Below are 72,089 nucleotides of genomic sequence, written 5' to 3'. Positions count from 1 at the left end.
CATGTGTGCTTTTCCTTGCTCTCATATTAATAATGAAATAAAAGCTTAAAAAAAAAAAAAGGAAGGAAGGAAGGAAGACAGGCATCACAAAATGTGGAGAGCATTGTATCAAAAATCAAGTTCAGACTATTTCTTGCCATCCTCCCCACTCTGTCACCGACTCTCTCTCTTCTTCCTGCATTCCTGTACTGATTGCCTCCTCCAAAATCCTCCTTCACAACCTACTTTAACAAATGACTGGATGGGGACGTCTTAGCCTGTGATGCCAACAAAAATGGCAACAACAAAGGAATGTGCTGCAGACTTGAAGTGCCTGCTTTTCTTTCAGGGAGTCCCCTTAACTGCCCGACTTCGACTTCGTGTTAACTGTCATCCAGGAGGCGAGGGTTCCTAAGCCAGGCTGCGTGGGAAGCCCAGGGAGCTCCATCCACACCTGCCTTCTCTGAAGATAAACACAGAACTCCCAGCCACCGCGGCTATCCATCTGGCACCTCTCAACAGCTTCCAAGTCTGAGAAAACAAACCCTTTAAAAAAAGGTTTTTTATAACAAGAAAGCCCAAAGGGGGCATTTTTGTTTCCGGCTGCAACCATTTCCACCAGAATAAACAACACAGGGAGATTAAGACAGAGAATGAGTCGGAGTAAAATCTAGTTCCACTGATAAATATTACACATATTGAATATCTAAGTTTATGATTTTATTTACTTTTCTCATTTGTCCTTTGGGAGAGTTAAGTTTTAGGGGAGAACCATACATTTCTTTCTGAACACAAGGAAAAAGGAGGCTTATCATCCTAGAAGAAGCGATCAGACTTCCCGAAACCTGTCCTTTCCTCCCTCTCTGGCTCAGCCCACATACATAAAACATTGCCCTTTTTGACCTTCAGAGAAGAATGTTCACAAACTCATGATTATTCTGCCTAGTGAATTTGAGTTCCTGGACTTCTATTTAAATACTAAGGGCTAGTACCCTGGTAAAAACGAGTGCTCAGTGGACTAGATCCCTGCTTCTCTTGCTTACTGAGTGATTCTGGGAAAATTCATTAACCTCTTCAAGCCTCAGTTTCTACATTTATAAAATGAAAGTAAATATGCCACCAGTTAATTGTTAAGATTAAGGGAAATAACTTACGTACACCAATTATCAAGACTGTGCCTGATGTATGGTGAGAGGCTCAATAAGACATTTTCCTCCTTATGCTCTTTTCTTCTAGATGGTCATGGACTTAATCTTGGGCTTATTAATGAAGCAATAAAAATTTCTACAGTACCTGAATGGGTAAAGGGAAAATATGTAAATACGCGGTACTTGTTTTAGGTAACAGGAAGATATATTGATATAAAACAGCACATGCTTTGGTTTGCACCGGTGAGTGCTTTCTTTTCTTCCAATGATAAATCTCGGTTCCAGTGATTCAGTATAATAGTAAATGAAAAATTTAGTGCCACTGTCAGAGGAATCCAAACAGTATTTCCCAAACCTGTATGATAATAGGATCCACGTGGGATGCTTATTGATCTTACAGATTCCCATGTGCCTTCCCTAGAATTCTAATTCAGTAGGTCCGGGTTGGGCCTGGGACTCTGTATGTTTAACACAAACCCCAGATGGTTCCTATTTTCGGCAAGTTTAGGAAACACTGATTAATTGCTTGGGACTCGGGAAATGACTCATCTGCAATTAAGCAATAATGCCTCTACTTAAGGAACAATGCCAAGTTATTTTAAAGCCATTGAATAATTATATACCCTGCTCAAAAAATTGAATTAGCTATTATTTCAATCAGAGGGATTGTTCCGTTTGGAATATATTTATACAAAATTTTAAAGTTTTTAAAATGTCACTAGTTCTTCATATTTGCATTTGTTGTGTTTTTTAGGTTTTGGAGGAGGACAAAGCATCATTGTATAAATTGTCCATGACTTATCTAGGGACAGATTTGTCAGGTGTCCAAATTTTGAGGAGGAATTTTGGGTATGCAGTTTTCTTCTTGCCCTGAGACTCACATTTATATGCAAAACGAGGCTGAATAGATGCCAAAGATGACATTAGACACAGAAGAAATCAAATTGTCCAGAGCTACTGAATGTTACTCATACCATTTCGCATTTTGATTTTATCAAATTAGTTTTACTAACAGATGTTTATTGTATTATATCATTCTAATTGCAATCATTTTCCGTACACAATTAAGATCAAAGGGAAGTTCACTGGTGGAAGAAAGGGGAGAGGGCTGGGTGGCTAATTAGCAGAACTGAAAGATCTCCCTCAGAGGATGAAGCCCTTTGCCTGCTCTGGAATCACTAGTTACAAACACCTGCAGAGCTCACGCTCTCTCAAGAGAACTGAACTCCGCTAACCTTATCAACTGTACTAGAAAAGTGCTTGCAATGGCGGGGGCCAGACAGACCTGTCTCAGGTCCAATTCACATTGCCTGGTTGCTTGGTTTTGCCAGGTTTAGGGAATGGAAGGAAACCATTCAAAATACTGAACTGAATCTGTGAAAAATAATCAGTGGGAAAGGCATAGATGCAGTGGACATGTATTTTTTTGTCTGTCCAACACCCCTTCTTAGAAAATCACCCTCTTCTAGGAACTGCTCTTCCCTCCCTTCTGTGCCATAATTAACAAAGGAGCCGCCATAGTTCTTTAGGTCTCTTGGGCACTGTTGACCTGCTGAAGGGTAGGATTCTGACTCCGGTTTGGCAAAAATCCTTCTCCCCCTTTTTCTGATATTTGGATTTTGGATTAAAAGTTGTCCGGTTACATTTTCTCAGGTGGCTGAAGCTGTAGGCTGTAAAGTTGAAATGTGGTTGATGACCGGGGTGACTGATAAGTAGAGAGAAAAGAAGCAGATGGAACATGTAGAGGTAGAAGCTGGAGAGAAAGATCTGCCTGGAAATCCTGCTTATACAAGAAGGAAGCAGTTGATAAACTGAACACAGTTTACAAAACTATCTAAGAATTGGCCTCTTTATCTGCAAAATAAAGGCAATCCTAATAGTATTTATTCCAAGTGGTTTTGGGGAGGAATAATTATGATAATCGATAGAAATCGCCGAATACTGGCCTCAACACACGTGGAAAGAGCTCAATAAAGGTCAACCAATAAGTGCCCCTAGACATGAGGTTAACAAAAGTAAACTACAGGAGTGGGACCCATATTCAAAGGACAAGATGTGACAAGATTTCCGGCACAGTTGATTAGAAAAATAGCCCCAAATGAAGCTGACACCTGACTACAATTTTAACCCAACTGTCAGAAAAACCTCAGGCATGGTGAAAAGTGGCAACCCCAAAGCAGGGTTAATAATGATAATAATTACAAATAAATAATTTGTCCTGAGTGCTAACTGTAGGCCAGCCAGGAAGCTGAGTGGTTTACATCCTTAATACTTACTGTCACGGGTTTGGTCTTATTCCTATCTTGCCGATGAGGAAGTTGATGAATAATGTTGCAATCTGCCTTCAACGAAGACTATTCACCAAGAGCCCAGCATTCCCAGCACCTAGGGCCAGTGTATTTAAGAGAAGTGGCTATCTCTGGCTTCTGCCTGTCGCCTGTGTCCATCAGCCTGTCTTGGTTACTGGTCAGTTGCTAAGCCCATGACACAGCCATTACCACACTGAAGGAGTGTGAACTCAAGCCAAAGAAGCATATTTCACTTTCCCAGGCCACTTTGCTTCTTGCTCTCTTAGAGTGAGTGTGCTCTGCGGTTCTATTTCAATTTTTCACTTTCCTCTTTGTATGGCTCCTCTGCTTCTGCTGAGAAGCCTCACCCTGAACTCCTTTCTTTCCCAATGGGAGGTCTGTACGGAACTTTCAGCTAAGACTGAATTATCACCTAAATCAGAGTCTATTTTTAGTCTTTGTTTTTTTTAATCTGTAATTCTTTTCTTTTTTTAAAAGATTTTTATTTATTTATTTGACAGACAGAGATCACAAGTAGGCAGAGAGGCAGGCCGAGAGAGAAAGGGGGAAGCAGGCTCCCCACCGAGCAGAGCCCTGGGATCATGACAGGAGCGGAAGGCAGAGGCTTTAACCCACTGAGCCACCCAGGCGCTCCCACATGCATTTTTAACAAGCTACCCAGGTGATTTTTTTTTTAAGATTTTATTTATTTATTTGACAGAGAGCATAAGCAGGAGGAACTGCAGGCAGAGGGAAAGGGAAAAGCAGGCTCCCTGCTGAGCAGGGAGCTGGACCCTTGGATCATGACCCCTGCATACAGCAGAGGCTCAACCGAGTGAGCCCCCCAGGTGCCCCTACCCAGGGGATTCTTATGCATACAGACAGAGAGAGATCACAAGTAGGCAGAGAGGCAGGCAGAGAGAGAGGGAGAAGCAGGCTCCCTTGCCGAGCAGACAGCCCAATGTGGGGCTCGATCCCAGGACCCTGAGATCATGACCTGGGCCGAAGCTTGGGACCCATTTTATTGTAAGAACAGATACTATAATCACAGATTTTTTTTTTTTAATACTCCAGGTACTTCCAGTTCTGTGCTTAGCACCTGGAAGATTATCACTAATTGCTTCCTGGGTTAAAGAATGAATAAATCTAACTTTAGAAGGAAATCTAGCCATGTGAAATCTTCCCTACTCTAAGGAAATATTTGCAATTTTTACGAAATGTGCCCATAATACCAACTTCAATTAGTATAATCCTCATTCCTTCCTGGGTTAAACTGCTTAAATTTCCTTTGGATGTTACTTCTTCCTAAAATAATGTAATTTAAATTTACTTTGGTTGTGATGAAATATCATATCAGACTGGTTCAAAACTCTCAAGATGTTCTTTAATTCATCTTAGACCTCTTCCTGGGTAGAAGCTATTAGAGTTTTCTCCAATTATAACTGCAAGGAAATACCAAAACGATTTTATAAGCCAGGTAAATGTGGTTATAGAGACTACTAAATAGGCTTTAAAGTTTTAAGATACTCAACAATTCAACAAATATTGACTGTACTTAAACATTCAGATTGCTATCACAAGCCGTGCGTACAAGGAAGCCAATGATTTTCTATTGCTCCCTGGGAGTATTAATTTTGACTTCTTTATTCAATTAGCTTTGAAAGCTCTTTTTGCTCCCTAGCTGCAGGCCATTTAACGCTGGGTGACTCAGGTAGACACTTTGGACTGCTGACTTTAAGAGACCTCTAGTTCACAGAGCTTCTATCAGCATAACTCATTAACACTCAAGCTTCCCTCTTGTCTGTTTTTCTAACAGATGTCGCCTTGATCTCTTTGCTAACCTTACTTTGACATGGAACAAGTGAAGAACGAAATGGAGCAAAGGTGACATATCTGTGAACTCTAAATATGTTATTGCTTTTAATCTTCACAGTGACCTTGTGAGGCAGACAGTTTTCTTCCACATTATAGAAGAGATAGTTAAAGCTAATAGTGATGCAGTGAACAAAGGCAAAAGAAATATAGAAAAAAAATTAAATTTCCTTACAACTTACAGCCCACTGAGAAGTGGGTTTGAGACAGGCTGAGTGACCTTTGCTCTAGGAACTTAACAGCCTCAATGTTAATTCTTTGCTAGAGGGAAAGGCAACCTTAGTTTGACATTAGTCCAACCTCCAGGATCCTGTAAGTCTTCTTTAACATACAAACGTCACTTTGGAAACTTCCTTTATCTCTACTCCCCCGTCCCATAACACGAGATATATATTAGCTATCATCCTCCAAACATATGGTCCACTGACATATGTATGAATGGTCTCGTGACTAAGGTTTTACTAGATAGACAGTAAATGATTTTATCCTAACAACTACTAGCCCCTCAGGGTCCTGAAAATCTTGCTTCCAAATTCCTCAGAGACTTCTGCTATTCCTAACCCCCTCCCAACTTGAAAGTATATAATAAGTCACCCCTCACAACCCCAGTGTGGCTTTTTCTGTGGTCCCACCCCTGTGCTTTAATGAGACTACCTTTTTTGCAACAAAGACATCTCAAGAGTTCTTTCTCGATTTCACCCCATAACCCTAAAAATTCACATCAATAGTGGTTGTATAGCTGGACGAAGTTATATGGCTAAGTGGCAGATCCAGGACTCATTTCCCATTTCTTTGGTCCCCAGGCTCATCTACTTTCTACTGTATCATGTTGCTCTCTCATTTTATTTTGCGACGTCTCACACCTTTCTGCCCTCCACCAGGATGTAGGTTTTGCCTTTAGCCAAGTGTTAGTCTCCTCACCCTGAATTGATCTCACACAGCAGTTTCCTAGCAATCAGATGTTCTGTTGTTTCCCTGTTACTCAACCACTTTGCTTCCTACCCTCTGTCAGCTTCTCCTTCATCGCCAGTCTTGCCCAAACATAGAGTACCACTTAAAGACACAAAGGAATAATGTAGTTTTCTCTGATGGCTTCCATGTGTCCTATTATGGATATGACATGAATATCAATTAAAAGCAGGTTTGGCTACCTATAACATAAAACCTAACTGCAGTGGCTAAACAAAAGTGGTTTATTTTTCTCATATAACAAGAAGTTTAGAGGTCAGTGTTTGCACGAAATGCTGTAGTGATTTCACAGGTAATGTCTCTGCAATTCTAGTGACCTTTCCCTTCCCTATGATGACAAGACAGCTGCTATATCTCCAGCCATTGCATCCACATTCAACATTAAATGAAAGGGGAAGGAACAGTGTCAGTGGTATTCCTCCTTATTTACCTAAAGCCCATCCTCCTACACAAACCCAAGAGACTTCCCCTAAGGCCATTTTAAGAGCATAGGGCATAAGTCCCACCCCCCAACTGTTAAAAAGGCAGAAAATCAATTAATGTAATTCAGCACATCAATAAGCTAAAGAAGAAAAATCACATTAGCATATCACTGGAAAAAACACTAACAAAATCAAACACTCATTCATGATAAAAATTCAGCAAACTAGGAACAGAGGAAATCTTCCTCAACTAAATAAGGATCATCATACACAAAAAACTCTAAAGCTAATATTATACCTAATAATGAGAAATAAGAAGCTTTCCTCCTAATCAGGAACAAGGCAAGATTGTCTCCTCTCACCACTGCTTTTCAAGGTTGTACTAAAAGTCCTAACTAATACAGTAAGAAAAGAGAAGGAAATAAAAGGTATACAGACTGGAAAGGAAGAAATAAAGGTGCCTTTGTTTGTAAATGACATGACTGTCTTTGTAGAAAATAGGGAAAATAGGGAAGAATCAACAACAACAACAAAAAAAACTCCAGGAACTCATAAGGGATTAGAATAAAGTTCCAGGATACTAGGTTAATATACAAAAGTCTATTGCTTTCCTATATGCCAACAATGAACAAGTACAACATAAAATTTATATATATATATATATATTTACATTATATTATTATATTATACCCCTGATAAAATATTTTTGTATAAATAATTAAATACTTAGGTATAAGCTAACAAAATATGTGTAGGTTTTATATATATTAAAAAAATACTATGAGGGGCGCCTGGGTGGCTCAGTGGGTTAAAGCCTCTGCCTTCAGCTCAGGTCATGATCCCAGGGTCCTGGGATCGAGCCCCGCATCGGGCTCTCTGCTCAGCAGGGAGCCTGCTTCGTCCTCTCTCTCTCTCTCTGCCTGCCTCTCTGCCTACTTGTGATCTCTGTCTGTCAAATAAATAAATAAAATCTTTAAAAAAAAAATACTATGAAACTTTGATGAGCAAAAGAAATGGAGAGATATTCCATATTCATGGATAGGAAGACTCAATACTATCATCATATCAATTCTTCCCAACTTGATCTATAGATTCAATACAATCCCAATCAAAATCCCAGAAAGTTATTTCGTGAATATGAACAAACTGTTTCTAAAATTTATATGGAGAGGCAAAAGAATAAGACTAGCTACCACATATTGAAAGAGAAGAACAAAGTTTGAGAACTGACACTTCAAGATTTACTTCTAAGCTACAATGATCAAGATGATGTGATACGGGTGAAAGAATAAATCAGAAGAAATAAATAGATGAGTGACACAGAACAGAGAGCACAGAAATAGAGCCACATAAATACAGTCAACTGATATTTGACCACAGAGCAAAAACAATACAACACACAAAAAACAGTTTTTTCAAAAAATTATGCTGGAACAATTGGGCATCTCATGCAAAACAATAAATCTAGACAGGCTTTACATCTTTCATAGAAATTAACTCCGCATGGAATATAGACTTAAATATAAAATGTGAAAGTGTGGGGGCACCTGGCTGGCTCAGTCAGAAAAACATGCAACTCTTGATCTTGGGGTTGTCGTTTTGAGCCCCCTAATGGGTGTACAGATTACTTATATAAATAAAACTTTAAAAGAAAATGCAGAAGTATAAAACACCTAGAAAATAACATAGGAGAAAATCTAGATAACCTCAGATACGGGAATAACTTTTTAGATACAATACCAAAGAAATTTAATTGATGAAAGAAATAATTGATAAGCTGGACCTCATTAAAATTAAAAACTTCTACTCTGAGAAATATACTGTCAAGAAAATGACAGCATGATCAACAGACTGGGGGAAAATACTTACAAAAGACATACCTGATGAAGGACTTCTGCCAAAAGTATATAAATACTTAAAACTCAGCAATAACAAAATGAACTGCCCAATTAAAAAATGGGCAAAAGAGTCTAGGAGACACATCACCATAGAAGATATACAGATGGCCAGTAAGCATATGAAAAGATGTTCAATATCATATGTCCTTAGGGAACTGCAAATTAAAAGAGTAACATACTATTATATACCTATCAGAATGGCTAAAACCCAAAAAACACTGACAACACCAAATGCTGGCAACAATGTAGAAAAGCAGAAACTCTCATTCATTGTTGTTGGGAATGCAAAATGGTAAGTAAAGCCACTTTCAAAGACAGTTTCTTATAAAACTGAACATACTCTTACCATTCAGTCCAGCAATATTGCTCCTTGTTATTTACTCAAGTGAATTGAAAAATCAAATCCACACATATAAACAAATGAATGTTTATAAGAGCTTTATTCATGATTGCCAAAACTTAGAAGCAGTCAAGATGTCATTTAGTATACAAATGGATAGACAAACTGTTTTATATCCAGGCAGTTGAATATTATTCAGCATTAGAAGAAAAGACCTAAGAAAGTAATTTTTTTAAAAGATTTTTATTTATTTATTTGACAGAGAGAGATCACAAGCAGGCAGAGAGGCAGGCAGAGAGAGAGGAGGAAGCAGGCTCCCTGCTGAGCAAAGAGCCCGATGTGGGGCTCAATCCCAGGACCCTGAGACCAGGACCTGAGCCGAAGGCAGCAGTTTAACTCACTGAGCCACCCAGGCATCCAGAAAATAAAAATTTTAAAAAAATGAAATGACTTACTGAGCCATGAAAAGATATGGAGGAGACTTAAGTGCATATTACTAGTGAAATAAGCCAATCTGAAAAGGCTACTTATTGTATAATTCTAACTATATGACATTCTGGAAAAGGCAGACATATTACTAGTGAAATAAGCCAATCTGAAAAGGCTACTTATTGTATAATTCTAACTATATGACATTCTGGAAAAGGCAGACTATAGTAGATTAGGGGTTGCCAAGGATTGGAAGGGGGCAGACGGATGGATATGCAGAACATAGAAGATTTTTAGAGCAATGAAGCTACTTATACATTTTTCAAGTCCATAGAGCATACTACACCAAGAAAGAGCCCTGATGTAGACTATAGACTTTGGGTGATAAAAATGTATCAATATTGGTTCACTGAATGTAACAAATATACCACTGTGGTGTGGGATGTCAAGAGATGGAGAGGTGGTAGGTGTGCCGGGACAGAGGGTATATGGCAAGTCTTTGAACCTTCTGCTCGATTGTGCCGTAAATCTAAAACTGTTCTAAAAAATTAAAAAAAAAAAAAAGGAAAAAAGGAAAAAAAAGCCTCTCCTCTCCCACACCAAAAAAAAAAAAAAAAAAAAGGAGAAAAAGGAGAAAAAAGGGTTGTCAACAATTATTATTATTTTTGTCTGGGACTGTGAACATTGATGCTATGAACTAAATTGAAGTGTCTTTTTGTTTTTTAATTACTACATTTATTTATTTATTTATTTAAGTAGGCTCAGCACAGCATGGAGCCAATGCAAGGCTTGAACTCATGACCCTGAGATCAAGGTCTGAGCTGAGTTCAATGCTTAAATGACTGAGCCACCCAGGCAACCCCCTAAATTGAAATTTTACTAGCAAGGTAGAAGTGAGGAAATTTCCTCCTTGATGGTATTTCCGAATTAAGATTTTTTCTGGATATAAATATGCTTCCTTACAATGTTATTGTAATTCCTTCTCTGTTTACTAGATGTGTGTTATGTCATTAGCAGTGTCTACTACCATACAGGTGCTTCCCGTGGTTTCCAACCTTAGTACTGAAAGAACAGCCAAGGGGCTTTGGCCTGGCCTCCCTGTCATCTGCTCTGAGCCACCCTCTGTCTTCTTCATTCTCTTGTGACTCAAGCTTTCTTGTTTACAAAATGGACAACCAGAGTTCCAGGTGCAGCTTGTGGTCTTGGGACTTCAGCCACAAGCCAGAGCTGTAGGACAAGGGATTCAGTTGAAGCCCTTGTCTTTAATGGCACCAGGGTATAAAAACCTGTTTTTATCTTTGTTTGAATAAAATCTTTTAAGGAAGTGTAAACAAATGAATCAAATACCATCAGAGCTGCTTGCCTAAATCCAAGATAAGAGAGTGGAACAACTTGCCTAAACTCTTCTAGAACAATTAAAAGCTTTGGGTGGCAACTGCTAGGACATCACCTGCATGGCTTTCCACCCATGCCTCACTTTGGATCCAGCCACCCCTCCAGGGCACCCCCTGCATGGAGTATCAAAGGACATCTTGGCTGGCATCGACTCCAACTTCAGCTGCCAGGGTGCTGTCTGTGTGGAGAGCTGGGACTGACCCAGCCCACGCTCACTTCAGCTTCAGCCATCCTACCAGGACAGCTTCAGCATGGAGTGCTCCAGGACCCCAGCCCACAGCAGGCACAGCTCCAACCAGCCAGCCAAAGTCACCAGGCACACAACCTACACAAGGAATGACCATACCAAAGACCATTCCTTCAAGTTTAGAAGTAGCTGTTCCACCTAATTCATAGAAACAAACACAGAAAGCCAAGAACATCAGGTAATAGAGGAATATGCTACAAATGAAAGAACAGGACAAAACTTCAGAAAAAAAAAACTAAATGAAATGGAGATAACAATAGCCTGATGAAGAATTTAAAGAAATGATTATAAAGATCAATAAGATCATTCAAGGAAAGAAGAGTGGAAGTCAGAACTTCAACAAAGAGATAGAAGTTATAAAAAAGATTCAATCAGAGTTGAAGAATACAATAACTGAAATGAAAAATATGCTAAAGCAAATCAACAATAGATTAATAGGTACAGAAGAATGGATCAAAGATCTGGAAGAAAGGATAATAGAAAGCACATAAGCTGAATAGCAAAAAGGAAAAGAATGTTAAAAAATAAAGGTAGGTTAAGAGATCTCTTGGACAAGATCAAGCAAACAAAACATTCACATTATGGGGGGCTGGGAGGTCTCAGAAGAAGAAAAGGGAAAAAAAGGGTAGAAAACTTATTTAAAGAAATAATAGCTAAAAATTCCCTTAACCTAGGGAAGGAAATAGATATCCATTTTCAGGAAGCACAGAGAATTCTAAAGAAGATGACCCCAAAGAGGTCCATATCAAGATACATAATAATTAAAATGTGAAAGATTGAGGCACCTGGGTGGCTCAGTGGGTTGAGTACCTGCCTTTGGCTTAGGTCATGATCTCAGGGTCCTGGGGTCAAGCTCCGCATCAGGCTCCCTGCTCAATGGGGAATCTGCTTCTCCCTCTGTCTCTTCTCACCACTCATGCTCTCTCTCTGTCTCTCTCTCTCAGACAGATAAAATCTTTAAAAATAAATAAATAAAATGTCAAAGATTAAAGACAAAGACAGCATTTTAAAAGCAGTAAAAGAAACAAAAATGTCCATACAAGAGAAATCATATAAGGCTGTCAGCTGATTTTTCAGCAAAAACTAAGCAGGCTAGACCAGAAGGGCATGATATAGTCAAAGTGCTGAAACGAAAAAACCCATAACCAAGAATATTCTACTGGACAAGGTTATCATTCAGAATAAAGAGTTTCCTAAACTGGGGTTCCTGGGCGGCTCAGTTGGTTAAGCACCTGCCTTTAGTTTAGGTCATAATCTCAGGATCTTGGGATTGAGCCCTCATTGGACTCCCTGCTCAGCGGGGTGTCTGCCACTCTCTCTGCTCCTCCCCCATCCCTTGCTTGTGTTCTCTCTCAAAATAAATAAAAATCTTAAAGAAGAAAAAAAGAGAGTTTCCCAAACAAATGTTAAGGGAGTTCTTCATCACTAAACCAGCCTTACAAGAAATGTTAAAAGGACTTTTTTAAGTGGAAAAGAAAAGGCTGTAATTAGAAGAAAAAAAAAAGAAAGAAAAAAAGAAAGAAAGAAATAAGGATGCCTGGGTCATTCAGTGAAATAAGCATCAGACTCTTGATTTCAGCTCAAGTTATGGTCTCAGGGTCATGAAATCAAGCCCCCTGTTAAGCTCTGCACAGGGTGTGGATACTTTCTAATATTCTCTCTCCCTCCCTGTCTCTCTACCCCTTCCCCCACCCCCTACTCTTTCTCTCTCGCCAAGAAAAAAAAAAAAAAGGAAGTTAAAAAAATATGAATAGAAAGTTGTAAAACATGACACATATACATAAAACTATGGAAGGGAGAGTAAAACAGAAGTTATTTTAGAATGTGTTCAAATTAGGGTGCCTGGGTGGCTCAGCAGGGTAAGCATCTGCCTTCAGCTGAGGTCATGATCCCAGGGTCCTGGGATTAACCCCCTCATTGGGCTCTCTGCTCGGTGGGGAGGCTACTTCTCCCTCTGCTCTCCCTGCAGCTCATGCTCTCTTTCTTGCTTGCTTGCTCTCTCTCTCTCTCTCTCTCTCTCAAGTAAATAAATAAAATCTGGGGGCGCCTGGGTGGCTCAGTGGTTAAAGCCTCTGCCTTCGGCTCAGGTCATGATCCCAGGGTCCTGGGATCGAGCCCCGCATCGGGCTCTCTGCTCAGCAAGGAGCCTGCCTGCCTCCTCCTCCTCCTCTCTCTCTCTCTCTCTCTGCCTGCCTCTCTGCTTACTTGTGATCTGTCAAATAAACAAATAAAAATCTTAAAAAATAAATAAATAAATAAATAAATAAAATCTGGGGCACCTGGGTGATGTAGTCATTAAGCGTTTGCCTTCAGCTCAAGTCATGATCCCAGGGTCCTGGGATTGAGTCCCACATCGGGCTCCTTGCTCAGCAGGGAGCCTGCTTCTCCTTCTCCCACTCCCCCTGCTTGTGTTCCCTCTCTCGCTGTATCTTTCTCTGTCATAAATTAATAAAACCTTTTAAAAACAAGAAGAAGGACAGATTTAAAGAAAAAATAAATAATAAAATCTTTTCTAAAAATTAAAAAAAATGTGTTCAAACTTAAGTGACCATCAACTTAATATAAAGTGCTATATACTTAGGATGTCATATATTAACCTCATGGTAATCACAAACCCAAAACCTTCAATAGATACATGAAAAAGAAAGAAAAAGAAAGCCAAGCATAGCACTCCAGAAAGTTATCAGTCACAAGGTAAGAAAGAGAAGAAGAAAGGAACAAAGAAGAACTACAAAAACAACCAGAAAACAATTAACAAAATGCCAATAAGTACATCCATATCAATAATTACTTAAAATCTAAATGGTCTAAATGTTCCAATCAAAAGATACAGGGTGGTGGAATCGATGACAAACCAAGACTCATCTATAAGCTGCCTACAAGAGAGTCATTTCAGATCCAAAGACAAATACAGGCTGAGAAGTGTGAGGATGAGGAAAGATATTCCATCCAAATGGAAGTAAAAACAACAACAACAACAACAACAACAACAACAAAACAAAAACAAAAACAAAAAAAATCCAGGTAGCAATACTTAGACAAATAGACTCTAAAAAAACACTGTAACAAGAGACGAAGAAGAGCATTCTATATTGATTAAAGGATCAAGCCACCAAGAGAATGTAACAATTATAAATATTTATTCATCCCAAATAGGAGCACCCAAATATTTAAAGCAAATACTAACAGATATAAAAGGAGAAACTGATAGTAATACAATAATAGTAGGAAACATTAGCTCTCCACTTACAACAATGGATAGATCACTAGGCAGAAATCAATAAGGAAACAGTGTCTTTTAGCAACACATTAGACCAGATGGACTTAATATCTATCTATCTATCTATCTATCTATCTATCTATCACATTTATCCCCCAAACAACAGAATACCCATTCTTTTCAAGTTCCCATTGAACATTCTTCAAAATAGATCACGTGTTAGTCCACAAAACATTTCTCAATAGACTAAAAGATTTAAGAAAATTGAAATCATATCATGTATGATATATACGATGATATAACTAGATGATATAACTAGAAATCAGTCACACACCAAAAAAAGTAGATAAGACACAAACGTGGAGACTAAACAACATGCTGCTAAACAATTAATGGATGGATAAAGAAATCAAAAAGGAAATAAACAACTACGTGAAGACAGATGAAAATGAAACAGCAGTCTAAATTCTTTGGGATACAGTGAAAATGGTTCTAAGAGGGAAATTTATAGCAATACAAGCTTACCTCAAGAAATAAGAAAAACTCGGGACACCTGGATGGGTTAGTTAGCTAAGCATCCGACTCTTGATCTCAGCTCAGGTCTTGATCTCCAGGTCGTGAGTTCAAACTCCGCATTACTTAAGAAAAAAAAGAAAAAAAGAAAAACTCAAATAAACAATCCAATCTTACACTTAAAGGGAATGAGAAAAAAAAATTCATGGTTAGTAGAAGAAAGGAAATCATAAAGATCAGAGCAGAAATAAATGAAGTAGAGAGTAAAAATCAAGAAAAGACATCAATGAAATGAAGAGCTGTTTCTCTGAAAAGATAAACAAAATCAATAGACCTTTAGCCAGACTCATCAGGGAAAAAAGGAGAGAGGTGACAAACAAATAAAAGCAGAAATGAAAGAGAAGCAACAACTGACACTACAGAAATAAAAAAGATGGACCTCCTAGGTGACTCATTTGGTTAAGCATCTGCCTTCGGCTCAAGTCATGATTCCAGAGTCCTGGGATTGAGCCTTGCATTGGGCTCCCTGCGCAGTAGGGATCCTGCTTCTCCCTCTCCCACTCCCCCTGCTTGTGCTCTTGCTCTCTCTCTCAAATAAATAAAATCTTAAAAAAAAAAAAAGATTATAAGAGGCTACTCTGAAAATCTATATGCCAACAAATTGTATAACCTAGAAGAAATGAATAAATTTTTAGAAACATGATCTTCCCAAACTGATTCAGGAAGAAATAGAAAATCTGAATGGGCCAATTATAAATAATGAAATTAAATTGGTAATCAAAAAATACTTGAGAAAAAAAGTCTAGGAACAGATGGATTCACAGGTGAATTCTATCAAACATCCAAAGAAGAGTTAATACTTATTTTCTTCAAATTATTCCAAAAAATAGAAGAGGAAGGAAACCTCCCAAATACATTCCATGAGGCCAGCATTACCCTGATACCAAAGCTGGCAAAGACAATACAAAAAAGACAACTATAAGCCAATATCCCTGATGAACATAGATGCAAGAATACCCAACAACAACAACAACAAAATACCCAACAAAGTATTAATGAGCCATAGTCAACAGTACACTAAAAGTATCATTCACCACAATCAAGTGGATTTTATTCTGGGGTTGCAAGGATGGTTCAGTATCTGCAAATCAACGAGATACACTGCATTAACAAAATGAAGGATAAAAATCATATAATCATTTCAATAGAAACAGAAAAAGCACTTGTCAAAATTCAATATCTGTTCATGACAAAAACTCTCAATAAAGATGCTTTGAAGAAACATACCTCAAAAAAATAAAGCCTATATATAACAAATCCACAGCTAACATCATACTCAATGGTGAAAAACTGAGAGTTTTTTCTCTAAGGTCAGGAACAAGACAAGGATGTCCTCTCTCACCACTTTTATTCAACATAGTCCTAGAAGTCCTAAACACAGCAACCAGACAACAAAAAGAAATAAAAGTCACCTAAATTGGTAAGGAGAAGTTAAACTATCACTATTTCAGATGACATAATAATCCACATGGAAAGCCCTAAAGACTCCACCAAAAACCAAAAAACTATTAGGAGTAATAAGTGAATTCAGTAAAGTTTTTCAAAATACAAAATTAATACACAGAAATCTGTTGCATTTATATACACTAATAAAGAATTAACAGAAAGAGAAATTAAGAAAACAATTCCATTTATAATTATGCCAAAAAGAATAAAATACCTGGAAATGAATTTAACCAAGGAGGTGAAAGACCTGTATTCTAAAACTATACACATTGATGAAAGAAATTGAAGATGACACAAATGGAAATGAATTGAAAGAATTAATATCATTAAAATGTCCTTACTACCCAAAATAATCTACAGATTCAATGCAATCCCTATTAAAATAACAACAGCATCTTCCAAGAACTAGGACCAATAATACTAAAATTTGTATAGAACCACTAAAGACCCCAAATAACCAAAGCAATCTTGAGAAAGATTGGAGGTATCACAAACCCAGATTTCAAGATATATTACAAAACTATAGCAGTCAAAATAGTATGCTACTGTCACAAAAGTAGATACATAGATCAATGGAACCGAATAGAAAACTCAGAAATACACCTGTACTTTATGGTCAATTAATATATGACAAAGGGGACAAGAATATACACTGGGGGACAGTCTCTTCAACACATGGTGTTGGGAAAAGAGCTGCATGCAAAAGGATGAACCTGGACCTCTTTCTCTCACTATATGAGAAAATAAACTCAAAATGGATTAAAGGCTTAAACATGAGACTTGAAACCATAAAACCCCTAGAAGAAAACATAGGCAATAGTTCCTTTGACATCAACTTCAGGAATATTTCTCTAGATATGTCTCCTCAGGTAAAGAAAACAAAAGCAAAAATAAACTATTGAGATGACACCAAAATAAAAATCTTTTGTGTAGCAAGGGAAACCACCAAGAAAATGCAAAGGCAAGCCACTGAATGAGAGAAGATATTTGCAAATGATATATCTGATAAGGGGTTAGTATCCAAAACATATAAAGAACTTATACAACTCAACACCAAAAAGCTAACCAATCCGATTAAAAAATGACCAGAGGACGTTTTTCCAAAGAAGACATGCAGATGGCTAACAGACACAGGAGAAAATGTTCGAGGTCAATATTCATCAGGGAAATGTAAATCAAAACCACAGTGAGGTATTGACTTACACATGTCAAAAAAGCTAGGATCAAAATACAAGAAAGAACAAGTATTGGCAAGGATGTAGAGAAAAAGGAATTCTTACACATTATTGGTGGGAATATAAATTAGTGTTAGCCACTGTGGAAAACAGTATGGAGTTTCCTCAAAAACTTAAAGATAGAATCATCATAGGATGAAATAATTCCTCTATTGGGTCTTTACCCAAAGAGAATGAGAACACTAATTCAGAAAGATATGTGCACCCTTTTATTTATTGTAGCATTAGTTACAATAGCTAAGATATATAAACAACCCATATGTCCATCAACAGACGAATAAAGAAGATGTACCATAGAAATGAAATGGGATAGTACCCAATTCTAAAATAGAATGAGGTCTTGGCATTTGTGATAATACAGATGGACCTAGAGAGTATTATGTGAGGGGAGATAAGACAGAGAAAGACAAATGCCATATGATTTCATTTTATGTGGAATTAAAAAAACAAAAAACAAAACAAAAAACAGCTTTTTGTTTTTTGTTTTTTGAAAAAACTAAAAGCAGAAACAGACCCATTAGTACAACGAACAAACTGATGATTTCTAGAGGGGACGGGGTGGAGGGTGGGCAACATAGGTGAAGGGAAGTAGGAAATACAGGCTTGCAATTATGGAATGAATAAGTCACAAGGATAAAAGGTATAGCATGGGGTCTGGAGTCAGTTGTATCGTGGTGCCTGGTGACAGATGGGAGCTATACTTGTGGTGAGCATAGCATAATGCATAGACTTATTGAATCAGTATGTTGTACACCTGAAACTAATGTAACACTGTGTGCCAAGTGTACCGGAATCTTTTAAAAATGTAAAAAAAAAAATCTGAAACAAACAATACCAAATATTGATAAATATTAAACCCGAGTGACAAATTTTTTTTAAAGATTTTATTTATTTATTTGACAGAGAGAGATCACAAGTAGGCAGAGAGGCAGGCGGAGAGAGAGATAGGAGGAAGCCAGTTCCCTGCCAAGCAGAGAGCCCAATGTGGGGCTTAATCCCAAGACCCTGAAACCATGACCTGAGCTGAAGGCAGAGGCTTAACCCCCTGAGCCACCCAGGCACCTGACAAATTTTTTTTTAAAAGTGAGCTAACTGAAAATTTTGTGTTCTGGTGTTTGTAAAAATGAGCACAAAGGTAGAAATCAACATCAAAATCTCTAAGACCAAATGCTGGCATCTTAGTCCTAATAGTGCTCTAATCAAGGTTTATTTTTTATTTTTGTTTCTTCTTTTTAAGTTTTTATTTTAATTCTGGTATAATTAACACACAGTGTAATAGTTTCAGGTGTACAATATAGTGATTCATCAATTCCATACAACACCTGGTTCTCACCACAAGTGCACTCCTTAATCCCCACCCCCATTTAACCCATCCTCCCACCCACCTCCTCTCTGGGAATCACCAATGCTTATTTTTAAATAAAAAATTGAAAGGTCTTACTCCTCTCTATCACAACGAGAATCTTTTCCCACTCCTACCCTTTCTTGTTTCCTGTTTCCTGGACCCAAATAATTTATTATTTTTTTTAGTACAATTACTGGTTTACTTGAACCAAGGATGTCAAAGAGTGAATGAAATAAATAATTAGATTATAATAAAAATGTTTTTTGTTGGAACTAAAGCCGTATCAGCACTGACTGTTAGTAAATGGTGCTTCCATGGCCTGAGAGTTTCACAGATGTTGTCTCTGCCCTCTGAGAGTTAATCAAAGAATGACAAGCAATGTTGTTGGCATAGACTTACATACGGTGAGTATATTAAAATGTTCGTGTGTATGAATTATATTCAGTTGAAGTCCGAACTTAAACCAATATCCTTTAAAAGGAGAGAACTGCAACACAGTAATTAATTAGCGTTTGCGCTTACTATAACAAATCCCCTTCTTGTCTAAACCAAAGTCTTCTAGGTTTATTATAACAATCAGAATAATGTGTTGGAATTTCACATGTGTATGTGTGCGTGAATAATGCGGGTCTTAACATTCCTTGGCCGAGTCCTATTCTTAGGTAGTTTTTCACAGAACGGCAGTTTTTACAAAAGCACAGTGTTTTCTCTTCAATGAAGAATCCCAAAAAGAATTCTAATCAATGGCAGACCTAATATCCCTTCTTTATTTGCAATCAGCCTAAGTTCAGGCTGTAACCTCTATGTTTTAATTGTGTTTAAACCAGCATGTAAACTGATATTAAACCAGTATGTAAACTGATATTGTCTCCCTCCTACCTGTGGCACAGAATGACCATTGCAAACTGGAACATTAGGCTCCCTTTCTGTCTCGCTTCTGTTTCCCACTTTCCTAAGTTTCGTTTCCTCATGCCTTTAGAAAGAAACAGATGGAATTAAAGCCACTTATGAAATGTCCTCCTTGGTGGTATGTCCTACTTAAGGTTTTTTTGGATCATAAATATGCTTTCTCACAATGTTATTATAATTCTTAATGTATTAATTATTTCTAATGAAAGTGCATTTCTTATTTAAAAAGAGTGAAATTATGCGTGTGCTGCTGTCAAAGGAATTCTTTGCAATGTGCAAGTCAATTTGTTCATTTATCCCATGGGCACTGATCGAGTGCTCATTATGTCCCAGCACTCTGGGACATGAACCCTTATCCTCAGAAGTTCACGAAGCAGTAGAAGAAATAGACTCATAAATGAAACACCATGGCATGTAGCCCTTGCCATGCTAGAGATCTCTCTAACACAGTAATGTAAACCCTGAGAAGGCACACGTGTGGTCTCCTAGGACATGCTATTTGAACAGAATTCTAAGGGTTGCTTAGCAAAACCCTCCTCCTGGCCATGATTTAGGGCCAGAGATCCACCCAGTTTCTATGCAATAGGGAGAACTCATCCAAATTCTAGTTCTAGTGGAAAACTGAGACACCAAAACTATTAGAGAAGCAAGAACTCAGAACAGGGCAAAGGTGGTAACTCTGTATAACACTATTCAACCATCCAAAAAAAAAAAAAATCATGTCCTCTATCATCAGCAGATGTTTATTGATTTCTGAGTATGTTTGCAGTAATGCTTATGTGCTAGAAATACAGCGTTGAACAAAAGAGATATAATTCTTCACCCTGATAGAACTTGTATGAGAAGGAAAATAATATAAAGATTTGGGAAAATATCATGTGAAAGAAGCTGCTTATAGAATAGTATATATATGGTATAATCTGGACTTTATTATATGGGAAAAGACTAAAAGATTACTTTATGTTAGCTTTTGCTGCCTAACAGACTACAAAACATCTTGGTTTAGGCAACAACCATTTATTTGGCTTGATACTCAGTGGGCTTGTGCTCTGGACTGGGCTTACTGGTAATTATTCTGCTGGTCTTGATTGGGTTCACCGAAGGATCTGCGTTCATCGGCTACTCAACTAGGCAACTCTCTTTCTGGGGACTTGCCGAGTGTCAGCTGATGTGACAGGGGCAACTAGGCATCAGTCCCTTGTCATTCAGAAGGTTAGCATAGGCTTATTTACAAGGTAGCAGTACATTCCAAGGGCAGCAAGAGAGGGTAATCACAATCATAAACTTTTTTCCAAGTCTCCATGTCCAACATTTGCTATTGTCCTGTTAAGCCTCTAGTCCGTGGTGAGAGAGGAAGACCCAAGGGTGACCCTCCAGGGAGGTATGAAAACATTTGGGGGCCTTGCTGCAACAATTTAGTACAGATATACACCAAAAAGTTGAGGGTGGTTGCCCGGGTAGTGGGATTACAATTTATGGTCTCTTGTCTGTTTCTCCTTTAATTTTTGACATTTCTTTTGGTAATCAGGAGAAGGAACTCGGAGGCCTATAATCAGAAGCTGAGGATGCCAGGCACTTGCAGCTTGAAGCTCAGTGACAATGCCCAGTGGTTAACACCGGCCACCATGTTTGGGCCCCCAGGAGTACATCATACCCCACTTAGCCTGGCTGGACTGGGGAAGAGAGGCTTCAGCAAATTGCGTCTTTGTTCAGAAACAGAGTGTATTATCATCTAGTCTGCATATAAGAGAAATTAGAAGATTCAGTTTGGGGTGTAAGAGCAAACACAGGCAGGAAGAAAATGATGGAGGAGGCCCCCTTAGGCAAATTTGAACCCCCTATTGGAATGGGATGAAATTGGGAAGGAAAGAAGAGAATTCTGTCTCTCTGATAATTTTGGAATTAGTGATTAGAATATTATATTCTGGTGAAAACTCAAACATCATTTTATTCAAAATCTTCATTACACCGGATTTCCAGAGAAGTGGCAAGACTTGACAGGCTTCGTGACATCTTATGGCAGAGGTAGAACTAGAACCTATGTCTCCTGAGGACAAGTCTGGTGGTTTCTCCCTGTGGCACTGCTGCTCTGAAGACAGCTGATCCATTTGTGAACAACGGGATGGTGACTGGGGTCTCTCTCTTCCCCTCCACCCTCCCTCACTCACACACACACACGCACACGCACACACACACACACAGACTGTATTAAGATGATCCAAGTGTTACCATTAACGATGGCAACCATTGGCTACCATTTCTCATGCTGCGCCTTTAAGACTACACCTGGAGGTTATGAGATAAAATACACTAAGCAAGCAATTTGTAAAAGACTTACAGTTAATGAGCACTTGAAAAACATAGGTTGGATTGCCAAGTCAACACTGGTCTCAGGCCTGGGATCTTGCCAGGGGCAAATTATCTGCTACATCGATGGAACTCACTTGGCTTTGCTTGACTTGAGCCTATTAGTATGCTCAAGGACTTTATCTTGAAAGGAGCATTGAGAATAGAAGTTTCTGTTGCTGCAGTGGATGTTTTATTATTTATCAAGTCCAATGCCATTCCTTTTTATCATGGTTAGAACCGGATATTTTGTCATAAAGGAATATACACAATTACTTCACAAAAATGAATCTGGCTTATTGCATCTATCTAAATATATCTGAATTAAGGATGTGAGATGGAAGGAAACAAGAAAAAGAGGGAGAGACAGAAGAGCTACTACTCATATGTATCACAGTTTACAGGATTCCAAGAAGGTGTTCTGATTCGGGACTCATGAAAACAGGTCCATGCAGAAATCAGAGAGACCTCTCTGCGAAGTGTGGGGAATCTACCCTTTTCTACCACATACAGATGGAAGAATGAGTTAATGATTTCTGTGTCTCAGGCTAAAAATGACTCAGGCCCAATGATTTTGGGTTTTTAACTGGGTAGCTTGAATTGTAAGGTGATTTTCTCACTTTATATTATCTCAGGTGTGGATCTGATGGTCTGCCTAATCCCACCCCTTTCCTTGCATTTGCACTGAAAGCCCACTCAGTCTTTATTTCTGCCACCAAGGGTGGAGACTAACGGGAAGCATATCACCTATGTGGTGACAAGCCATGCAGAAAATGCTTTCTTGACTGTTGCCAATGGTAAGACCAAAAACTCTAAAACATGAGGCTACTTGACTATTCTCCACAGCCCCTGAATTGCTGTGAGCTATCTTTGTCTCCAGTCCCATTTGCATTTTCCCATGCTGGCCACACTGTGTGCGTGATTTGCTGAAGTTTCTGAGAGCTAAGGAATCTTTGATAAATGAGCATCTATTCTAGATGTAAGGCTTTTGCTTGAAATAGGTTTGACTTTCGATTAATGTTGCATGGGGTTTAAAGATCTCGAACCAATGCTCTGTTTTGTTAAATAGAGCAGCCTTGAAAACGGATGAGGTTGCCGGACACTAGGATCTCCTTGACCTTTGAGCCCCTGGGCCATATCTAAAGTTGTAGCAAATGGGTAGAAACACAATCTGCAAGCTCTTGCTTTTCTATTCCACTCTCCTCTGACTGGTCTTGGAGACACCAGACTCCAAACCCCAACTGCGATAGTTTCTTTAGTATTATACTTAACCAGAATTGTTCTGACACAAATGGATGGATATTCCAAGGTTGAAATAATCTACTCTAGAGATATTCCTGAATTTATTCTATACATAAGTCATTAAAAAATAATTTGAATCATTTATTAACAGTTATTGACTATCTACTCTGAGCCAGGTTTCTGGGATTATAGAGGTAAGTAAATTAAGTCTTTCTCCTCAAGAAGTCCAAAGCCAAACACGGGAGACACATCTATAAACATTATATAAACATTAATATAACAGCTTGTCCTAAATACAACAGTAAAATTGAGGCACAGTAGTAGAACAAAGGGGCATTAATTAACTCTTTCTGGAGGCGAAATGCTCAGGGAAGGCTTCTAATGTCCCATTCAGTAGTGTAGGCCTAGCAGATTCTTTAAGGACTCATGAGGATTATCTAAAGTACATGGAATTAAGGAATATTTGGGCTGAAAAGTACCTTTTTTTTTTTTTTTAGCTATTTTAGAGACAGCACGAGAGCGAGAGCAGGAGGGAGAGGGAGAGAGAATCTGAAGCAGATCCCCACTGAGCACAGAGCCCAACTCAGGTTTGGTCCCACCCTTGCAAGATCATGACTTGAGCCAAAACCAAGACTTGGAGCCTTAACTGACTGAGCCACCCAGGCACCCTGGGCTGAAAAGTATCTTTAGAAACGACACTCTCTCTCTACATTTGGCCAAGACTGCTTTTATATGCCATTCTCCCCAAACATACATCATTTGCAGAACCCTTTGTTCAAAAAACAGGAATGAGAGTGGTGTTAAAGGTACTAAAATACAAAAGTTTTTCCTTTCTTTGGTCTCTCTATTGATTTGTGATGTTATTTTTAGTAGCTATTTAATGTTTATCTAAGTAAAAAGTTTTCTTCATTATTAGCATGAATTTTACTGTTTATATTTTTTCAATGACAGCTTTAACCGTAAGAGCATTAACTCAGACATGGAATCACTGAAATTACACAGTTTTTGTCTCATGGCTCCTATATGCATATGCATTTCATTCTTACCAAAATACTAGAAAAGGTCAACCAAACTAACTCAACTGTTTCCATTTCACTTCATGATATGGGCACATTCTACCAACATTCTTCTTTGCCTTACTGCTGAGTAAGGAACTGCCGAAAAGAAAAGGATCTATGGGCTGCCTTATCTTCTCCTTTCCTTCCGTATCGTCATTTCCAGTGTAAGTGGCTGACTAAGACAGAGAAGGAACAAGAGTGAGAGAGGACATGATAGGGTTCCTTGTTTTTTGTGTTAAAATGCCATCACCTTCTTTGCACATTTGAAACAAACTGTGGTTCAAACAGAAGCATGGCCTCTTGGGGCTGTCAACACTGCCACTTACTCGGTCCTGGATGTAACACCTTCCGCTTGCTCTGAGTCTCACTACAGGTTTGCCAGAGTGCTGTGCTCCAGAATGAGTATGCCACTCCCAGGGTAGTGGGAGCACCATATGCGCTAGGATTATGAAGGAAGAGTGGATACACATGTTGCGTATGTTTCCTCTGCTCACGTGCACGCTCCACTGTCCCATCGGACATCACTTATAAGACCCGAGTTCAAAGACAAAATCATAAAGACTTTCATGATACCAGCAGAATATCAAACCAAGAGCACAGCTCTGTCTAGAAAAAAGGTTAAAGCTGTATCCAGGCTCAAAATAGACATGTTGAATTCCTGCATATCAGGTTTATGATTTGCCACCATTGCAGCTTCTAGAAAAACTTCCTATGTTTAACCACGGTGATATATTGCTGATCGAGGTTACAGTTATTCCTCAACAATACTACAATGTTATTGCAAACATAATTTACACCAGAATATTGTGTTTTGTGCAGACAAGGGTAACCGAGCTTGGTCTTCTTCACTTAAAGTTTCAAAATCTAACAAGCCACAGTGACAAGAATAGATGTATAAAGTATGTAAGACAATAGTTTAATACTGAATAAAGTCTCTCAATAAATTACTTACCTATGTAACGTCAGAGAAGTAAGTTTTCCAATTGTATAATAAAGAACAAGTCATTAAGTTTGCATATTTAGAGGTCAAAACACATATCCTCTTTATATAACAAAAGGTTTATTTGTAAAACTGCAGTAGTAGAGTTGTTACTAAGTTTTTTATGCCTGTAACACAAAATGCTTTACCATTCATTTTTTGGGTTTTTTTTCTTTTTGCTTGGTTTTTCGTTTGTTTGTTTCTTTTAAAATAGACTTTATTTGTAAGAATAGTTTTAGATTCACAGGAGAAATGAGCAGAAAGTACAGAGTTCCCATGAACCTCCTATCTTTGCAAGCCTTATTCTTTAATTATTTTTCAAAGCATCTTTAGAAAGTAGGTGAGCCTCTTAACTATGACAATACTTTTGGAGAAACTATGGCACAGAATTTTATTGCTTTAGACCAGACGTATCTTAAAGATCGAGTTGGTGTTTCCTAAGCTTCAACCCCCTGAGTTCTATCTTACAGATTTGGTGATATTCACAAGTTATGCCTCTTTTATCAGTGTAGTGGTTTTTTCGTTGTTGTTGTTGTTGTTGTTGTTTTTTAACTGACTTACCTGTTAGAACACTTTGGTGGCTTAATTGGTTAAGCATCCAACTCTTGGTTTCAGCTTGGGTCATGATCTCAGGGTCGTGAGATGGAGCCCCCATGTCCAGCTCCAGGTTCAGCAGGGAGCCTGCCTGGGATTCTTGTTCTCTCTCCCTCTGCTCCTCCCCCTGCTCATCCTCTCTATCTTATTTGAGAGAGAAAGAGAGAGAGAGAGCACAGAGGGAGAGGGAGAGGCAGACTCCCTGCTGAGCAGAGAGCCCAATGCCAGGCTCAATCCCAGGACCCTGAGATTATGACCTGAGCCAAAGGCAGATGCTTAACCGACTGAGCCACCCAGGTACCCAAATAAATCTTTTTCTTTTTTTTTTTAATATAATTTTTTTTCAAAGATTTTATTTGACAGAGATCACAAGTAGACAGAGAGGCAGGCAGAGAGAGATAGACAGAGGAGGAAGCAGGCTCCCCGCCAAGCAGAGAGCCCGATGTGGGGCTCGATCCCAGGACCCCAGGATCATGACCTGAGCTGAAGGCAGAGGCTTTAATCCACTGAGCCACCCAGGTGCCCCCCAAATAAATCTTTTTCAAAAAATAAACTGACTCACCTATTTTACTTAAATGCGTTAATTTTATTTATTTATTTATTTATTTTTGTTAAGATTTTTTTTTTTTAAGTAATCTCTACATCTAACATGGGGCTGGAACTCACAACCCCAAGATCAAGAGTCGCAGACCCTACCAACTGAGCCAGCCAGACACCCCATAAATGTGTTAATTTTATTTTAGTTTTTTAAGATTTTATTTATTTATTTGACAGAGATCACAAGCAGGCAGAGAGGCAGGCAGAGAGAGAGGAGGGAGCAGGCTCCCTGATGAGCAGAGAGCCCGATGCGGGGCTCGATTCCAGGACCCTGGGATCATGACCTGAGACAAAGGCAGAGGCTTTAACCCACTGAGCCACCCAGGCGCCCTTATGTGTTAACTTTAAATAGAAACTTCCTCTATTCCATAATTAGGAAGGCAATTGTAAAAACTGATGCTGAACTGCAACGGTTACAGAGAAGTTTGTGCATGTACATGTGTATCACCTCAAATCAATTCTCAGAACTATGCCTGTCACAGTTTGGCAATATTGATTCAGTTCAGTATTCTTAGCAGTTTTTCTTGATAAGAGGTGGCGTTCACAACAAAGCACCTCTCCATGGTTATATGTAACAATTTAAAGGCTTTCACATAGATCTGGCAGAACATGGGGCTGGCCTAGTCTCTACATCCACTACACGTCATTTTGCCTCATTTCTTCCACTGATCCTGACACCTCATTCATAGGCAGAGCAACCAAACTAGGGAAATCAGGGATCCGCCCAGGTTACACAGCCTGAAAGAACGCCAGGTCCTCCCCTCTACCCTCCTATCCCAGAACTCTTTGTGGTTTACCACAGGAACTTCCCAACACGAAAACTGAGATAATCAAATGATAGGTTCGTGGACATGACAGCAGGAGACTAAAACATAAAATTGTAGTGTCCTCTTGCAAATGAGCACCAATATCCAAAAATTCAGCAGTGCCTCCTCAAACATCTACCCCGTGGACAGCAAGAAGGTAGACCAGTGTTTCCCCAAGTCTAGGACATATGCATGAGACAATGTGGAGGAGTACAAAATGCAATTTTACAAAGCATAGACAGCCATTGTGAGGAAGCCACTCCCTTTTCGATTCTATTTTAATCTTTCTAACATCAGGAGAAAAATCTCTCATATCATTAAAAACTTATCCTAACACTTGCTAATCTACTTTTTTTTTAAACAATGAGAGAACAGGCATCACATTCAAGGTATTGATCAGGTATTTAACAAGATGGTACTTAATTAATGAACTCTTTTCAGTTTTATTATGTGTTTTGGTCTGATCAGGCTGCTATAACAAAATACCAGACACGGGGTGCCTTGAACAACAGGCATTACTTTCTCACAGGCCTAGAGGCTGGAAAGTCCAAAATCAAGGTGCTGGCAGACTCAGTTCGAGGTGAGGCCTTCTTCCTAGCTTGCAGAAAGTTTCCTTCTAGATGATTCCTCATCTGGGACGGAGGGAGAGAGAGAGAGCGCACGAGAGCAAGTGGGAGCTCTAGTGAGCAAGAGAGGACGAGCTCTGGTTTATTCCTCCCCTTCTAAGAACACTAATCCCACAACAGGGGCTCCACTTTCATGACCAAATCTCAAACCAATCACTTCCCAAAGGTCCCACCTCCAAGGATCATCATGATAGGGTTTAGAACTTCAACAAATGAATTTTGGGGGGACCCAAACATGTAGTCCATAACAATATGTTTTATGGTTACTTTCTGGTTATGATAGGTGACTCAAAAGGCTCTATTAAAAAAAAAAAAAGGTCTATTTATGGTAGCATATACAACTTATCACTTAAATAATCTTATTTAAATAAAAAAATGACACGATTTAAAGAAACTCTGAAATAACTAATAGTTCTGGTGACATCTAAATAGGTCAAAAATGTGGAAATTGGGGCGCCTGGGTGGCTCAGTGGGTTAAGCCTCTGCCTTCAGCTCAGGTCATGATCTCAAGGTCCTGGGTATTGAGCCCCGCATCGGGTTCTTTGCTCGGCGGGAACCTGTTTACCCCTCTCTCTGCCTGCTGCTCTGCCTACTTGTTATCTCTCCCTCTCTGACAAATAAGTAAATAAAATCATTAAAAAAAAAAAAAAAGAAAAAATGTGGAAATTGTGTGGAAATGGCTGAGGCTTGAGAATCACTGGCAGAAGTAAACAGAATGAATATTGGTTTCTGCTGTGTATTGAGTAGTCTCCCAAACATTAGGCATTTGTGATGAAGATGGGAAATTTTGACAAGTCAAACCCAAACTAACCAGAGGCACTTTTTTTTTTCCTGGAAAATTTTTCACTGGGTAAGTATCATAGTTCATAGTAGTGGGGAAATAAATCACTATGTCACTCATTTCCATGAGCAGACTGGGGAAGGAGACAAGAAAACAAAAAGAAGGTAATTTCAATCCTGGCAAGGTTTCTGTGCCTTTGGAGGGAGGGACAGGAAGTGAATTGACCGCCACTGGGCAGAACATGTTGGTGGCTCTGGGTGTGGAATGGTGGAGTGGAGAAGGAACCAACTATGGGAAGAAAGATGCATTGCTTTGCCAATAATGGGAGGAACCTGATGGTAGGAAACCCCAAAAATGGGCAGAGAGGAGGGAAAAGATGTGGCTGCATCTTTTCATTACCCCCAAATTTAGTAATGTTTTCTGCTTAAAACACTTGATTATTTCACTGTTGTTTATCAAGGTGGAAGGTAATTGTGGGGGGGAGGGGCTAGATAATGATTGAAGAGTGCCTGTCATCTCCTATTTATGTATTTATTTGTCCCCAAATGTATTCATCACCTGTAAGGGGAAAAGTGCAGAAGTGCCAGGCACTGGGGACAGTAGGGGGCAAAAAGACATAGTTCTGCCATCATAGAATTTGCAACCAAGTGGTGTAATGGCCTTTAAAAAAATGCTGATACAAATGAATGCCATGAAACAAGTACTGCCTCTTGCTGCTCAAATCCAGCTGGCCTCACCTCTATTCCAGTGACTGCTGTGGTAATCAGTTCCAGAGCCGGCTTCCACCGGGTCCTTCCAAATGCAATGCTCACCCCACCTACCCCAGCACCTCTGCTGGGCCCAGGATGCAGGCGACTCAGCTCCTGACCCCGGGCTTCTCCGACTTCACCGTGTGGCATGACTTCGAGAATCCACTGAACACTCACAGGTGTGCAGCCCCAACTGTGGGAGAGTCAAAGCCTTGTCGGGAACTACTGCGTAAATGCTTCCCTCGTACTGAAGTCTGTGGCAGGAAGCATCTGAGATCCATTTCAAAGGGTTCTCAGGAGGTCCTGTGAGAGCAGGCACCCAGGCACCCAGTCATTCCCAGCAGCCATCAACTCAGTGATGCGTCTGTGTACTGTCTCCCCTCGATTTCATGATTCATTCCCCCACCCCAGCGGGGTGCTACACCAGCTCATCCGGGCAAAAGCCCATTGTCAAATCTTGGGAATTTTGCCGTTGAGTGGTAAACACAGGCATTATTTAAAATTAAATTATGTTTTTAAACAAGGGTAATAAATATTCAAGATTCCTAATTATTTCACTCCATCTTATCATTATCTGTGCTCTTGAGGTTATTGACATCTATCACGGTATCTGTTTGGTGGAAATACTGTGTAATGGGTGTGACACTGCATCTGTTCCCAGGTGCACATTCAGTGACATCATGTTAGTAGCTCGATATGAGCCACAGCAGAAGTATTTATACCGCAGAAATAGGCAAATGCTACAAATTAGAATTTGATTGTTTTGTTAATTGCCTAGACTTTGGAAAATGATAGAGAAAATAATAATAATGTAAATTTAACTTAGAAGTGTGTCAGGTCTCTAGCAATGACATTGTGAATGGCACATAAAACTGTGTTCTAAACGATTATTCAATTCGGCAAAAAAGTCATTCATACAATTTATGAATGAATGAAACTGACACACACCTTTCATTTTTCTTTTTTTTTTAAGATTTTATTTATTTATTTGACAGAGATTGCAAGTAGGCAGAGAGGCAGGCAGAGAGAGAGAGAGGAGGAAGAAGGCTCCCTCCTGAGCAGAGGGCCCGATGCGGGGCTTGATCCCAGGACCCCAGCACCATGACCTGAGCCGAAGGCAGAGGCTTTAATCCACTGAGCCACCCAGGCACCCCCATTTTTCTTATTAGTGTAAATAAACAACATTCATATTGCAACTGTACTTTTTTGTCAATCACAAACATAGGTTGTTTATGGATATAAAAGTTCAGCAAATATCAGTGAAAGCATTCTGTGAAAATCAATAAGCTATTTGGAATTCCTGAGAAATAGCACTGTACATTTCATTATAATTTGGAAATTTTGTCCTATACAGTAGTTCTCCCTTATCTGCAGGGGCTATGCTCCAAGACTCCCAGTGGATGTCAGAAACTGCAAATACTATTGAACCCTACATATACTATGTTTTTTCCTATACATATATACCTATGATACAGTTTAAATTCTAAGTTAGACAGAGTAAGAGATTAAACAACAATAATAATAAAATAGAACAATTATAACAATATACTGGAATAAATGTTGAGAATGTGGTCTGTCTCAAACTATCTTACCATACAGTACTCACCCTTCTTCTCGTGATGCTGTGAGATGATAAAATGTTCACATGATGAGAGGACATGGGGTGAATGACATAGGCACTGTGACCAACCATTAGGCTGCCATCGACCTTCTAACAATATCTCAGAAAGAAGATCATTTCCTTCTGACCATGCTTTACTGCAGGTAACTGAAACTGTGGAAAGTAAAACCACAGATAAGGGGGGAATTACTGTACATTATCTATGTCCATAAATATGTGAAATAAACTTCTGCACATGTATGTATACACACATACATTTTTTCTGGAGAGCTGGTTGTTAAACATTCATCGGCTCCTTATCCATATGAAAGTCTTTATCTGAGACTGTGCTTTGGACAGGGGGGGTCCAAGGATAAGCATGTGAACTTGGAGCTTGATCAACTCACCAGTTAGATGGCAACAAGCACCCTGTTGCTGGGAGTGTGTTGACAACTGACGTTCAGGAGCATCACAGTTACTAAGACTGCGACATTAGGTGATGGGGGTGACATGCAGATGGAAAATGACCCACATAAACCCACTGGCTTATGGGGTAGGTTTAACACTGGAGGAATGATAAGGATTGTGGAACTTGCAGATCTTGGTTCTACCCCCTTGTTAGAGCTTTAGTTCCAGCTGAGAGGCCCAAAGGTATAGGAGATCCCAGGGATCAGGAGACTCGTCTGTTCAAGATTTCACTGTATTAAAAATAGAGTACTGTTTAGAGAACTTTAAACCTCATATAGCATGGAGCTGCCGGCTGAACCACTTTTAACCAATGTCCCCACAGGAACCAACGGATAGATGGCCAAATGCATTTCATAAGATTCCCGGAAAGCTCTGTGTGCTCAAGCAACCAGCTGCCCATAACTGTGGTCAATTCAGTAATGCATCTTTGTGTTAACTCACCCTTCCTCTCTCTTTCACTCCCCTGTTCTCACTCCTGCTATACACTTAGACGAGAGCCTTTGTTCCCAGTTCTGCTTTGGGGGAAACTTGAGTTACATGAGAACTGGGTCTTAGATTGGGAACTGGAGACATGTCAACAGACCCTGAAAGATCAGGTGATGGAGGCTGAGGGAGTAGAGGAGCATCCACGTGAAGCAAATAATTTGTTTCAAAGTCCTACAGTGAGAAGGAGCTTGATCTGGTCCAAGAATGGAAAGAACTGTGAAGTTAGCGTAAAGAAAGCAACTGGAGAGAATGCATGAGATGAAGATGAAGGGTGGGCAGGACCTTGTATTTCTTCCTCACCACGAGAGGTTTCTTTGTCACTAGAAAAACATGATTACCTCAGTCCAGTAAGCAACCACATTTTTTTCTCCCTTATTCCTATTTGCAAAGTCTTCAAAATTAGGGTTGCAATAAGAGCAAAATGGTGACATTGAAGAAATCCTAGCTCGTATTTTTGGCTTTGCCATTGGCTTAATGTGTTACTTCAGGCAAATTGTAAAACCTCTTTTTTATAGGGTATGGAAACCATAAATATCTACATATGTATAATCCCCTATGCAAAATACAGTGTATTATTATCATCATCGCAAGTTATAAGGCAGGGCAGGTCATGGACATAATCCATGTTTTGTAGATCAATGAGGTGAAACCTGGAAGCATTTTCGAGGACAAAAAGAGAACATGACAGTTCCACAAAATCCTACCTTTGCTCACAGCAAAATCACAGAATTAGCGATAGGATTTGGATACAGCCATTCGTATTAAGCATCTACTCAGAGTTCAAACGATCCAGCCAAAGCCTTAAGAAGGGAAAGCCTTTTTGATTTTTTTTCTTATGGATAAAGCCAAAACATGTAACAGAACAAGAATTTTCCCTCAAGGTATTCAATTATCTGATTGTTGTCAATATCAGAGGTGGGATAAGGAAAAAAAAAAAAGAATCAGCATGATAATGCTCTTTTTTTTTTTTAAGATTTTATTTATTTATTTGACAGACAGAGATCACAGGTAGGCAGAGAGGCAGGCAGAGAGAGAGAAAGGGAAGCAGGCTCCCTGCTGAGCCTCGAGCCTCGATGCAGGGCTCTATCCGAGGATCCTGCGATCATGACCCGAGTTGAAGGCCAAGGCTTTAACCCACTGAACCAGCCAGGCACCCCTATAATGCTCTTTTTAAAGCAGTTTCTACCTACACAATGAGTATTAAGCAACTGGTAATTAGGGCCTTCAGCATGTATACCACAGTAGTATCACTTTATTTTTTAAAAGCCTGCTATTATGGCTCAGATTTCAATAGTAGAAATTCATGTGGCCAGAAATATGATGCCAACAATTACTACCAGGAAGAAGGCCTGTTTTGGAAGATATTTCATATGCATTGGGTTATGTAATACAATAAGCTCAGTTTTGTTCCAAGTCTTTGATCCCTTCCCTGGTAAGCACAGATTATTAAAAAAGATTTTTTGAATGTGCTCCGTTTAGACAGACCTCTACTTCTGAGCAAGCATTCACCTGTGATGAACAGCTTTATTTGTCATGATTAACACTGATCAATGTCTATCACACACCTGGAAACCAGAGCAGAAGCCTGGAAGGAGAATCTGGAGGTTTATATAAAGGTTCTCAAAGCATAATGCTTTTATATTTTTCCTTTTGGGCTAGACAAATGACAATTCTCTCACAGTCCTATAACTCACTAGCTAACACAAGATTTTGGTTTTGTTTTCTCTTTAGTTTTCAGCAGTTTGACCCAACCGCATCTTAGTATGGATGTCCTGGAATTTATCCTGTTTGGAATTCACCAAGATTCTTGAATCTGTAGGTTTGTATCTTTTCCTAAGTTGGGGATGTTTTCAACCTCTCTTTTTCTGGGTACTTTTTCAGTCTGTCCTGCTTCTCTTCTTCCTCTGGGACACCAATGACATGAATGTTAGATCTTCTGTTAGGATTCTGTCGGGTTCCTAAAGCTCTTTTAATTTCAGTTTATTCTCTCTCTGTTGTTCAGTTTGGGTGAAGGGTACGGTGCTATCTTCAGGTTTCTTGATTCCTCTGTCCCCTCTAGCTTGCTGTTGAGCTCCCCCACCGACATTTTTATTTGGTTTATTGTATTTTTTAGTTCTAAATATGGTTCTAGTTTACTTCTAGATGTGGTTCTGCCTTATATCTTCTAGCTCTTTGCTGAGCCTTTCTAATTCTTCAGAGATGCTACATTTTCATGTGTTTCAATTGTTCATTGAAGCATTTCACAATGGATACTCTAAAATCCTTGTCAGATCATTCTAACATCTCAATTTCATCTCACTGTTGGCATCTGCTGAGGTGGATTTTTTTTTTCCCCATTCAATTTGAGATCTTCCTGGTTCTTGATATGACAAATGATTTTCAATTAAAATATGAATACTTTGGGTATTATGAGACTCTGGATCTTATTTAAATACTCTGTTTCAGCTGACTTTCTCTGACACTAATCCAGCAGGGGAAGGAAAGAGGGTAATGCTTCATTACTGGCAGGTGAAGGTAGAAGCCTGGGTACCACATTCAGTTTTATTACTGTGAGGTGGGGTAGTAGTTTCAGCTCCCCTCTGTGACCTCTCCTGACACCACAGGACGTACCCCATTAGCGCCTGGGCTATGGTGAAAGTCCTAACTTCTCCCTAGACTTCCTCTGGATGTCACTCTAGTGAAGAGGAACAGGGGTATCTTGTTACTGTGTGGAAGTTAGACTTCCTAAGGGGTCTCCAGTGCTATTGCAAAGGAAGAAAGAACCTCCTTACCACCCAGCAGAGATGAAAGTCCCAGCTCCATATTTGTCATTCTGAAGCCACGATAGCTGGGGCATTGGCTAATTTACTACAGCCTGGCAATGGTGAAGTCTAGCCTTCCCACACAGTCTTCCTTTCTGTGGCATGGGCAGGTTAGGGTCATGGTTTTTTCTGTGGTTTCGTGCAATAGAGCAGTTATGTAAATTTTTTTTGACTTGCCAGAATACCCCTCTCCTGTTCTTTGGTTAGATCAGTGTTTTCTTGAGGCTTTTTTTTTTTTATTATTTGCTCCATTGACATTTCCAGGTTACAAATTTCTTCAGCATCCAATGGGGTATATAAAGGAAAAAACAAACAACCCAGGGAATTCACCATCATATCAGGTCCAAGATTTCTAGTCAGTCTGTTTTCTCTCTACCTTTGAGTCTTGTTATGTTTTTGTTTTTGTTTTTTTTAAGATTTTATTTATTATTTGACAGAGAGAGACACAGTGAGAGAGGGAACACAAGCAGGGGAGTGGGAGAGGGAGAAGCAGGCTTCCTGCCAAAGAGGGAGCCTGATGCGGGGCTCGATCCCAAAGACCCTGGGATCAGGACCTGAGCCAAAGGCAGACGCTTAATGACTGAGCCACCCAGGTGCCCCTACTATGTTTGTTTTATACTTAATGTCCAGAGGTTTTAGCTGCACTCAGTGAAAGGAAGGGGGAAAAATACGTTGATTCCATCTCTCTGAACTAGATGGGCTTTTTAAGAAACTGCCAAACTGTTTTCCAAAGTCATGGGTGAGAGTTCCTATCAATGGTGTCTGAGAGTTTCCAGTCACTCTAAAATCCCACAACACTTGGTATGATCAACTTTTTAATTTTTGCTATTCTAAAAGCAATGTAGTGGTATGTCATTATGGTTTTCATTTGTTACCCTTATGAAAAATTATGTTGGACATCTTTTATCATCCGTGTATTTTTTCATCCACATATTTTCTGTGATGAAGTATCTGTTCACAACTTGAAGTCACTTAAAAAATTGAGTTTTATTATTACTGAACTTTGAGATACTCTTATATGTTCTAGATTTCAGTCTTTTCAGATTTCTGATTTGTGAATATTTTCTAGCAGCCTGTAGTTTATCTCTTAATTTTCTCAGCAGTGTCTGTCAAAGAGCAGAAATTCTTAATTCTGATGAAATCTCACTCATTGCATTTTCCTTTTTGTGTTGTTTAGGAAGCCTTTGCCTAACTCAAGATTACAAAAATTTTCTTCCATGTGTTTCTCTAGAAATTTCAGTTTTAGGTTTTACGCTTAGGCCTATAGTCATATTCAAATATATTTTTGTATCTTGTATGAAGTCCTGATTAAAATAGATTGTTTGGGGGTGCCTGCGTGGCTCAGTCAGTTAAGAATCCAACTATCTATTTTGGCTCAGGTCATGATCTCAGGGTTGTGAGATAAAGGTCTACGTCAGGTTCTGTGCCAGACACGAAGCCTGCATGGGATTCTCTTTCTGTCTCTCTCTCTCTGCCCCTTCTCTCTCTTTTTCCCCCCTCTCTAAATAAATAAATAAATAAAGAGTAGATTGTTTGCATATGGGTTTCCAGTTATCCCAGAACCATTTGTTGAAAAGACTTGTTTTTCCTTTGAACTACCTTTGCACCCTTGTCAAAGGTCAATTGACTATGTATGTCAGTCAATTTCTCTATTCTATATTGTTCCATTGATCTATTCAAATATCCTTATATCAATACCATGTTGTCTTGATTACTATTGTTTTATAATAAATCTTGCAATTGGGTATTATAAGTCCTCTGATTTTGTTGCTGGTTTACAAAGTTTTTTGGGGGGAGGGAGGTTGCGATTCTTGGTCTTTTATATTTCTTTTTGAATTTTAGAATCAACCTGTCAATTTCTTCAAACAATTCTGATAGTTTGATTGAGATTGCCTCAAATCTATAGACTAAATTGGGGAGAATTGATATCTTTATTTTTTAAATTTCTTTTATTTATTTCAGAGAGAGAGAATGAATGAGAGGGAAAAGCAGACTCCCTGCTATGCAGGGAGTCAAATGCAGGACCTGAGCAATAGGCAGATGCTTAACCAACTGAGACACCCAGAGGCCCCGAGAATTGATATTTTTAAAAAATATTGACTATTTAATCTGTGAGAGTAGTATATCTCTCCATTTGCCATCTTTGCTAATTTCTCTCAGCAATGTTCTATCAGTTGTACATCTTTGTCAGAGTTATCCTTCTGTATTTTATATTTTGATGCTATCATAAGCAATAATTTTTATTTCAATATTTGATTTTTTATTGCTAGTATATAGAAATATAATTGATTTTATATATTGATTTTACAATCTTGCTAATGTTATTTATTAATTCTAATAGTTTTTTTTGTAGGTTCCATCAGATTTTTGACATAGAGGTTCGTGGCATCTATTAATAAAGATTTTTAGTTCTTCCTTCTATTTTGGATAACTTTTATTCCTTTTACTTTCCTTGTAGACTAGCTAGAAACTTCAGTGCAATGGTGAACCGAAGTGATGAGATCAGATGTCTTTGTCTTCTTCCTGATGTTAGCGAAAAGCACTTTGTCTTTTTTCCCCCCCAATTTATTGAAAAATAATTGAAAAATATAATCTATATATCTGAAAGATACAATGTGATGATTTCATAAGTGTATACATTGCAGCATGATTACCAACATCAGCATTTGGTCTTTCATCATGAAGGATGATGTTAGCTATAGGTTTTCCATAGATGTCTTACTTATATCAGGTTAAAGAAGTTCATTTCTTTTTCTAGTTTGCCAAGAGGTTTTATCATGAAAATGTGTTGAATTTTGTCAAATACTTATTCTCCATATAGTGAGATGATTACATGTGTTTTCTTTTTGATTTGTTACTGTGGTGAATGACTTTGATTGCATTTTAAGTGTTAAATATACATTGCATTCATAAAAACAGTTACCATCATAATATATTTATGATATCCCTGAAAAGTGTAGAAAAGTATTTATCATGTTTTATCAGAAATGCCCAAAATGTACTCTTTAGAACATTAGCTCTGTGGCATGTGATTGGATGCTATGCGAAAAGAACAGATCAAATTAGTTCGGTAAATGGTAGGCTCAACAGATTTCTTTAGCACAGGAGTTTTAATATCCTAGTGTGAATTGCAAACCCATAAAAGAAGAGAGATGTTACACATGACTTTCCACATACTTAATTGACTCTAGACTTGTATTTTCTTAAATCATGTCTCAAGACTCGATATAGTTTCACAAGACACACTCTGGAAAATGCAACTTTGTATTAGATGGATAGTATGTCTCTGATTCTCTGATTAGACCATGAGCTTGTCAATGGAAGCTGTTGTACTGAACTCATATTTGTAACATCCAGTTTCTTCTTGGCATTCTTTCACTTATTCTTTTTTTCTTTTTCTTTTCTTTTTTTTTTTTTTTTGACAAATACTTGAACTCCTTTGTATGTTGGTTTCGATGCTTGAGGAAAAAGAAGATGAAAGATATGGTTTCTGCCCTCATAAAGCTCAAATTCAAAAAAAGCCCTCAGTGAATATTGGTTGAATCAGTACACAAATGAGAGAACTAATTTTCAAACATAATCATAAGTCATAGAGCCATTTTTGGTGAAAAAAAGAGACAATACCTAAAACAAACTTTATTTCAAGAGTCTCAACGGTCTAGTAGATAATTAGATCACCTTCTCATTCCATATTCTAGCACAAAGAAATTGAAGCATCCAAAATACCAGAGGAATTAATAGGCAATGCCATTTCTTTGTTACATATCTAAGTGAAAATGAAGGGAAATGCTGTTTGGGTTGTACCCTTTTGTTCGTTATGCTCCAATCTTGCCAGCGAGGACAGTTGCCCAACTCTCTTTCAAATGAGAGTTACAACCTCTGCCTTTTGATTTTGACCCTTTGTTGGGGAAGGTTTCCCCAACACCAACATTGAATATGTAATCCTGTTATGTGTCTTCAAAGCATTTTGTTTTTAATCTATCATAGTATCTCACAATTTTGTAGAGTTACCTGTTTATGTTTTTGCATGGGTACTGGGCTCTATGAGGACAAGTCATGTGTTCATCTCTGTTCCCAGAACTCAGCTTCAAATACTGTCTGATACAAAGCAGGTCTTCAATGAATATTTGTTGATTAAATCAACTCCTTTGATTTGGGTCTCTGTCTACCTTTCCAGCCTCATCACCTACCATTCTTTTCCTTGTACTTTTCCTTGCAGCAGCAAAATGTGTAGATCTCAGCACTGAGCTTTGCCCATGCTTCTCCTTTGGCCTTGAATACCCTTCTCCTTCCATCTTTACCCCTTGCCCATTTGCCTGGCTTCCTCGTACTGAGCTTTCAAGATTCAGTTCAGGATTGACTAGGAAGCCTTTAGAGAAGTACTCTTCTCCTGTGTTCCCTCTACCACTTTTCCACATTGATATTATCTGCTTATTTGTTTCTATTAGTTTGTAGACTTCCCCAAAATAAGAACCATTTTACTAGTACTGGGTCCAGCACTTAGGAAATGGCCAGTAGATTGGATTTGTGGGGTCCAATCAATTAACCACACAGAAGGTCTTGTGATCCCTCTAGTTTCCTGAGAAACTTCAGCAAAATACTGAACACAAAAGCTCAGCATTTTCTGCATAGCATATTTACTCCACTTGAAGCTGTATTATTGGTAGGATGGTTGGGCATTCTTGAGGGTGCTAACTGCTAACACCCTGGGCTGTGTTGGCCAATATGGTAGTCACTAATCACGTGTGACTGGTTAAAATTTAAATAAGATATAATTTAAGTAAAATTAAAATTTATTTCCTTAGTCACCCCAGATATATTGCAAGTGCTACTGGCTATTGTCTAATCACCTCAAAATGAACATGGCCATCAGTGCAGAATGTTTAGGACAACAGTGGTCTAGCCCCTAAGATCCAAAGAAAACAAAAACCAGTCTTTCAGTAATTGTTTAGGAAACAATTCAAGGTTGTTTTGTAGACCTAATAATCAACACTGTTTTTCAGAGGGTATTTTAGAAGGTCAGTTTCTTGCTTCATGAACAGCCCAGGTGCTGAAGTTAAAGAAAATAATAAAAGCCTAAGAATTATATTTACAAAACAGTGAACCAAAATGACTGTGGAACAAATTTAAATTGTTCCTGGGGCCTGAACATGCAATCACTTTAGCATAATCTGCCAACCAAGTGCCGCTCGTGGTATCAATCTACACTTTGTTTCTAATGTCTAAAATGTGAAACACCATAAATTCACTTAAGAAGGGTTTTTATAAATCTTGAGGGTTACTTGAGTACTTGACACATAGAAGGTATTTAATACATGTTGGTTGAAAAAAAAAACTTTTTGGGGGGAACAATCCTGACTTATATATCCAGATGTCTTTTGCAATTAAACTCAAGGATGTTTGACATGTGATGACTCTTGGATTGTTTTTGGGAGTTCTTTCCTGCTCAATTAATTTGTAGGGCCAGAGCGCTGTTGAATTGGGTAATGCTAAAACTGAAAGCAAAGCCAAATTTGTAGTCTACCTGAAAGCGGGGAGGGGAAGTCTTGGCCACTGCTGTCCGTGTCATGACAACAATCAAAACCAGATATCTTTATGAATACTTTTATATTCAAGGCAACAGGTTAAGAGTTGGGGATACCGGAAATTATACCATACACTCTGCTCTTAGAAAATATGAAGCTTGAGATAGAACATTGGGAAATAAGATTTAATAATTTAAAGTTTTCTTACAGTGAATACCCCATTATCCTGCTGGACAGACTGTACGGGTATCTGTTTTTGATCACTCTGTCTGACTTTCTCCAGTGTCCAATGGGTTTTGCAATTCTATCAAGTCTCTTTCTATGTCAACATCTGTAGCCAACCTCTCCTCTCTGTGCTTGCTGCCTCTAACTTAGTTCAAGTCCTAAGATTTAAGTCCATTTGAGACAAACTCCTAACTGATTGCCTGGCTGTTGCTTCTTCTGCTCCTGCATTTCCCTCCCACTATCACCATTTGTTTGATCATGCAAAAGGGTAAACTGCTTAAAAATTGTTGGTGGCTCTCCTGGTCCTATTGAACAGAAGGCATATTCCTGGACTAGATTGTCAAGGCCTATTTTTCCAGGCTTTTCCCCCCATTGTTGTCCTTCTCGTGATACTCTAGTCAACTTGGAATATTTGTTGTTCCTTAGGCATATACTATACCCTCCTGCTTGTGATCCTTCCCTGTGGGAATACTCTTCTCTTGCCCTCTCATGTCCCCAGCAAACTAAAAATTCACCTTCCATGATTTTGTCTAAACCTGATATGGTCTCTCTAACTCTATAATACGTCACTTAGAATATTTTTATGGCACATCTCACATTCTGCCTTGTGCTCATCTCCCCCCACCCATGTCCCACCAAAGAGCTTATTATTTTCATTTTTGATAAAGATTCTTACTGATATATAACATACATACAAAAAAGTACACAAGTTTTAACTAAATAGCTTGGTGATTCTCTTTCTAATTAAAAACACCTGTATTACAACCATGCAGAGGAACATCACAGGAACCCAGAAGTTTCCTTTAATCCTCTTCTCTGTCATTACTAACAAAGGTAATCACTATTCTGACTTCTAGCACCACAGATTAGTTTTAACTGCTTTTATAATTTATGGAATAGAATCATACAGTTTGGATTTTTTTTTTAATTTTTAAAAACTTTTTTTATTCATTTGAGAGAGAGAGCACAAGCAGGGGAGAGGCAGAGAGAGAGGGAGAGGCAGACTCTCCACTGAACAGTGAGCCCAATGCGGGACTCGATCCCAGGTCTCTGGGAAGATGACCTGAGCCAAAGGCAGAAAATCAACCATCTGAGCCACCCAGGCATCCCTATAGTTTGGATTTTTTACGTCTGGCTTCTTTTACTCAATATTACTCTTTAGAAATTCATCCCTGTTTCTAGGTGTAGCAATAGTTAATTTTCATTGTTGTATTACATTTTATTGTATGAATACATCAGTCTTTATCCATTCTTCTTTCAAAGGCATATTGGGGTGGTTTCTAGTTTGAGGATATTATGAATAATGCATTCCTGTCCCTATGTTTTGGTGCATATATTTAATATATATTTATATATATTTGATATATCTGGAGTCAAACTGATATGTAATAGGGAAGTGTTCATTCTGATGTAGTAGATACTATACCAAGTCAAACCCTGACTAGCAGTGGAAGAGAGCTCCAGTAGCTTCAGATCCTCAACAATTAAATGTTAAGTTAAATATTTTATTACCCATTCTGTTGGATATAAAGTGGTATCCCATTGTGATTTTAATTTAAATTTCCTTATGACTAATGATGTGAAGCACACTTTTATTGGATATAACCTCTTTGGTGAAGTAACCAGTCAAGTCTTAATGTTCCTTGATGATTTGTAGGATCTCTTTCTATATTCTGGGTATAAATCTTGTCAGATGTATATTCTGCAGAAAACCTTATCCCCAGTCTATGACTTGCCTGTGTGTGTGTGTGTGTGTGTGTGTGTGGCTTGTGTTTTTCCACATTTATGTCATCTTTTGACTGACATTTTTAATTTTAATGAAGTCCAACTGTGTACATCTTTTATATCACTAATTAGACTAGAAATTGTTAAAGACAGAGTCTGAGTCTTATTCTTCATTATATCTCTCAAAATTATGACTACAGTCATAATTACATAATATAGTACATGATATAGTAAGAATTTGATATTTATTGAACTGCACTGCAAAAAATGTGGTATATGTGATAAATTATTTAAAAGGACAGAATCAATATGGAATAGAATAACACAGCCAAATGAAACAATAGTAGGAATTAGGGATAAGCCGAACCATGACAGAGAAATGGCATTTCAGGCAACAAAAATAGTTCTGTTTTAATTACAATGGTGAACAAAGAGGAGAAATTCATTGGCCCTTATTTTTCTGTAAAGAACTACTTATTGAGCTCCTTCTATGTGACAATATAATACATAAATTATTTCATTGATCTCAGTAGCAATTGTACAAGTAGGAACAATTTCCCTCATTTTGAATATGAAGAAACTAAGGCTTAACGTGGTTAGACAATTGGCCTTCTCAGTGATCTTGGGATAACTGCAGAATTATTGACTGAAGCAAGCAATCTACTGCTCCCACCAGTTAAACTGTAATTATTAAAAAGTCATTGTGTTTATTCCCAAACCTCTTTATGACACTTGTACTTGTTATAATAATTTGTTAATTTCATTAAGGAGATAAATATGTATATAAACTTACAAAAATCAAATTGAATGCTTGTGAAAAATCTCAGGAAAGGCAAATCATTGAAAAGTCATTGCTATGTGGGGAACTTCCTGGGAAGATGGAGCCAAAGCTCATCTCATCCCTCAGAAACACCTAGAAAATACCCACATCCATCTAAATAACCTAGAAAAGGTCCTGAAGAATGGCAGAACAGACTCTCTACAGCTAAATGTATAGATTGGGCCACATCAAAAAGGTTAGGAAGTCCAGAGACGTGGTCAGTAACCAAATGACCCATAAGACTTCTGTGAGTGAGGGACACTGAAGGCACAAAGAAGGGAAAGGAAAAAACCCCACACCAGGTATACCAGACACAAGGGACCCACACTGAGAAGACAAATCCCCATAATATTTAGCTTTAAAACCTGGAGGGGCTTAACCTCCCAAGTCCTTACAATCAGTGGTGTTCGACACTTGGAACTTTAAAAATCAGCAGACTCAGCTCTGGAAGAGCTAGAGGGTAATAGGAAACTGAGTCCCCACTCTTTTTTTTTTTAATTTATTTTTTATTTTCAGCGTAACAGTATTCATTGTTTTTGCACCACACCCAGTGCTCCATGCAATACGTGCCCTCTCCAATACCCACAACCTGGTTCCCCCAATCTCCCACCTCCTGCCCCTTCAGACCCCCAGGATTGTTTTTCAGAGTCCATAGTCTCTCATGGTTCACCTCCCCTTCCAATTTCCCTCATCTCTCTTCTCCTCTCTAACTCCCCTTGTCCTCCATGCTATTTGTTATGCTCCACAAATAAGTGAAACCATATGATAATTGACTCTCACTGCTTGACTTATTTCACTCAGCATAATCTCTTCCAGTCCCGTCCATGGTGCTACAAAAATTGGGTATTCATCCTTTCTGATGGAGGCATAGTACTCCATAGTGTATATGGACCACATCTTCCTTATCCATTCGTCCATTGAAGGGCAACTTGGTTCTTTCCACAGTTTGGCGACCGTGGCCATTGCTGCTATAAACATTGGGGTACAGATGGCCCTTCTTTTCACTACACCATACACAAAGATAAACTCAAAATGGATAAAAGACCTCAACGTGAGACAGGAATCCATCAGAACCCTACAGGAGAACATAGGCAGTAACCTCTTCGATACCAGCCACAGCAACTTCTTTCAAGATATGTCTCCAAAGGCAAAGGAAATGAAAGCGAAAATGAACTTTTGGGACTTCATCAAAATCAAAAGCTTCTGCACAGCAAAGGAAACAGTCAACAAAACAAAGAGGCAACCCACTGAATGGGAGAAGATATTTGCAAATGACAGCAAAGACAAAAGGTTGATATCCAGGATCTATAAAGAACTCCTCAAACTCAACACACACAAAACAGACAATCATATAAAAAAAATGGGCAGAAGATATGAACGGACACTTCTCCAATGAGTCCCCACTCTTGAAGAGATAGCATAATAAACAATCCTCCTGAGATAGAGCATAGAAGCAACGGTTTGAAAAATGCCTGGGGTATACAAGAAGATTCATTTACTAACTTCAGAACATGTACTGGAGGGGCAGGGATCTTTAGGAAGCTTGTCCAAGAACAAAAGACCAGTGGACGCAATTCCAACCCTCCACCCCCGTCCCCCAGGGCCAGGTGCACAGACACCTGCAGGGGCCAGTGCAGTACCAGCTATCTCCACCTAGCTTGCTGAGGCACAGCCCATGCCCATGTTCTCTTGCAGACCCACTCCCTCCAATACACCTTCAGCAGGAGTCCACCCGAGTGTTTCACCACAATGTAGCAGTATGCAAGCCTCTCTGACACTTGTCAGCACCACTCCAAAGTGACTTCTGCTCCAGGGAGAGGGGAAGATAACTACATACACAAATTTAACTGCATCCCCAGCAGTGGAGTGGGGGCAGACAACTGGTTTGACTGCAGGCCCTACCCACTAAAACCTCTCAGGGAACAACATGGGGAAGGTAACATGCAGTTCCATGTTACTGCATCTTGCCAGACACCTGCTCTGACCCAACCAAGCCCATGGACACTGCAGACTGGCCCATTAGCAACACAAGGACAAAACCCTGCCCACAACAGGCAAATAGAGGCATTGCAGATGACTGGGCTAAAGACAAACATGGCTTGGCCACAACAGTAGAGTGCACATTTCTGTACACTAATAATGAAGTACCAGAAAGAGAAATTAAGAAAACAATCCCATTTAAAATTGCACCAAAAATAATAACATATCTAGGAATAAACTTAACCAAGGAAGTGAAAGACCTGTATTCTGAAAACTATAAAACATGAAAGAATTGAAGAAAGAAATTGAAGATGGCACAAAAAAAAAAATGGAAAGCTATTCCATGCTCATGGATTGAGAGAACAAATGCTGTTAAAATGTTTATAGTACCCAAAGAAATCTACAAATTTAATGCAAACCCTATCAAAGTATCAACAGCATTTTTCACAGAACTAGAACAAATAATACTAAAATTTGTATGGTACTATAAAAGACCCCGAATAGCTAAGCAATCTAGAAAAAGAAGAACATAACTGGAGATATCACAAACCCAGATTTTATATATACTGCAAACCTATAGTATTCAAAACCATTCAAAAATTGACACAAAAATAGACAAAATGATCAATAGAACAGAATAGAGAGTGCAGAAATAAACTCATAGTTTTAGGGTTAATTAATCTACAACAAAGGAGGCAAGAATATACACTGGGGAAAGACGGTCTCTTCAACAAATGGTATTGGGAAAACCTGGACAGCTACATGTGAAAGAATGAAACTGGACCATTTTCTTACAGCATACACAAAAATAAGCTTAAAATGGATTAAGGACCTAAATGTGACACCTGAAACCATAAAACTCCCAGAAGAAAACATAAACACTAATTTCTCTGACATTGGCTATAGAACACTTTTCTAGCTATGTCTCCTCAGAGGGATACAAAACCGGAAATAAACTGTTTGAACAACATCAAAATGAGAGCCTTCTGCACAGCACAGGAAACTACCAACACAACTAGAAGACAATCTACTGAATGGGAGAAGATATTTTCAAATGATATAGCTGATACAGGGGTTAGTATCCAAACCATATGAAGAACTTATACAACTTAACACAAAAAAACACAAATAATCCAATTAAAAATGGGCAGAAGACATGAACAGACATTTCTCCAAAGAAGACATACACATGGCCAAAGGATGCATGAAAAGATGCTCAACATCACTCATCATCAGGGAAATACAAATTGAAACTACAATGAGATACCATATCCAGCCTGTCAGGATGGCTAAAATCAAAGCACAAGAAACAACAAGCACTGGTGAGGATGTGGAGAAAAAGGAACCCCTGTGCACTGTTGGTGGGAATGCAAACAGGTACAGCAACTGTGGGAAACAGTGTGGAGGTTCCTCAAAAAATTAAAAATAGAACTACCCTAGGATCCAGTAATCACACTACTGGGTATTTACACAAAGAATACAAAAACACTAATTCAAAAGATACATGCATCCCTATGTTTATTGCAACATTATTTGTAATAGCCAAATTGTGGAAGCAGCCCATATGCCCATTGATAGATGAACAGATAAAGAAGATGGTATATATACATTCTGGAATATTATTCTGCCATTAAAAGGAGTGAAATATTGCCAAATCTGCAACAACATGAACAGAGTTAAAGCAAAACAAGCCAGTCAGAGAAAGACAAATACCATATGATTTCACTCATATGTGGAATTTGGGAAACAAAACAAATGAACAAAGGGAAAGAAAGAGACAAACCAAAAAAACAGACTCTTAACTGTAAGAGAACAAACTTGTGGTTACCAGAGGGGAGATGGGTGGGGGAATAAGTGGAAGACGTGAAGGGTATTGAGAGTACACTCCCTGTGATGAGCACTGAGAAACAGAATTGTTGCATCACCACATTGTACACCTGAAACTAATATAACACTGAACATTAATTATACTGGATTTTTTAAATTCTAAATTAAAAAGAAAGAAAAGGAAAATAATGGTCATGTGAATTGGATGACTCTAAAAGATTGTGGAACAATCTTTTTTTTAGATATTTTTATTTAATTTTTTTATTAACATATAATGTATTATTTGCCCTAGGGGTGCAGGTCTGTGAACCACCAGTCTTACACACTTCACAGCACCCACCATAGCAAAGAACTTCCCCAATGCCCATAACCCAGCCACCCTATCCCTCCTCCCACACCCCCCAGCAACTCTCAGTTTGTTTCCTGAAATTAAGCGTCTCTTATGGTTTGTCTCCCTCCCCAGTCTCATCTTGTTTCATTTTTTCCCCCAACAATGTGGATGGAACTAGAAGGTATTATGCTAAGCGAAATAAGTCAATCAGAGAAAGATAATTATCATACGATCTTTCTGATATGAGGAATTTGAGAGGCAGGTGGGAGGTTATGGGGGGAAGAGAGGGAAAAATTTGTGGAACAATCTTAAAAATCTAGACAGATTCTGCATTTAAGATACTTCCCAAGGGGCACCTGGGTGGCTCAGTGGGTTAAGCTTCTCTGCCTTTGGCTCAGGTCATGATCTCAGGGCCCTGGGATTGAGCCCCACATCAGGCTCTCTGCTCAGCAGGGAGCCTGCTTCCCCATCTCTCTCTCTCTCTGCCTGCCTCTCTGCCTACTTGTGATCTCTGTCTGTCAAATAAAAAAAAAAAAAAAAAAAAAAGATGCTTCCCAAGTATATTGACATTCTTACAGGTCTTTAAAAAAACTAAATATGGAACTATAAAACATTGATTATGGGTGCTGTTTATGAAAGGCAAATAAACAAAACAAAAACACTCTCCAAAACTCCATTCAGCAGACCAACACTGAAAGAAAAGATATTGGTAAACATCAAAAGATTGGCGGATGAATATGAGTTTCTATGTTTTATACAAAACAAAATGTTTTAGGATGTATATGCAACATTTTTTGGTGATTTTCCACTTTAATTGACTCTCCTGATTAGCTGATTCATAATCAGTCCTAACTCAACTCTAGTTAAAAGCTGCTGCTCACTTATATTTACAGCAATACAAGGAAGAGTTCCTTGCTCCGGGGCGCCTGGGAGGCTCAGTCATTGAGCGTCTGCCTTGATTCAGGTCATGATCCCAGGGTTCTGGGATTGAGCCCTGCATCAGGCTCCCTGCTCAGCAGAAGCCCTGCTTCTCCCTCTCCCACTCCCTCTGCTGTTTTCCCTCTCTTGCTGTGTCTTTCTCTGTCAGATAAATAAATAAAATCTTAAAAAAAAAAAAAAAAAAAGAGTTCCTTGCTCAGCACATGACTGCACATAGTAAGAACTTGAAACTTTAACTAGTATTATTATTATCTGCATTTGGTGTAATTAGGACTAGTAATTGCTGCGAAGTGACTTCAACAAATAAGTGTTAAATGACAATTATTAACCACTCCAAAGTCACTCAAACCAGATGTGGATCTCAGATTCTTGCCAAAATATAATAATGTTCATCAAGTCATTGGCTTTTCCCTTATCCAGTATTAAATTCTAGGAAAATTTTTATTGAACAGAGGAAGGTTTGGTTTTTGTTTTGACAGTTTGTTTTTCTTAAATCTCATAAACTCTAGTGTGGCCTCGTTTACATCCGATCCCGGCAGAGTTAATGGGGGGGGGGGAAACACCCCAATGCAAGTGACTCCAGCAGAAGCTACGGCCCAGGCATGTTTTTTAGGAATGCTGTTATAAGGACAATGTGTCTCATTACTTCCTCTCCCGACAGGTCATTTTTAGTTATTGATGTCACTTGTTCCTTCCATCTTTGCCCAAACAAATACAACATTTCAACATTAAAAACCCTTGAGAAGCAATGCCTAAATAGAGGAAGCAATGATTTAAAGACATAGACTGTACAAGCTACAACTCATTCCCTCATTTTGCTCATCATTAAGGATTTTGGAGACTTTTTTGTCACATTGGAACACTACTCAACTGCATTCAGGCCAGCTCCTAGGCTCCAGGCAAGAAGAGCTGCAAGAGGAATGTGGACATCAGTGAGTATGTCCCTGGGTCAGTCCCCACTCATTCTCCTCCCTTATTTTACACCACTGCTCTCTGTACATTTTCTCACAGAGCTGGAGCTAGAGTTAATCTTTAAACGTGTGATGACGTTGTCAATGTATGCTTTCACTGGGGCACGTAATCGGAGAGTCAAGCATTTGTATGTGTGTCTGGCACTGAGGAACGTGGTAAGAACTTGGTATGCACTTGACATTGATGGACCTTGGAAACCCCACGTTACTTTTTTTTTTTTTAATGTTTTGTAACTTGCTTTATTCATTTAAAATCTATAAATATCTTTTTTAGGCCAAAAATAGACTAATACAACATCATTTTCACTGACTTCCCATTGCATCGATTTGTCACAATTAACCAACACCATATTATTTGACATTTAGGTTGTTTCAAAAATCACTGCATGGTTGAAAATCATTTAAAAAGTCACTGCACTGTTCTTATAACTGAAACTTTTTGTACATTAATCGCTGCACATTTTTCAGGAGGAGAGTTAAAAGCCATGTACATAGCAAAGCCTTTTTGTGAGAATCTTCAAGTTTTCCATTTTTACCAGCAGTAATTGAGATTGCTCATTTTCTTACAACTTAACTTGTGTTACTTTTTTTTTTTTTTAAGATTTTTATTTATTTATTTGACAGAGAGAGAGAGATCACAAGTAGGCAGAGAGGCAGGCAGAGAGAGAGGAGGAAGCAGGCTCCCCGCTGAGCAGAGAGCCCGATGTGGGGCTGGATCCCAGGACCCTGAGATCATGACCTGAGCTGAAGGCAGAGGCTTAACCCACTGAGCCACCCAGGCACCCAACCTGTGTTACTTTTTAAAGCAGAAAGCTATCCTAGCAGGTATTTACCAGAGGATTAGATCTCTAGATTAAACACTTAGGTTAAATTTTGCAGACATTCACACACAAACTTCTAACCAGATATGTAAGAGTATTATGGATGAGGCCCTGGCTGGGAATCCTGCCTGCCACCTGTAAGCACACACATGGGCTCTCTGGTAGCACTCAGAGAACACAGAAAAGGGAAGGAACCATCAAATAACCAGGCCAATTTCCTGGGCTCCTGATTGCTTTCTTCTCCAAGTGTTACTATCTCATAGTCTAATACCTGACTATGCACCACCATATTCCCAACTTTGAGGGCATGTGAGGGAGGGTCTCTTATCCAGGCAGGCTGTGAGCTTCTGAAGGCAGGACAATGTCTTCTTTTTGCTTATATCCTCCTTTGCGCCTAGCACAAAACTTAATAAAAGATTGATAGATGCTAAGAGGAGGAGATAATAGATGAAAGAGATGATGACTGTACGCTGAATGCAAAAAGCATCAAAGACCATTTTGGCTCAGGTTACCAGCTGTGTCACCTGCCAGGGTTTTGACCGGCCCATTGTAGAGGAACTTCATTCCCTGGAAGTTGTAGGTATGTCTGGACTACAGATTACCATAATGCGAAGTGAGGGCGGCTCTATAAATGTCCACCACAGTCAGAGTAGGGCCAACTACCTATATCCTTCTTCAGAATCCAATTCATTTCATCAAGTTTTATTATCACCCAGGCAAGCTGCCAGTGGTACCAACTGAACGACCCAGGTCTGACATGAGGGGTTGAGTAGCTCCAATATGGCCCGAAGACCTTTTTAACTGAAGGTCCGTGAGCAGGGTGACAGTGAGAAAGCTGGCATCAGAGAGCTTAACACAGTGTCTAGGGCCTCAGGGTCAAAAACTTAGTGCTGCATGATATACTAAAGCTCATGCTAACCAGAATGAGAGGATTGATGCTACCTTTTAAGCAGGAGAAGCTCAAACAAACCGGGTCAGCCTCACCCTGATTTCTCAAAATAATAACTAATATTTATTGGACATTTAGCTATATGTGCTTGACACGCGTATCTCATTGGAACCTTCTAAACTTTTTTTTTTGAACCTTCTAAACTTTATGAGCAAAATGTTACTTTCAGTCTCATTTGCCAAAGAGGAAATAGATGTGGATTAATTAATAACATGCCCAAGACTCTCTGCTCAGCAGGGAACCTGCTTCCCCTCTCTCTCTGCCTGCCCCTCTGCCTACTTGTGATTCTCTGTCTGTCAAATAAATTTTTTAAAAAACTTAAAAAAAAAAATAGCATGCCCAAGATCACATGGCTGGTTAGTAATGGTGCTGGCATTCAAACCCAGGCAGTCTGAATCTATGGCCAATTGTTCAGACAATTAGCTTTTTTGCCTTCCTGGTATTAATCTCTGGTGAATATAGAGGATTTTCTCATTTTTCTCTCTCCTGTCACTCTCACCATCAATAGTCTTTATAAGAGGCAATTTCAAAAGGTTCTAGGTCTTCTACACTTAGCTGGACTTCTGAGCCTCTTATAAGTGTTTTGACATTTCCTAAGAGTGAGATGGGGAGTTTTCCAAGGACCTTGGTCCATTTGCAGGGCACCACTCCTGTGCTTAGTTAACATCATTAAGAATATAAAGAACAAACCATAAGAGATTATTAATCTCAGGAAACAAACTGAAGGTTGCTGGGGGGTGGGGGGAGGGATAAGGTGGCTGAGTTATGGACATTGGGAAGGGTATGTGCTACGGTGAGTGCTGTGAATTGTGTAAGACTGATGATTCACAGACCTATACTTCTGAAGCAAATAATACATTATATGTTAATTTTTAAAAAAAGAATATAAAGGGGGCCTCTGACGATGGGCTCAGCCCTCCAGTTATATACAGCCTGGCAAACACAGGTTTCCTTGAATAACCGGAGAATAGGGCACTATATAATTACATGAAAACATGATATAGTTGTCTAGGAGAATGGAACAGTGAATGAGATGGGAAATATAAAAAGATGGCCAGGTAATATTAAGAACCCATTCAAGAGTAGCGTTCACATATTTAAATGAGACTAGTGAGCATGGTGACATTTTCCAGTCATGCTCAGCTGTGTGAGTGCAGTTGTAGCCTAGGCAGAGCATACAATACCTGGATTGGGGTTTTGCTAAGCAAGTGTGATAAGTACAGTTGAAATATATTCAAGGGAGTGATTATAGTGGTTGACCACATAGGTCACTTGCACCAGGTAGAAAAGGAAGATGTGAGGGATGTGGGACAGGTGTCAATGAATTGTAGATCCCAGCCAGTACGGGGACAATGGAATCAGAATATAAGAAGGGCAACCAGAGTCCTGCGGAAGATCAGAAAAGGTACAAATCATCTGGGCCTAAAGAGTTGGGGGAGGTTTCCTTGAAGGTGGTAAGATTTAGCCTGAGAATAAAGAACAGATAGGAACTTAGATTGGTTAGACAAAGGATAGAAGATGGAAAACTGAGGGATATCTGAGCAAGGGCATGAAACCTGTGCAGAAGATAATGAATTTAGGAAATAGTAAGGAAACCAGCTCCACTAGGATATGAAGATCAGGTTGTGGGGTGTAGCACATAAAGGTTGATAATAAGTGTTGCTAGAAGGTGACTCAGGTACAGGGAGTATAAGGACTGTTTCCATCTCCCAGTTACTCCAAAACAAAACTGTATCCTTTATTCCTTTGTTTGCCAGTGATTATGAATAAGGTCTCTGCAATTTCAATGCCCAATATTGCCTTGTCACATTGTATCAGTAAATTTCCCTCTGCTTCCAATGCTTTATTGGCTGCTTACGGTGAATTTATGTGTTTGCTTACAGTGTTCTGTGTTGAATACGTAATTTAGCGCAGCAGAGACGCAAGATATATTTTAAAGTTTCTAAAAACTTAACCAAAAGTGTCCAACTGAATAGGCTTAATCAGTGACCTAAAGATATCATTGCCATTCCTAATTAAAAACAACCACAAATTATTAAGCTTTATATAACCAAGCCAATTCTCCACGTTTCTACATCATTTACTCCTTCAACATTGGAGCACCAACAATAAGCCAAGAATCATGGTAGATAATAAAGATATAGAAAGAAAAGAAATAGCCTTTCCCAGACTAGTGTGTAAGACAAACAAGTGAAAAGGTACTACTAGGAAGATAAGTGCTACAACAGAAGTAAACACAGGGAGCAATGGGAAAGACTTCTTGCCCGGAAGTCTTTGCAGATGAGAAGCCAAAAAATGTTGGAAAGACATTAGCATTTCAGCTAAGCTCTGAAATTCCAGCAGCAGTCATTTAACCAGCTACAGAGTGACAGAGGAGGGTTCCTGGGGGAGGAAGCAGCAAACGGAAAGGCTCAGATGAGAGAAACATTCTCCATGAGAGAGGAAGAAAACTCCCAAGTAATTCAGGATCTAGGAGCAGCAAGTAGGGGAGAGTAGGGGAGCTGCGGCAGGAGCAACAAGCCTGGTCAGCAGCAACAAGCGTGGCCTCCTTTAAGCAAAGGAGGGACAGTGGAGAATACAGAATCGAAAGCTCATTCTTGTGGCTGGATAGAAAATGGACAAGGAAGTCAGTTAAGAGATTTTTGCTGTCATTCAGGTGAGAAATGATGGGGCCTTGAACAAATGGGGCTATAGAGGAGTCAACCAACAACCATTTAGGAAGTGGACTCTATTAGGTGTGGTGACTGATTGATGATATAGGAACTAATGGAGAAGAGGAATCAAGAGATGTTTTCCATCTTCCAAAGATCTCCTAGGGGTACATAATCAATTTATTCCTTAGATCACTCTAGAAGTGTGGAATTCAAGTAAAAAGTTGAGTCATGAAGCTTATTTTTTCTCCAGGGGAGGCTGAGTTTCTCTGGGTTCGGGCTTTAGATTTGTAGTCTCCGGAAGAAAGTTTGGACACACCGTCTTTAAAAAACCAAAACCAAAAACAAACCTAAATTTATTTGTTAAAGTTATTCTTTTTATGATAATTAAAAATAAATTACTAAGCCATCTTATACAGCCACCTACCGAAGCTTTGTTTTCTGTTTGTCCAATCTTTAAAATGCCAGGTGGCTGGAACTTACTCCGACACTCAGTACTGCCTTCCTTATCTGATCAGCATGAGGCAGAGTAGTAGCTCAACTCCCTTTGTCAGCTTCAGAGGGATGAGGAAATAAAAATAAACAGAGCTGCCCAACATGCGTTTGATATGATGAAATCCCATGTGTCCTCAAAACAAGAAATACTCTTTGCTATTTTGAAGGTTTGATTTTTTTTTTTTAACTAAAAATTCATCCATATGTGCCCAGATTCTAAATGACAAAAGCCATTCATTTCAACTACTTCAAGTGAAATAGAGTCATTGTTTGAAGAAAAGATTATAGGATTATAGCTGTTAAGTCTTTTCCGCTGGGAGCTGACTGGCAGAGAGCAGTCCCTGTGTGGCTGAGCCACAAGGCTGGGTCACACCACCGCCTCAGGCCAGGGTGGGGCACACACACACACACACACACACACACACACACAGAGCTCAGAAATCATGAGAGACAAAGGAAAAGAGAAATCTGTCATCTTAAAGAAAAAAGAAAGAAAACCCCTAAAATTCCAACTTTTAGGTTCAAAGAGACAATGTGAGATGTACAGATGTGTGAAAAGCTGCTTTGTGTCACATCACACTTCTCTTGTCACAGTTGCCATTTGAGTTGCTGACTCAGCTTCCCTTTGTCTCATTTTCTTTGCTAACCCCAGGCAAGATGCTGCGGGACTGGCAGAGTGACCTCTGTCTCAATGCCAAACGGATGACTAAAATAAACATAGAAAACCAAATCCTTGTCTCTGGATGCAAACACCCATTTTGTTCATTTGAGGCTTCTGACTTCCTTTTGGGACTGCTTTCTTGAGATGCCCAGAAGCAGCCTTCAAAGTCTCTTTCTTGTATGAATTTGCTTTTTAAAAAGTTATGTAAGCCATATGTTCAAGAGTCTAGCAACAGTACTCGTTACCGGCTGGGTTAAAGGCTGGATGGAGGCACAGTACAGAAAATAAAGAGCACATCAGTCTGAATCTCTTGAGGAATGGAAGCTGCTTTGAAATGTGTGCTCATAATTCCTTGCCTGATCCCTGGGTGGAGTGACTTAGTTTTAGTATCGTAGTCACCATTTTTCACATGTAGAAAGGAAACAGACCAGTTAAGTAAGACTGGCATAACACTTTTAAATATATTAGTGTTCACAGAGATTCTTTGTTTTAATTATGATTAACCCTTTGACTTTTCCATGGAGTTTTCATGTTATTGCTTTTGCCTCATCCCACTATATTAGGCTAAGAATTAGGTACTTACTTAAGCCTTCCTGAATTGTTGGGAAAATATTAAAGCCTAAGGTTCCACTGTATCAGTTAGGACTCTTGGTTGCAGGTGACAGAAACCCATCTCAAGTTGGCTTAAGCAGAAAGGAAGTTTATTGGCTTACATGACTGATAAGCCCAGGAGTATGCTAGCTTCCAGTACGGTTGGGTCAAGATGTGTAATAATGACATATGGAATCTTACTCTCTCTCTCTCTCCAAGTCATAGATCTGCTTTCCTTTATGTTGGCTTTCTTTTTGGATATGGTGACAAGATGACTATCAGCAGACCCAGACTTGGCAACACCAGTAGAAAGAGATTCTATTTCTAGATAATCCTTTTAGCTCTTATTGGCCTGACTTACGTCATGTGCCCAACCTTGAACCCACCACAGAGGTCAAAGGCTTGAAATAGGGTCAGCCTGCTCTTACTGGAGCCCCACACTAATCATAAGGGCGGTTTGAGAAGATGCACAGTTTCCCAAAGAAAAAGTGCGTTACTAATACTGCCGTAACAGGCAGTGTTGGCAAGCTGTCCAAAGTCCAATTTCCCCTTCTTCCTTGCTAACTAAACCCTGATTATGTTTAGGTATTTACTCCCCTCCATGTGGCTATGGACTCCAGGTAAGGGGTTAGTGGGTCAGGAGATTGGTCAGGCACAGAGTGTCAGAGTCCAGGCTGGAATGGGGAAGGCATCCAGCACATAGAACAACACTGACAGCGTGTTACAATCCGAGTGTAGCAAGGCAGGCATCCACGCAAGAAAGGAGGTGGTGATGGCTTATAGGAAATTGGATCATACAGGGGAATTGAGCAAAGAAGTAATACATTACAAATAATTGGGGCCTGGTTTATCACTGTTGGAAAAGGGAGTTAAAGGTCTAGAAAAGGAAAAAACTAGTGAACCTCATAGTAGTGGATTAAGATTAGAGGTATCATTGTGAATTTATAGTTTTTCAGCTTATATAGGTAAATACAGAAATAAATACTGTTGTGTGTGTATGTATGTGTATACATATATATATGTATTACCTAATTCTGCTCATGAGAAGGGCCTAGGAATAGAAATACCTCATGGGAATGAGAATACCTAATGTCCAGGTGTTGTCTTCTAAATACCATTGTCCACTGAAAGGATCCTAGGTTCCTTATCAATGGCTGATTTCAGGTCTGGGCAAGAAAAATATGAGATGATCCTGGGATATCTTGTAGTGGCAAAAAACAAGGAAGTCCTCAAAAAAGGATGAATACATCTAGAAAGGACAAAGGAACCAATGATCCGGGAAATTTGAGCAACAAGATAAATAATCTTAGGAAAGAATTATAACTCACTCAATAAAAACAAGAGTTCAAGTGCATACTAATATAATTAAACAAATGAGGAAGAAGAGAAAGTCCTTACAGTAGAATTCCAACCAATCAATGTGGAAGAATGATGAAAATAGGAAATCACCATTTGGCAAATGCCACAGTAATAACTATTTCAGGCAAAAATCATCAATGGATGCTAAAATTAGAGTAAGAAAGCATAATAAACTATATCCCTGCATAAAGATCTTCCTTGACTTGTTAGGGTTACATCGCAATAAACCCTTCATAATTTGAAATTATCATAAGCCAAAAATACACTTATGCACCCAATCTACCAAATATCATAGCTTGGTTTAGCCTACCTTAAACATTCTCAGACACTTGCATTAGCCTACAGTTGGGCAAAATCATCTAACACAAAGGTTATTTTATAATACAGTATTGAATATCTCATGTAATTTATTGAATACTGTACTGAAAGTAAAAACAAAACCAAACCAGAATGGTTGTACGGGTACAGAATGGTTATAAGAATATCAGTTTTTTATCCCCAAGTGGTGCGGCTGACAGGAAGCTGTGTCTCCCTGCCTCTGCCCAGCGTCCCAAGATTGTTGTACACATATGACTATTCTAGAAAAAGATCAAAATTCATACTTTGAAGTACAGTTTATACTGAATGCATATCATTTTGGCACCCTCGTAAAATAAAAAAAAAAATTGTAAGTCAAGCCATCGTTAAGTCAGGGACCATCTGTAATCTCAGAGTACCTCTCACAAGTTATTTAGTAACTTTACAGTAGAAAAATCTGGCAGTCATCACCTGAATCAAGTGACTAAAGTCAAAATCACCAAGATGGGGGATGGAAAGTAGATGAAATGGGTGAAAGTATTTAAAAGGCACAAACTTCTAGTTATAAGATCAGTAAGCCCCAGAGATGCAATATACAGCATGGTGACTACAGTTAATAATATCACATTGTGTGTTTGAACGTTACTAAGAGAGAAGATCTTAAGAGTTCTCATCACAAGAAAAAAATTATAACTGTGGGTGGAAATGAATGTTAACTGAACTTACTATGGTGATCATTTCACAATACATACATATGTGAATCATTATGCTGTACACCTGAAACTAATATAATGTATGTCAATTATATCTCCATTTTTTAAAAGTTAAAATCACCAGTATTGGGGCAAATTGACATTATGTGCTTCTGGTATGATGCACCAAGAAGAACATCATGTCACTTCCATAGTACTTCGTCTATATTAAGTCTAATCATGAGAAAATATCACACAAACCCACATGGAGAGATATCTGCAAAATAACTGGGAAGGACTCCTCAGAAATGTTGAGATCAGAAAAGTCAAAGAATATGGAACTGTTCTGGATTAAAGGAGGCTCCAGCCTGGATCTTGCATCAGAAAAGTTTCAGTCATCATAGCTGGAGAAATTTAAATAAGATCTACAGATTATCTTGGGTAAGTAAAATCTATTATTAAAATTAATTTTACCTCTTTTTAATTTTTTAACATGATTACTAGAAATTTTTAAATTATGTGTGTGGCTCCCATTATATTTCTATTGACTAGCCCTGATCTAGATCTTTAATAGTTTCTTGGTACTCCGTGTCACCCATTCTGAACAGCCTCCTAGTTAACCTACTGACTGACTGCATTTGCTAGCAATCAGCGCTTGGGAATACACTCTGGAGACTTGTACTTAGGGCTTGGCAGTGAGGCAGTCCTCAGCAACCTCAGCAAGGTAGAGTGCTTCAGAGGAATGAATCTCATTTAGTAGCCCTTGGAGCTATCTATCCTCTTTGTTGTGGTTATTTTTGTTGCACTCCTCTAGAAAAAAGATGGGGGTATCAGTGGGACTTCCAGCCCATAACTGAAGTCAGATAATCAGGGCTCTTGCTCATTTGCCTGATCTCTTTGTCCCACACAGTACTATCCTTGTGGAGAAAGGAGTCTTAGACAACTATTAAAACGTTCTTACCTATGATTTTTATCTTTCATTTTGTCAATGTGATGAATGACATCAATTGATATGTGGATGTTGAACCATCCCCACATCCCTGAAATAAATCCCCCTTGATTGTGATGTATGATCCTTTTAATGTATTGCTGGATTCAGTTTGCTAACATTTTGTTGAGGGTTTTGTCACCTATGTTCATCAAAGAGACTGGCTGTAATTTTCTTTTTGTGTAGTGTCCTTGTCTGATTTTGATGGCAGGGTAACACTGGTCTGGTAAAATGTGTTTAGAAGCTTTCCTCCTCTTTCATTTTAGGTCTGTTAATATTTGTCTTATATATCTTGGTGCTTCTGTGTTTGGAGCATATACATTTATAAATTTATATCTTCTTGCTGGATTGACCCCTTTATCATTATCTAATGCCCTTATCTGCCTTTTATTATAATCTTTGTTTTAAAGTCTATTTCATCTGATATGAGTATAGCTACACTGGCTTCATTTTCATTTCCTTTTGCATGGGGTATCTTTTTCCATCTCTTCACTTTTAGTCTGTGTGTGTCCTTACTTCTGAACTGAGTCTCAGTAGGCAGAATATAGATGGATCTTGTATTTTTATCCATCCAGCTGCTCTATGTCTTTTGATTGATAAAGTTAGTCCATTTACATTTAAAGTGGTTATTGATAAGTATATACTCTATGCCATTTTGTTTATTGTTTTCTGGCTGTTTTTGTAGTTCCTCTTGTTTCTTCTTTTTTTGTGTGTGTGGATAGATGGCTTTCTCTAGTTTTATGTTTCCATTCTTTTCTCATTTTCTTTTGAGTATTTAAAGTTTTTCCTTGTGGTTACCATGAGGGTCACATAAATACCTTATGTAAATAGCAGTCTGTTTTTAAGTTGATAGCAACTTAACCTAAATCACATTCCAAATTTTTACCTTTTAATTTCCTCCTTCATCCCCACATTTTATACACAAATGGTGATGGATGGTAACTGGACCTGTGGTGATGATCACTTTATAGCATATACAGATGTGAATTCCAAAGCCATATGCCTGAATCTTATATAATAATAACTTATTTTAAAAAGTTGTTACAGGGGCACCTGGGTGGCTAAATTAGTTGGATGTCTGCCTTTGGCTCAGGTCATGATCCCAAAGTCTTGGGATAGAACCTGCATCAGGCTCCCTGCTTAGCTGGGAGTCTGCTTCTTCCTCTCCCTCTGCCTGCCGTTGCCCATACTCATGCTCTCTCTCTCAAATAAATAAATAAAATCTTTAAAAATAAGTAAAATAAAATATAAATAAATAAATAAAAAGTTGTTACTTCCACGATGACGGTAGAATCAAGGGAATGGTTCATGCTACTTTCCCCAGAAAAGAAAAGCCCTGCTGGTATACCTCAAAAAATGTGCCAGCACTCCCTGGGTTAACAGTCTTTTCTGTGCTTTTGATGAATACACTCTCCATTAAATGTCTGAAAACCAAATTGTTGTGATCTTCAGAAGAAGTAAAAGCTTTCTAGATTTTATCATTTTGACAGGTAAAACACATCTGCTACAATCAACAATTTTTTAGTATGTTAGTCTCACCACACAACTTTAGAAACACATCTTCCTTCTTTTTAAATAAATTTATTCTGATGTCAGTTTACTGAACAAAGATTCTGGCAATGTCTATGGTATGTTATAAAATTCTCATATGAAGTAGTAGTTTATGAGGCAAAAAACACTGGTCTAGCTGTAAACACCTCCAGGAAATCCCTTTACACTATATTTATGTGACCTTTGTGTCTAAGAACTAAAGGAGCAATTAAAGAAGTATAATCCTTGTATTGTTAATTATGTCATACTTTGCAAAGAGGTCAATTAATAGACATCTACTACAAAGATTTTTGTACAACATGGTACAAAGAAGAAAACATATTTCAAAAGAAACCCAGAGCTATAACATTCATCACAGATCTTAGTTTGCTTGAGTCTATGTCCCACAGCAGTAGTGATTTAATATGCCAGGGCATTAGGAGTTATCAACCAAGGTACAACCCTTTCTTGAGTTTCTTTTTTTTTTTTAAGGTTTTATTTATTTATTTGACAGAGAGAGATCACAAGTAAGCAGAGAGGCAGGCAGAGAGAGGGGGAAGCATGCTCCCTGCTAAGCAGAGAGCCCCATGCGGGGCTCCATCCCAGGACCCCGAGACCATGACCCAAGCCAAAGGCAGAGGCTTTAACCCACTAAGCCACCCAGGCACCCCTTTCTTGAATGTCTTAATTGTTATAGGAAAGAGGGAATTTGTACAGGGAAGGCGCTGATAAATCCATGCATGCATAAAGAATGACCAGACATATAAATTACAATGGAAAATGAGAGTCAAGGTTTAGAAAAGATTTGGCAATTCTTTTGATGTTTCTATCAGTAGCCCTAGAGATTTATTTTCATTATCAAAAAGTGTTCATGAATGTTCATTGAATTTATGGTCTTATTCAAATTTGCTTCAACATATAATGGGCCTTTGAATCATGTTTGTTTATTGTACATATTTTATGAGCTTGATTAGAAAACACACAAAAACAAAAATAAAAAATCAATCACAAAGCAAAGAGTTCATGACCGTTGATGAGGTATATCTTCAAAGTGTTTTCTCTGTACCTTAACATTATGATGAACTCAATGACCTCCTATTCAATTTGATCATTTGATGAAAGGCTTTGGGCTCTATTTATGTGCTATGGTATAGCCTGAATATTATCCTCCTTCTTACACCTGCATCTCTTCTACAGAAAGGGGAAAAAAAACTGGTCGTTTTCATTCAGAGATTTTCAGAACTCAAATTATCCATATTTTGAAGCTAATGGTGACTAGCTAATGGCGTCCTCTTGGAATCCATTAGGTATTTACTTTTCTACTTAGCTTAAGTCTGTGCCATACATTCCTGTTGGCCAAAATCTGACCACAAATTTCCCATGGTAATGTCTCCCATCTTTTTGCTCCAGTTAAAATTTATCGATCTCCTAATTTTACTACTGCCATAAAAGGAAATTTGTGGTGACATTTTCTCCATTGCAACTGTCAAGAGCGTCTCTCTGTTTATTGAAACTCTGGAGAGTTTATTGAAATTTTGCTCCTGCCCTTTCTGTCCTTGTCTCTTTGGCACCACGGGTACAGAACACACTAGAACCATGACCGCCAGACCTCCCTAGGATTCTGGAGTGAGTTGCTGGCTGGGTTCAGCATTGATGGAAGCTCCAAGTGGAGCAAAATCACAGGGCCATGGCTCCACAGGTAAAGTTCATAGTTCACAAAGCCATTGTCTAAACCCAATCTCATTTTGGTCCAGAGGATACGGGACACATTGGTTTCTTTTTTGTGTGTTTCTCTATAACTAGGATCTATGTAATCTGATAAAATCTAGACAGAAAATTTTGCCTGGTGAGATTTCTTTTAAATTGTGTTTGCCGGGAAATATGCCAGACTGAAGTTCTTTCTCCCACAGTGGATTCAGTGCAGGCAGAAGCAAGCTGACCTTTCCCACCCTTTCCATTCATACGGTTCTACGGAGAGGACCCACTTTTATTCCTGGTGCTCATTCAGCCCTCAGCCTCTCTGCTGAGCCTACCAATTAGTGTTAATAATTGTGGCCAGAGTTTAAGGTCTGGACATGGGAACACAACTGAGAGGATGGATTCTTTTCAAGACCTAGACTACTAAGAAGGCATCCAATACAACATCGAAGAGACAATGCACAAGACTATATAATAGCTTAGGGGAGTTAGAGCTTCAAGTCTGGAAATTTTCTCTGTCAAAGGCTTTTCATGGTATATCAGTCAACTCATTTAATTTGCCTCAAATTTTATTTGCTGCAGTTGGAATAGCATAACAAGGCCAGGCATTTGTTTATGAAATTTCAACAACTGATTAGTTTTCCAAAAAATACTGACATTTAAAATTCTATCCTGAATCCGGATGAAAATTTTGAGAAGCTCCACAGTCCATTCTATTTGTTCTCATCCTACCACTAAGATGTGTTTGGTAAAGAATTACCATAGATCAGTAATCTTTTACAGATGATGAGTGTAAGGCCCAATAAGAGGAAATGATTTTTCCTTTAGGTTAGGTGAGCAGGAAGATGTCTGGAGCTAGAATGTTCAGGGTGAAGGGAGCAAGGTAGAATCATTAAGTGCATGGGATTTAGCACTAACCTTGTCTGGATTCAAGGCTTTGCTGGCTGACTTTGGGCAACCTATTTAACTTCTCTATGACCCAATTTCCCTTTCCAAAACAGAGCTAATAGGAGTTTCTCACTTACCGGTTTGCTCTGAAGACTAGATGAGCTAATACACGCCACATACCCAGAACAATATCTGATACATGCTGTGTAAGAGTTTACTAAACATAAAATGCAGTGGGATGGCAAAGACCTTCTGTTTTGCTCCTTATCTACTTACATGATCTTAAAAAAATGTTTCTTTGAGACTAATTTGTACAACATTCCTGGGATATTGGGTAACTACTGGAGACCCAGGGTAGGGTCTGGCTGCTTGTCAGATGCACTGTGGTGGAGTTGTGACTTGTAAAGCCTGTGGCATAGTTCCCCACCACCAGAACTTATTGCTCACCATAATTACAACAGACTTTTCATCGCCCGGGTATCATTTCATCTTTTGGTCAGTGTTTTTGCTTCCAAAGATGGATTTGTATTTTTGAAATTTCAGTTCAAGAGGAAAATAATCTCTTCAGTCGGCACATATATTATGGAGATGTGACAATTATAGAGCTATAAAGAAGCATGCATACATGTTTAATGTGCAAATTACATGTGAGAGGTAACTCACAGGGGTCCAAACCTCCGGCTTTAAAACTCATAATGGAAACCAATGAAATATTTATGTGAGGAAGGCACAGACATCATATTTACATATGCCCATTCTACCACGAACAGGCAATTTACACACACATTCACACACACATTACATACATCTCTTTATATAAAATGTGACCCTCTTGCTTCCTTTGTACTGTACAATGACAAATAGTCTTTCAAATGAAACATCACAGGAAAAAAAATCGTGGAATTGCTAGGTCCTACTTGAAGAGTACAATCAGGCTCTGAATCATACATCTAAATTCCAGTTGTATTTATCCTTATCTTCCTACATTTACATAGATGTGGCTTTGTTGGGTGATTACAACTGCATTTTTGAAACAGTATAAAAAGAGGTAGATGGGGTTACTTACATACGTATCTAACTCAGGAATTCTCACATGTCACTGCAGGCCACCAACAGCCCTCCTTGCAATGACAGGTGTGAATGGTGGGAATTTCAGAGTGTTCTGTGCATTTTTCCCAACACCCCAGGAGAGAGGGAGGATGTCCTGGTAGGCAATAAGGAAAAAATTCTCCCTCATTCTTATGTTTCCCATGAAAAGATAAGCATAAGAGGAATGTTCCAGGGGCGCCTGGGTGGCTCAGTGGGCTAAAGCGTCTGCCTTTGGCTCAGGTCACGATCCCAGAGTCCTGGGATCGAGCCCCGCATCGGGCTCTCTGCTCGGTGTGGGGTCTTCTTCCCCTTCTCTCTCTCTGCCTACTTGTGATCTCTGTCTGTCAAATAAATAAATAAGATCTTTAAAAATAAAAAAAGAAATTTAAAAAGAGGAATATTCCAGCCTCTCCCCACTTCCTCACTTACTAACTCATGAGAGAAATGATTTGTCTGATTGGTGTTTTAAAGAAGGACATGTTGGCTGGGCTGGCCCCTTTTGGGCTTTCTTGAGGAGCCAGGAATCTCACATTCTGGTTTGTTCTTCATGTTGTGATAACCCTAGTAGAGAGGGGATTTTGGGAGTGGGGGCAGTTCAACCTGTGGGGAAGGTGGGACATGGGATTGTTGGCAATCTCTTTGGCCACAGATCTAAAGCTAGAGCTGAAAATCAGTAAAGGTGGCATTTTATTTATTTATTTTTAATTTTATTTATTTATTTACTTATTTATTTAACAGACAGAGATCACAAGGACGCTGGGATCATGACCTGGGCCGAAGGCAGAGGCTTTAACCCACTGAGCCACCCAGACGCCCCTAAAGATGGCATTTTAATCTTCATCTGTTTATCTCTGTTCCTTCATTCTTACATAGTTTGAATTCAGCAATCTCAGTTTGGATCCTTAAAATGCCCAACAATGCAGAACGATGCGTTAAGATCATGAAAGTTGCACATTTGATGCCTTCTTCACTCCCCTCTCCAATAATTCTGTCACGTAGTATGTTGATCAAAGGTTTCTTGGGTTAAGCAGTGAAGGGAATATAATACAAATATTGGAATCCTGGGAAACAGAAGACACTGATACATGGCAGGGAATAGAAAGATAAATTGCAGTATGTCACTGAGTAATGCCTTTAACCTGGAGGAACTTTACCAAAATACAGTGTTGGAAAAATCTGTAAGATTTTCAAGAAACTACCCTTTTGGGAGCCTCATAAAAATCCCTAACACTGATGCCCATGGAAAGACTCTTCCAAGTATATCAGAGGTCTATCAAACTTAAGGAGAAGCAGTGAAGTTCACACCCTTGCAATAGCAAGGTCAAAGCTCCACAGTAATGACAAGGTCATACTCTGTGATAAAGACAGCAGAAGCAGGTGCTAATTAAAGTAACCAAGTGGCAGAAAGCAGCATTAAGTTGAAGGAGGAAAATTTGAACATGTTCTGGGAACCAGCCAAAGGATAGGAGAGAACTTGGAAGCCACTTCTGTTGGCATTAGAAGTCTTAGCCATATCCTTTTTATCTTTTTCCTTTGACTGGGGTAGCGTAAGGAAAAATAGTTGTAGATTCAGCCTGTGAGGTACCTATTCTCCAAAGATGGTCTTCCAGTGAACCATGCCTCCCAATACTCATGCCTGTGTGTACCCCTGTTCTTGACTTCTACTGGTTATCACAGAATCAATAGAATGCTCTGAGATTGGTGCTGCATGGCTTCTAAGTAGGCTAGGTCAAAAGAAACCTTGCAGCTTCTACCTTGATCCTTTTGAATGCTCTCTCTAGGACAGCTACCATATGAGACCTTTGATTTACCTGAGATTTTCATGCTGTAATAAATTCCAAGCTAGCCACATGGAAAGGCTATGCAGAGAGATATGCCCAGGTAGTACCCAGCTCTTCAAGCCATCTCAGCCCAGACACCAAGCATGAGAGAAAAAAAACACTCTTGACATCTAGTTAAGTCCTCAGACAACTCCTGATCCAGCCAACATCCAACTTCAACTGCATTAGAGACCCCAAATCAGAATCACCCAGCTGAGTCCAATAAATGCACAGAATTAAGAGAGATAAGAATTTTAATCACATTTAAATAAGAATTTTAAATCACATTTTAAAAAAAGAGATTTATTTATCTATTTGAGAGAGAGAGAGAGCGCGTGTGAGAGTGTGAACCGGGGGGAGGAACAGAGGGAGAAGAAGAGAGAATCCTCAAGCAGACTCCCCACTGATTACCAAGCTCAATGCAGGGCTCAATCCCAGGACTCTGACATCATGACTTGAGGGGAAACAAGAGTTGGCTGCTTAATTGAAGGAGCTACTCAGGACCCCAAGAATAAATTATTTTAAAATCATTGATTGTTTGTGTAGTTATAGCAGCAGATAATTGACACAGCCTTCACAACATGGGATATGCAATTGTTTGTAGTAATATCACTGAACTGCCATAGCCAGGAAAGTTCCAGATGGGATTGCAATAAAGTTGGCATTTATGTTTTTACCTAAAGGGGGTATCCATTTGCAGTTTGGATTCCAAACATGGAAGTTGCTCTTCCCTCGAAAGGGAACAAAAGCAAAGAAACCATAAAACCGTCATTCCCATCTGTTGGTCAGAAAACAAAGAGCCCTCATTATTGACTGGCAAATAGAGTAACTCTTGGGAAAGTACATGACCTGTGGAAGGTATTTACAGGGAATTTTTCAGAATTTAAACCTTTTTTTTTTTTTTAAGATTTTATTTATTTATTTGACAGAGAAAGAGATCACAAGTAGGCAGAGAGGCAGGCGGCGGTGGGCGGGGCGGGGCTGGGGGAGCAGGAGCAGAGAGCCAGATGCAGGGCTTGATCCCAGGACCCTGAGATCATGCCCCGACCTGAAGGCAGAGGCCCAACTCACTGAGCCACCCAGGCACCCCGAGAATTTAAGCCTTTTTTAAAAATACAAATGTTTAAATCCAATACATAAAATGAATGTGGCACAATTGCAGATGGAATATAATAAAAAAATCCTGCAAAAAATAGTAAGGCTCTGACATAAGAATACCCTCGCACAGACCACACTGGGATAGAACGCAAACAAAAGAAAGACACAGGACATAACATTAAGTTCAAGAGCTTAAGTTTTGGAACCACAGATCAGCATTTGAATTTTGTCACAACTACTTACCAGTAGTGTGATCTCAGTCTAGTAACTTAACTTCCATGAGTTTAAAATGGGTAATCTTAGTATAGGATAAAACCATAAATGAGTATTAAATGAAATGATAAATACAAAATGTTTATGACAATTTCTAGAACATAATAAGTCCTTTTTTTCTTTCAGTGCTATGCACCACACCCAGTGCTCCATGCAATATGTGTCCCCCTTAACACCCACCACCAGGCTCACCCATCCCCCGATCCCCCTCCTCTCCAAAACCCTCAGTTTGTTTCTCAGAGTCCACAGTCTCTCATGCTTTGTCTCCCCGACCAGTTTACCCCACTTCATTTTTCCTTTCCTTCTCCTAATGTCCTCCATGATATTCCTTATGCTCCACAAATCATAGTAGGTCCTTAATATAAAGTAGCAATTGTGTTGTTCTCAAATGATTTGAGTCATTTTTTGTATTTTTGCTTGAGTAACATAAGAGCCTATCCACCTAGTTAAGGGTTGTTACCAATTTCACTTTGTAGTGATTGTTACAATCTCACTTTGTACACTGTTGTATGAGCTTGTAAGTCTAGTAGTTAATGCTAGTGAAATAGCAAACCCCTGAAGTTTCAATGACTTAATGTAACAGTTTATTTCTTGCTCTCTCAGCACCCAAAATGGACACTCCCCATGGGTGAGACTCTTCTCCAAGTCGTGAGTCAGGGAGCCATGTTTGTTCTGCTTTGTTATTTTGCCATCTTCAACATGTGACTTCAACATGGACCATATTCACTTAGATTGAACACGCAGAGAAAGACTGTAGAGTATTATTCCATGTGGCAGTCTTCTAGGAACCTGGCTTGGAAGTGGCCCTTTTCAACTCTACTCTCATTTTATTGACTAGGAACTAGACATATGGCCAGACCTAACTACAAGGAGTTAGTAGTCTAGCTAAGAGCTCAGGAAATTTGGTAATCAGATAGCAATGTCAGCCGCATAAAGTACAGAAACAAAATGACAAGCATATGATAGGAACCAAAAAGAAAAAAAAGTATAACATATTCTGTGGCAAAATGTATATACTCTGTCTGGTAGGTGTTTTCTTTCTTTTTTTTTTTTTTAAAGATTTTATTTATTTATTTGAGAGAGAGCAGGAGCGAGGAGAAGGTCAGAGAGAGAAGCAGACTCCCCGTGGATTCCTAATGTAAAGAATCCTCTAGATCAAGATGTAGATTTGTAGTCCTTAGCTGACTATCATTCTCAAGATTCTGGTGCCTAGAGCCAAAAAAAGAAAAAAAAAAATGGAGAGAGAGAGAAGAAAGTGACAGTTTTAACAGATGGTTGCTTTAATGAGCTTTATTTCTGTTCAGGTGTCCTATATATTATATAAATTCCCAAGTTAAAGGCCACCTAAGTTTTCATGCAAAAAAAAATCCAAACTATATTTTTCTACACGTTTTAGGATTAGTGTGTCTCCTCAGCAACTAATTTATTGAAATTGAGATGCCATGTACACTTGAGTAGATCATTCATTCATTTATTCATTCAGTACCTTCCCCACATTCAGAGATATTGAAGATATAAGAGAGAGAATAGAGAACACATTGATCTTAAACTGGTCACAGAACTGCAAGTTAGCCTAGATTATTTGGAGAACAATTTTAGGAAAATATAAGGTAGAATAGCCTGGTATAAACATGATGACTTATTTTCTAGATCAAAATATCAGAATATGTGGTCTGAGAATTTCTTGTTATTGATTGGTGAATTTGTTCATACGAAACTTCACGAACTTGTATTGAATTTGATGTTTCACTGACTACATGATGCAGTGACTTCCAGTTTAAAAGTTGGGGTCTTTTGTTTAAAGACACTCAGGCAGACTTGAGATTCTTCCACTCCATTTCTATCTCCTTAAGGGTAGTCTAAAAAACTCAGGGTACAATCAATCAATCAATCAGACAAAACCTCAAGGTGTATATCACGTAAGTAATGTCTTGGCATGGAGGAGAGGATGTGCTTGTCTTTGTGGGTCTCCCTTGAGTTGTTCATTTCACTCTTCTGTTAATTGGCCTCAGTAATTAAAGGGCTCCAGTGACCTTTTTCTCTTGGCTTCTGGGTCCAGCAAGGTCATTTCGCATTTTCACTAACACCGAGTCTCTCTAAGTCAGCTAGTTCAGGCCCCCAGGCCATCCACTTAGGTAGTTATTTTGCCATTTATGCAGCACAGTGGGCTTTGCAAATGCCCAGCTTATATCCTAGGAAGCCATGTAATGGTTCTTCTGCTCTGAGATTCAACTCTTGTCCAGTTTATTTGGAATTTCTTTCTCTCAGCCAGCTACCCCCACTCTACACTTTAGGACTTGGCCTAGGACACTGAGCTCTTTCTCAAAGACAATCCATCGAGAAACTTAGTTATAGACACTCAGCTTCTTTCCCACCACCAGCAGGGGAAAAAATATACTTCCTATTCTATTTGTGAAGAGACTATTTTTACCATTATGGTGCCTTCTTGGCACTCTGGTTTTCATGTAGGCTGTTCTCTCTCTCTCACACTTGGCTCTTGATATTAAAAATAAAGGTTTTAGAATTAAAAATAATTCACAAAAAAAATACTTTTTCCTCTCTGACTCTGCTTCACTCCACTCAAAAGCACTTTGACTTTCAGACTATTGCCTCTGTTATGGTTTTTTTTTTTTTTAAGTTAAAAGCTTAAAGCCAAGAATTTCATTAATTGGTCTCTGCGTCACTCTAATCTGGAGAAGAGTACATATAAAGTGTTCTTGGTGCTGCTTGAAACATGCAGAAAGGGCAGGGGTAAATGAGATTTTTATTTTCAAATACATGATTTAGTATAAAAATATTTTCTATTGCAGAATTATAAAATATTAGAAAAGAATGAAATAACATGAAATCAGAACTGTCCTAGAAAATCCCAATTGTATGGTTGCCATAAATTGCATTGTACGTATGCAAATATTAACTGTTTGCAGAATTCTCTGTTTGCAGAAAACTACCAGGGGTCAGAGAAAGCTATATGGTTAGCTACCCAGTTACTGGCAGCATGTATCTGTGCCAATGGACAGATGGGCCTTTGTGCTCTCTTTAAATTCCATAAAGTGATGTGTTTGCATGTCTTAAGTATCATCCCTCTGATAATGAATCAATGGTTCTCAAATGTGGTGCCTCAGAAGAATCATCCAGAGAGCTCATTTAAAAATGCCTTTTGTTAAAATAGAACAGACTCCTGAACTCTCTCTAGAGATTGATTAAGCCAAAGGTTGGATCCACTGAGCAGTTTTAACAGACACCCAGATAATCCCAATTTGGGAGGGGGGGCTGTCCTCAGACCACACACACCTTGAGAAACATTGTCTCAGATCAAGGATGGGAAATGCCCATTTACTCAGCTGCCTTGTTGCGTATCCAGTAATCCCCCTAATTCAGCATCATCAATCATCATCCACACATGGATGGCAGTGATTCTGCGGCTTGCCAGGGTTCACGTAGCGAGCCTACCTGCTGGGGCAGGTGGGTGCCACCCACACTCTGTCATGCAGAATCAGGATCTCAACGCCACCTGTGATTCAAAGATTTGCCAGGCATGTTGGCCATCTGGACACACACACTCACAGCAGGTAGTGATAGGATTGCCAACTAAATTGCAAGTTTTTGTTCGGCAATTGGTCAGTTTCTGTGCCTTGACAGTGAGTTATCATTTTTAGAGATCTGATTTTTTTTTCCTCTATAGGAAGATATTTTCTCTTAATTCTCTCTTTACAAATTAGCTGTTATATGTGAAATATTCTTGTTGCTACCAAGATACCCTGAAAATCAGACTGGATTCATTTGAATAGAAGGCATGTTAGGAAGATTAAATTTGTCTTCACAACAAATGCAGAACAGTGAAGCGATGGGTGATTTATTATTGTTAATATTTGTTGCTATTACTGTTTCTGTGTTGCTGCTAGCATTTCTTAAAGGATCAAAATTCACTAGAACCATCTCATTTCTGAACTTGTAGAAAAACATGAAATCTATTTTTTTCTTCCTATTTTATAACATCAATAATTCCCAAGACACTCAGAGAGTTTTTTATTCCATCCTAAAGGTGTTACATTTTACAAACATTCATCTAGGTGGAACAGATAGTGAGAGCTCAAGTGCTGACTCAAATTGGTTGTAATAATTGGAACCAGGAGAGCTTGTGGGTAATATACCGGACTGGAACACAAAAGGAAACCTGATAGAGCTTTGTGAAAATAAATAGTGCTTATTTTAAAGTGCCATACTGGGAGGGGAATTATTTACTATCACAAATTACAAGTTGTGAAATAAAACAAAATGGGAAAATGCAGGGAGCCTATCTGACTTCCTAGCAGTGAGACTTATTTAATAGTGAGGTATGTTCTGCCAAGAAATAAAAAATCCATACCAAAGAGGCATCGAAAACCAGCCTGAACCATGCACTAGAAAATGTATGGTGAAATCTTTTGGAAAAGAGGAATGAATGGACTGACTAAGCTTAATACCCTTCAGGATTCCATTAAATTCACTGCCCTTCAGCATTCTAGGACCAAATGTTCTAAGGTAAATCATTTCTTCCCATACATATGTCAGCACAGGACACTATTAAATTCAGAAATCTGAAGAAATTAATATAAAATTGCTGTCAAACATAGCGAAGGTGATAGAAAACATTCTAGGAATTTAGGCTCACTAGGGAGCCCACAATCAATCACTGGTCTTCAACCCTGTTAACCTCTACCTGACTTCCCTCTGCCTTCTTCCTCCAGCTTTCCATAGCTTGGCAGCATGTAGCTGTGCCAATGGACAGATGGGCCTTTGTGCTCTCTTTAAATTCCATAATGTGATGTGTTTGCATGTCTTAAGTATCATCCATCTGATAGGAAATTATTGCCTCTGTTACTTCTGCCTTGTTTCAGTCCTTAGGCTAGTTCAAATGCCCTGCCCTTCTAACTCCTCCCACTCCCAATCTGATAGGATTTACTGTTTAGTCCATGATTAGGCTAGGGCCCTAGAGACTCAGTGACTACTGTGGCA

The sequence above is a fragment of the Lontra canadensis genome, unplaced genomic scaffold (genome assembly GCF_010015895.1).
Source record: "Lontra canadensis isolate GAN:19392208 unplaced genomic scaffold, GSC_riverotter_1.0 scaffold13, whole genome shotgun sequence".
Lineage (NCBI taxonomy): Eukaryota > Metazoa > Chordata > Mammalia > Carnivora > Mustelidae > Lontra > Lontra canadensis.
Note: the sequence above shows the minus strand (reverse complement) of the source record.